Source organism: Prunus persica, chromosome G1 (assembly GCF_000346465.2).
Source record: "Prunus persica cultivar Lovell chromosome G1, Prunus_persica_NCBIv2, whole genome shotgun sequence".
NCBI classification, from domain to species: Eukaryota; Viridiplantae; Streptophyta; class Magnoliopsida; order Rosales; family Rosaceae; genus Prunus; species Prunus persica.
The window spans coordinates 13096339-13164845 of record NC_034009.1 but is presented as its reverse complement, the minus strand read 5'-3'; the positions used below and the strand labels follow the sequence as shown (position 1 = coordinate 13164845).

The window sequence follows — 68507 nt, the reverse complement described above, 5'->3', positions numbered from 1 at the left end:
TCCGTAGAGCTTCAGAAGAAGAAGATGGTTTCAAGAATGCGATAAAGATAGAATGGCTTCAGATGGCCTCTAAAGCATGAGCAATTGAATCAGTAGTTTCTGGGAGATATGATGAAGACATTGTCAATGCTTTGAACTACACAAGTCCTGCAGAAAGATATGTTAAAGAAACTGAAACAACGGCGGTTTTCTGTTCTACCGTCGTCTTTTCTCGTCGTCTATATTAAGTTACGATGGCGGTAGATTTATAATTACCGACGTAGATTATTTTGTTAAACGTCGTTAAGTGTACTACAACCGACGTGGATTTTAATTTTAAATTATAAATGGAGTTTTTTTTCCCGTATTCTTTCAGTTTTAGTTTTCAATTCCAAAGCGTGATAAATAGATTTTTCTTTCCCGAGGAAATTTAAAATGAGGGAAATTAATGTTCTAGAATTTGTAAACTAACACGACGCAATATTTGCAAATCTGTGTCATCTGTTAAGATTATGATGTGGAACAGAGTTCCATCTGGTAAGATTTCGTAACCCTTGGGATCTCAGACAAAACTGATTATGTCGGCGGTGTTCTATATAAACCGTCGTGGTTATTTCAATTCTTGTCATTAAGTAGATCTACCGACGTAGGATAAGAAAATCAAAGAAAAAAATTGTTAACAAAAATTCTTATTAAGACGACCGTTAAAATTAAAGGTACGACGTATAAAATGAATAAATACGACGATAAATTTTATTGTACGATTTAAAGATAACGTAGTAGAACTATACGAGAATGACGTCGATATATTTATATTTTCCGTCGTTGTAAATTAATTTAATACGGCGATATTTTGTATTTTAAAGCCGTGGATTTGTTTGTAATTATACGGCGTCTTATACGAAAACCTCGTCGTGTTATTTTATGAGTAAAAACGGCAGTTTTTATTGAAATCGTCGTCTTTACTTTCTACGTCGGTCGATTCATAACTTCTGCCGTTCTTTGTTGGCATTGATTTTACACTGAGGAAATCTGTTTCAAATAGACGTCGGTTGTTTAATTATGTACGTCGTTGTTTTTGAACAGCCATTTGAAACTCCATTTTTTAGTTGTCTAAGGTTGTATTACACGACGGTGTTTTTAGAACCGTCGTCTTTTTATAAACCACGACGGTTTTCACTTAGACCGTCGTTGTTTTCTGGTCGTCTTTTTCACTTTTTGTAGTAGTGACAGCGGCTGGAAGAAACTCCGATGTCACTTGGGTCAGTGGCGGATCCAGGATTGAAAGGCCAATTAGGCGGATGCACACCTAGTTAGGGAGATATAATGAGCCTCATCCTCAAATGCATTTACACATAAATAAAAGCTTAACAACAAAAATAAAAATCACAAGTAAATGTAATGCAATACAAAACATCACTAATTAAATCTAAAATTTTACTCTGCGAGACTTAAAAGTCTTAAATTCCTCATTTATTGATGTATTAGTGATACTATTAGCAAACTCTATTTCAATGTGAAAGGTCATGCAATCAACAAGAAACTCATCAACTATGTGCTTCGAATTAATTCAACAATATCAACAAACAACAAATCAAATATTGAAACATCTCAAAAAAATTCCTAAAATGAAAGCCCTAATTAATTTCAAAAAAATTACAAAATTATAATTCAATCTCTAACCAGACACTAGAATATTCAATTTTAAATTAAAACTATAATTAAAGATATATAGAGAAAATGAGAGAATTAGAAAATACTTGTTGTAGAAAGGAGAGGAGAAGATATTGCCAAGTTGCCCATTGCCCATTGCCCAGCCAAGATAACAGGAAGGTGCAACAAACAGGGGGGAAAAAAGATGTTGCTGCCGTCGGGTTGCTATAGAATAGAAGAGATAAAAGCTGAACTGATGTCTTATAGCCAAAAGAGAAGAGAGAAATGATATAGGACCACTTCCTCTCTTTTTTTGGTCAAAGGGACCACTTCCTCTTGGAAGTCGGATGGGCAACATTTGTAAATTGGGGTAGCTTTTAACTTTTTTAAATTTGGGGCTGCCCTTATAACATATGTAGGTTTTAAAAATAAAATAAAAAAACTTTGGGATGGGCGGGCATCCATTCTGCCTTGTGCACAGATTCGTCACTGGCTTGGATCTTGTTTTGTCACGAACAGTAACTTTTATTTATTTATTTATTTACGGAGAGTCATGGGGTCTCTAGAGAAGTTCTTACTAGCTCGATGTAGTTATTCTCGCCATGCTCCTTGGGGTGGGGCCTCTCACCATGGTGATTTGAGGGCTTCAGATCGATGATGAAAGGGGGAAACAGACTTCCCAAGATTTAGATTCTAGATTATCGCATTGATTATATCTCGAATCTCTCAATGAAAACACCAAATATGTTTGAGCAAAATTTTGCACGGGTAATATTCGCGAGTTGATTCCTCGATCTTCAATCTTCCTTCTATCTTTTCCTCGATCCCTACGAGAAAGATTAGAGTAAATAGACCACACTCGAGGGGTGTTGGGCAAAGGCCCTCCGATGCCTAAGTTAGTTTGATTGGATATTGATAAAGATTCGACAATAGCTAAAGTGGATGAAGTTTTCTCTCAGGGAAAGAGCAGGGTGGTCGAAGCCGTGTGGGAAAGAGGAGAGAGAGAGTGGCGGCAAGGGAGGGTTTTAAGGTTCAAAAAGAATGACCTTGAATGTTTTGTGTAGCCATGTATTTATAGTGCTCCTTGTTAGCTAGAGTTTGAAGAATAACCCTTATTTAATTAAGATTATTCTTACCCAAAAACAGAAGATTGGAATTAATCAAGAGATTCGGTGCAAATCTAATCCTTGATTTAGGGAGATATTCTCATCTTAAATCAATTATATTTTTGCTAATTAAATAAGATTTAATTAGCGTAACTAATTCACCTAAATAATTTCTTTTTTCACATGTGACCTGCTCATTGGTCACCGAAATATATGCTCCCACAACCACCACCAGACAATTGCCATGTGGTAATGCAGAACCACTGTATAAAGTAGATTGGAGGTATCTAATGATCAATTGGTGAGAAATGAAGACCATCCTACTCATCAGCCAATGAATATGTAAGACACTCCCCACAAGTCATGACAGTCTGTAGCCATTCAAGTGCGATTGCTTCATTATCTCCTATAATCTTGGAACTGCCTATTTTATGTTTTACAGTTTGTATAAACTTTCCTGTTTATATTCATGTACAAAGTCACATGTATAGCATATAAAAGAAATCCAATACAACCAGAATACTCATCATGGGGTATTCTTCTTATTCTACTTCTTATTCTTCTCTAACCTCTAGCCATTATTCTACATGGTATCAGAGCCTCACAGAGGCTAGCAATCTCTTTTTGATCTTAATGACAAACTCTTCCTCTCCTGTGAACTCTTTTTCTGACTCTCAGCCTTCTCAAATCTCTCAAAACAATTCTCAAAATACCATGACCACCACACCATCTTCTATTCCAACTTCTTTCAATATTGGTCACTTGTTTACAACACCAATGGATCAAAATAATTTTCTCTGTTGGAAATCTCAGCTTGGAGATGTACTAGTATTGCATGATCTGGAAGATGTGATTAAGACAGAAACCCATCCTCAGAAGAAACTTCCTAATGGTTCTCTCAATCTAGCCTATTCAAAAGACAAACTAGTCTTAAGCTAGATCAAGGCCACGACTTCATCTTCTATTAAGACCCTTCTGATTCCATGTTCTACAGCATATGAGGCACAGACGCTGCTTGAGAAATGACTATCACCCCTATCCAAAACTTATATTCGTACCTGCGAGATCAGATACGCACTCTAAAAAAGGATCCAGAAAAGTTAGTTGCTGAATATTTGATCCACGCCAAGTCTCTCTTTGATTCTATCACTACGGTTTGCACCTCTATTTCTGAAGGTGCACATTTTGATTATATACTCGATGGCCTAGGCCATGAATACAAAGAATTTACTACCTCCCTTCATCTTCGATCCTTTCTAACCTTTGATGAATTTTATGATTTGTTAATACAGGAAGAACAGTTGCTAAAGAGGATGTCTTTCCTCTCCTTATCACAAAGTGTAGCACTCACCGCTAATCGTAGTACCAATGATCAGGCCACTCAGAACCGGGCCCAAAGCACCAACCACCACAACCATTCTCAGAATCGGTTACAAAACTTTGGAAGAGGACAAGGCCGAGGTCACGGTTGGCATAATGGAAGAAATTCAGGTCGTTCTCCTAACTGGAATTCCAACTGCAATAATGGCGACAACTCCATTCCTGACAACGGCTGGCAGAATAGTCGTGATCATTGCCGTCCTCAATTTCTAACAGACACTAGATCATCGATGCCTTCACATGATGGACGTCAACCATTGCTTCCAACACCACCATATCAACCCTCCTTTTCAGTTTCAAGAAACCTGTCAGATGTGCAATCGGCAAGGCCACACTTCACGTGTATGTCCTGATCGTGGTAATTACGCCAACATGGCAGAGTCCAACACCACCAACATCCCTTCACCATCTGTTCCTAATAACACAAGTTGGTGTGTTGACTCCGAGGCAACCCATCATATGGTGTCCAGTCCTTCTCAACACCCCTTTGTGAAACCATATACATGTAATGACTCCATTATTCTAGGTAATGGCACTCGTCTCTCAATAATTCATATTGGTCAAAATAATACTGGTCCTTTGAAACTTATTGATGTTCTATGTGTTCCCGCTATACGAAAGAATCTATTGTCTATACACCATTTTTCTAAGGATAATAATTGCTATTTTGAGATGCATGCTAATGGTTTTCATGTAAAGGACTGTCACATCCCGGATTGGCTCCGCTGTAGCATGATATTGTTAGCTTTGGGCCCCTGCTCTCACAGTTTTGTTTCTAGGAGCTCACGAGTCTCATCCTGTGATTGCTCTAGCCCAAACTCGCTTAACTTCGGAGTTCCCATGACTCTGAAGCCAGTGAGCTCCCAAATGGCCTCGTGCTAGATGGAGGTGGGCATGTACATATAAGGCACATCACTCTCTCTCCGTTGTTTGATATGGGATATTACAATTCACCCTCTTTAAGGGTCCGACATCCTCGTCGGCACACTCGTACCACATGGCAGAGTAGCTCTAATACCATTCTGTCACATTCCAGATTAGCTCTGTCGTAGCATGATATTGTCCTCTTTGGGCCTCTACCCTCACGATTTTGTTTCTGGGAGCTCACAAGCAACTTCCCAGTGAGTCACCTATCCTAGGATTGCTCTAGCCCAAACTGGCTTAACTTCGGAGTTCTCATAACTTCGAAGCAAGTGAGCTCCCAAAAGGCATCGTGCTAGATTAAGATGGGCAGGTACATATAAGGCACATCACCCCATCTCCGTTGGTCGATGTGGGATGTTACAAGAACAATATGACAGGGAGGAAATTACTCACTGGTAGTAGCTCTGGCGACTTGTACCATATTCATGCAGATCCTACAATCTCAGGGAAGCTAGTCTTTTGTGGTGAAAGGACTACCCAAGATATTTGGCATACGAGACTTGGCCATCCATCTCATGATGTTTTTCGTATTTTACTTAATAAATTCCACTTGCGTGTTAGTAGTAAGGTTGATTCTAATAAGGCTTGTCATATTTACCCTTTGGGAAAATCATGTAAACTTCCCTTTTCAAATCAATCTTTTTATGCTCATGAACCCCTTGCAGCACTTCATCTAGATTTATGGGGACCAATCCCAGTCTCATCAAATTTTGTTTGTCGTTATTAGTTATCTATTGTTGATGAATACACTCGATTTGTGTAGTTTTATCCTTTAGCAAAGAAATCCGATGTGCTTACAACGTTTGGCTTCTTTAAAAGATTGGTGGAAAAACAACACAACCATTATATTAAATCAATACAAACTGATGGTGGTGGTGAATTCATTTAATGCTTAATTTTCTTCATGAACACGGCATCACACATCACATTTCATGCCCTCACACACCAGAGTAAAATGGAATTGTTGAGCGTAAGCATAGACACATTGTTGCTTTTTCCACTGCTGTCTTTCTTATCAGTAGGTTACCAACTGCACAACTTGGTCAAGTTTCACCCTATGAGAAGTTGTTCCGACGCTCACCTGACTACCGGTTTCTCAAGTCCTTTGGTTGTACATGTTTTCCACACTTAGTGTCATACAACAAGCATAAACTTTCCTCCAAGTCTATTAAGTGAACTTGCTCGGGTATGACAATCACTGCAAGGGGTACAAGTGCTTTGAACCAATCTCTGGGCGAGCGTATATTTCAAGCAATGTTACTTTTGATGAATCTGAGTTTCCTTACACTAATATTCTATCCTAATCCTCTAGTGATCACAGGTCAGTACCTCTTGCACCCACTGGCTGATCTACAGAGGGGAAAATCACTTTGAGAAGCTGGAAATGCCCTTCTTCTACTGCCCACCAGCAGTTCGATTATTTGCTCGAAAGAAGCTCCAGGCAGCAGCTCTTTGCGCAGGCTGCAGCGCGCAAGGCTGTTTGGGGTTTTGGTCCAAGTGAAACCAAAATAAAAAAAAATTAAACAAATAAAAAGAAATAAAAAGAAAGGTGCCAACACTACCCACACCGGCCAACTCCCCAACCACATCCCTTTTTTCTCAATCCTCTTTTGCCTTCATCATCCATTAGCTTTTCTCTTTGTGCTTTTTTCATTATCATTGACTATCTCTCACTCTCTCAAATTGGTATAAGTAAATTCTATTACATTCATTCAGCAACGGCACCCTGAAAGGATCTCTCTCCCTCTCTGTATTCTTTTATTCATTTGGTGGAAACCCATTTGTTTTAGAGGCAAAAGAAGGGTTGTGAAGTGGGCATAAGCCATGGCAGCTCTAAAACCAGAAGAGATAAGCCATCCACCAATGGACCCACCCTCCACAATTTGTTTGGAAAATTAATTTCTCTCTCAAATTTCAAAGTTATTTCTCTTTATGCTTTAATTAATTAGGATGGATTATTGGGTTTTGGTTAATTGATTGAGTTTTTGTTTTGGTTATTTTGTATTGATTTTTTTGAATTTATTTATTTGTATATATTTTTAGTTTGTAATTAATTAATAAAGATTGTTGTGGTTTGATTAAATGATTAATATTTCAATGTTGTGTTTATTTGTATATAATTAACATGGTGAATTGGTTAATGTAATTAATATAGTGTTTTTAGCCTTTTTAAATATCGTTTTAGACTTTGAAATATTGCCCCTTCTTTGAAAAATTTCTAGGTCTGCCGCTGCTTGCACCCATATTATTGGAGCCTCCTCATGTTCCTTTATCTCCAGGTCCTCCACCTACTCCACCTCCTTTTAATCTTCCTACGGACAACCAGCTCTCACCACCAGCAACACATCTTCCTCTCTCTACTCTGTCTTCATCTCATTCCGACCAACATCGTCATCAATCTGCCAGCACTTCCCCTCCTTGAATAGAAATCAAGTCATAATCTTGTCAACGGCTTTACACGTCATCCTCTCCCCCATGCCTTAACTGCAACTCTTATGGATCCTCTCTCAATTGAGCCTACAAGTTATACTCAAGCCTCTAAATTCCCTCACTGGCAGGCAGCGATGCAAAAAGAATATACGGCCCTTATAAAGAACCAAACTTGGTCCCTTGTTCCTTCTACACCAACCATAAACATCGTGTGGGTTGTAAATGGGTTTTCAAAGTAAAGCGAAAGGCCGATGGCACTATTGAAAGACACAAGGCACGCTTAGTTGCCAAGGGCTTTAATCAAATGGAGGGGCTTAACTATGATGAAACATTTAATCCTGTTGTCAAGCCAGCTACTATTCGCACTATCTTAACTATTGCTCTTTCCAGGAATTGGCCCTTGCAACAACTTGATGTTCGTAATGCCTTTTTAAATGGTATCTTAGAGGATGAGGTTTATATGAAGCAGCCCCCGAGTTTTGCTGACCCTCTTCGCTCCAAATATGTCTGCAAACTCCACAAGGCACTCTAGGGCCTAAAATAGGCCCTCGGTGCATGGTTTCATTGACTTCATTCTTTTTTAATTCATCAAGGATTCTTCCATAGTCAATCTGATGCTTCACTTTTTATTCGTCATACAACCTCTCTCATACTCTTTATGTCCTTGTGTATGTTGATGACTTAATTGTCACAGGTAGTACTCTTCCTACAGTTAACAAATTCATTGATGACTTATGTTCAACCTTTGATAGTCGCAGGCTAGGAGAGCTCAATTTTTTTCTTGGCATGGAAGTTTGTCGCACCAATGGCTGTCTATCAATCTCTCAAGCTCGTTATGCATTTGACCTCCTCACCAAATTTAATATGGCAACATGTAAACCAAGTCCCACACCACCGCTCTTCTTCGCCAGACTCTCTGTAAATGATGGTGATCCGATCTCTGACCCCACACTGTATTGAAGCATGGTTGGGGGCCTCTAGTACCTCACTTTGTCTCACCCCAATATCGCTTTTGCAATGAATCAGGTGTGCCAATTCATGCATCATCCATGTTCCACTCACCTACAGTTGTTAAAAAGGATTTATCGCTACATTAAGGGCACTCTTGAGCATGGCGTTCTTTTTCGTGCTTCTGCTGACCTCACTTTGTGAGCCTTCTTCCACTCTGATTGGGCCGGCTCCATTGATGAGCGCTGCTCTACTACAGGGGCATGTGTTTTCCTTGGTCCTAATCTTCTCACTTGGACCGCTAAGAAACAATCCACCGTATCCCGCTCAAGCTCTGAAGTCGAGCATCGCGCACTTGCTACCACTGCAGCTGAGCTTCATTGGTTTGGCTACTTGTTTCGTGAGTTGGGTATTCCTCATCGTTCCCCTGCGTGTATCTTCGTCGACAACATATCCACCCTCCACATGGCAGCGAATCCGGTCTTCCATGCTCGTACCCGACATATTGAAATCAACTATCAATTTCTTTGCCTAAAAATTTCCCAAGGTGTTCTTCAGACGCACTATGTTCCCTCTTCCTCTCAACTTGCCGATCTCTTCACCAAAAGCTTGTCTCGCGACCTCCACTTTGTTCCCTTTCACTTGAGGGGGCATGAAGAGCATCCTACCCATCAGCCAATGAATATGCAAGACACTCCCCACAAGTCACGGCAATCTGTAACCATTCAAGTGTGATTGCTTCATTATCTCAATCAATCCCTATAATCTTGGAACTGCCTATTTTATGTTTTACTGTTTGTATAATCTTTCCTGTTTATATTCATGTACAAAGTCAACTGTATAGCATATAAAAGAAATCCAATGCAACCAGAATACTCATCATGGGGTATTCTTCCTATTCTACTTCTTATTCTTTTCTAACTTCTAGCCATTATTCCACAAGAAAGGCATGTGTCCACAAATATCAAAATGGTAGAGCCCAGCCAGACTTTTAAGTGTTCTCCTGTCCTAAGAGTTAAGGAAGCTATATAGCTCCTCTGCCAGTCTCTGCGTGCTATTGCTGTATTGTTTTGCAAATCTGCATTCATCATCTCCTTCTACCTATGAGAGAAGAACTGTGCCTGTGCGATTTCAATTAGTTGTTTATTTGCATAATTGTTTTCTTTCAAGATTCCAATTTTAGTTGGTCATTTATTCAACTAAATGTTTCCTTCCCCAACATGTTTCAGGATCAAAATTATTTGGCACATTTGAATCAGGTATTAGTCTTAGTCTTAGACTTAGACTCTTAAGTTATGTGATATGTAATGCAGGATTTCTTTTCCACTAGTTTTGAGCAAAATGAGGATCCAAAGGCAACAAGAATGCCTTCTCCCTTGAAGTAACTAACCAAATTTTGTCAACATGCATTACTCCTTCGGATCCTCATTTTGCTCAAAACCAGTGGAAAAGAAATCCTGTAAGCAATGTTCAAAGAAGCAATATTTATAATGTATGTATACAATATAATAATCCAATAAACTAAAAAAGTAAAGCTGCTAGAAAAAAGAAGTAAAGACGTGTCCCTGACGGCATAAGTAGGTAGGGTGAAAAAAACAAACAGATGGCTGCTGTCTTTGACGGCATAAGCGTTAAATTGTCAGAAAAATTGATTAATTAAAAATGCGAAGACTGTTGTAAAGAAGAAACATGTGGAGCCCACATTTATGGGGCCCACAAAGAAAATTAAGCAAAGTATTTGGAGGTTTATCAGCTGCACACTCACGGATGTGTATTGTAGAATCACGGGTGCCATTTAACATGTCTATAAATAGAGAAAGAAGAAGAGAGAAAGAGATAGGAAACGGAAAGAAGAAAAGGAAAAGAGAGAAAGAGATAGGAAACGGAAAGAAGAAAAGGAAAGGAGGAAAGAGAGAGAAGAGGAAAGAAGAGGGTAAGTAAGCAGAGAGAAAATTCAGCGAGTCACACATATTGTAAACACTATTGTAGTCATATTATTATATAGTGAAAAGTTACTGTTGCTGCTCTCCGAGGACGTAGGCGTAGCCGAACCTCGTTAAATACTGTGTCTCATCTACTTTACGTGCAGCTCAAAATTCGCACATATCCCAGGTTATTTTATAACACGTTATCAGCACGATAGTCTCTCCTTTTATTTCTGAAATTTTTCCAACTCAACACTATATAATATACTATATTTATCTGCTTCTCTATTACTAACCATTAACAAAAATGGACCCTTGGTAATACTAAACATATTATCAGTGGGAGACCGTTACTAATACTAACTTTTTTTTTCTTATTCGGTGGTGGTTTTAACCCCACATTTAATTTTATTTATGGTATGGTGTAAGCTTATTACCCATACGGCAATATTTATTTAAAGGGTGGTGCGGGTTTATCGTCCACGCCTTTACTTTTATTTAAATGTATGGAGCAGAATTAGTGCACATACAAGCACATTTACTTTACCGCACATTTAAGGTATGGTGCGGGTTTATCGTCCATACCAGCAAATTCATAACACTTTACTTTTATCATCAATTAATATACCTGAATAATGAGGACCTGAAATTCCTATTAATAAATGGCTTAATATTCCAGATCTCGAGCCTAAAGTTTTGGATGGCAAATTTGGCAAAACTAGAGTTTGCTGCCTTGGACCTTTCCGGGGACAACTATTTATCATGGGTCCTGGATGCCAAAATTCATCTACGAGCCAATGGCCTCGAACAAACAATTGTAGATGAGAATGATGCTTCGCCTGAAGAGAATGCGAAGGCCATGATCTTTCTTCGCCGCCACATCCATGAAGCGCTGAAGAGCGAATATGTGGTGGTTGATGAACCGTTGGTTCTGTGGAAAGCTCTAGGTGAAAGATACGATCACCAGAAGACGGTGACTCTCCCAAGAGCTAGATACGAATGGACCCACTTGAGATTTCAAGATTTCAAGTCAGTGTCCGAGTATAACTCTGCTATGCACAGAATTACCTCATTAATGAGGCTATGTGGGGAAAATATATCTGATGAGGATATGCTCGAAAAAACTCTGAGCACTTTTCATGCTTCAAATGTCCTCCTTCAGCAGCAATACAGACATAGCGGTTTCAAGAAGTACTCGGAACTTGTATCTTGCCTCTTGTTAGCTGAGCAGAATAATGAGCTCTTATTAAAGAATCACCAATCTCGCCCAACGGGCTCAGCACCACTTCCTGAAATAAATGCTGCATCTCAGGAAGTGAATGCCACTTCATCTCGTGGCAGTATCTACAAACGTGAGCGAGGGGGCAAGCGTGGCCATTGGCAAGGAAGTAGAAAAAATCGTGGTGCTCGTTCAGAGGGTTTAGGTCCAAGGAGCGGTCCATCCACGAATAGCAAAAATGCATCCCGTAATAAGGGAAAGGCACAGATGAGCCATGTGCCTAGAAATGTTGAAAGCCCTTGTCACCGATGTGGTGCAAAGGGACATTGGGTGCGCGCATGTCGTACGCCCAGGCATTTGGCGGATCTCTATCAAGCTTCACTTAAGAACAGGAAAGTGGAGATAAATTACATTGATCATGCTCTGCCAGCCACAGATGGCTCATCAGAAATATCACGTCAGCTAAACAAGACGCATCTAGATGTTTCTGATTTTGTTACTGAAAGAGGGAATGAAGGTTATGTGTCCGAATTAGATTAAATTCCTTAATATACTATTTGTATTAGCTGAAGTGTTGTTTAAATTTCAATCCAATAAAAGTGGTAATGTTTTCTTCTTTATTAATCCAGCTTATTTTACTTATTTGGTGGCATGGATGCAAATTATGGATGCCCTCAAAACAAAGGCTATGGCAGAGATATTTGTCTCGCAGACAGCGCAACTACTCATACGATCCTTCAAGATCGGAAGTATTTCTCAAAATTAATGCTTACAAAAGCAAAGGTAACAACCATATCAGGTCCTGCAGATCTGATTGAAGGTTCACGAATAGCCCAAATTATGTTACCGAATGGAACAATACTGTCCATTCCAGATGCTTTGTATTCATCTAACTCCAGAAGGAATCTGTTGAGTTTCAAAGATATACGTTTGAATGGCTACCATGTTGAAACAAAGAAAGAGGAAAACATGGAATATCTTTGTATTACCTCCAGTGATACTCAAAAGCGTATACTGGAAAAGCTTTGTGAGCTCTCATCAGGGTTGTATTACACAACCATACGGACAATTGAGGCACATAGTGTCATGGACCAAGAGTCCACTGACTCAAATGCTTTTAAGCTTTGGCATGACAGGTTGGGTCATCCTGGATCCACCATGATGCGCAGGATCATCACCAACTCTAAAGGACATCCCTTGTTGACTAAACACATTATGTTATTAAGCGACATCTTTTGCCAAGCTTGTTCACAAGGGAAGTTGGTGATCAGACCATCACAACCAAAGGTTGATGTTGAGTCTCCATCATTTTTGCAGAGAATTCAAGGGGACATTTGTGGACCCATTCATCCCCCATGTGGACCATTTCGGTACTTTATGGTCTTGGTAGACGCATCTACCCGATGGTCACATGTTTGTCTTTTATCTACTCGGAATATGGCATTTGCTAGGCTTTTGGCTCAGATAATTAAATTACGAGCCCAATTCCCAGATTATCCCATTAAGTCAATCAGACTCGATAATGCTGGTGAATTTACATCTCAGACTTTTGATGACTACTGCATGTCACTAGGCATTAATATTGAACATCCTGTTCCCCATGTGCATACTCAAAATGGCTTGGCAGAAGCTTTAATTAAACGCCTTCAATTGATAGCACGCACTTTGCTAATGAAAACAAAGTTGCCAGTTTTTGCTTGGGGATATGCCATTTTACATGCAGCATCGCTTGTGCGATTGAGGCCCGTCACCAACAATCAATGTTCTCCAATACAACTCGTATTGGGAAATCAACCAAACATTTCACACTTAAGAATTTTTGGGTGTGCGGTATATGTGCCCATTGCACCACCGCAACGTACTAAGATGGGCCCTCAACGCAGATTGGAAATTTATGTTGGTTTTGATTCACCATCTATCATCAGATACTTGGCACCCCTGACGGGTGATATTTTTACCGCACGATTTGCGGATTGTGATTTTGATGAGACAATCTTCCCACCATTAGGGGGAGAAAAATCTGTGTCTAAAGAACAAGGCAAACTCATTCCTGAAAAACTACATGAATTATCCTGGAATGTATCCACATTGTCTCATCTCGATCCTCATACTGCTCAATGCGAAAACGAAGTGAGAAGGATCGTTCACCTCCAAAGTATTGCCAATCAGATGCCAGATGCATTTAATGATGCAGCAAAGGTGACGAAATCTCATATCCCAGCTGCAAATACACCCGCACGGATTGATGTCCATAATGGACAAAGCAATGTCCCAGCAAATGGTTCATCTGCTGCACGCCTAAAACGTGGCAGACCACTAGGCTCAAAGGATTCAATTCCTCGAAAGAGGAAGTTGATGGACAAAATGAATCCAAATGAAATAAATAGAGAGCCCACAATTCATAATTCAAATGCCCCCAAAGAGGGACAGGTACTTCTTGACAAGGAAAACGTCATTGGTGAGACAAGTGCCCCTGGAGTGGCAACCGTACCTGAAAGTCAAGAAATCTCCATAAATTATACGTCCACTGATGAATTGTGGAGTAGAAATGAGATGATCATCGATGATATATTTGCATTCTCAGTGGCTGCTGAGATCATAAAAGATGATGATATTGAGCCGTGCTCTATTAATGAATGTACACAGAGGCAAGATTGGCCCAAGTGGAAAGATGCAATCCAGGCAGAATTAAATTCTTTGGAAAAAAGGAGTGTTTTTGGACATATTAGTCCAACTCCACCCAATGTGAACCCTGTAGGTTACAAGTGGGTATTTACAAGAAAGCGCAATGAGAAAAATGAGATCTCAAGGTATAAAGCGCGACTCGTTGCGCAAGGTTTTTCACAAAGGCCTGGAATTGATTATGTGGAAACGTACTCTCCAGTAATGGACACAATTACATTCCGTTACCTAATAAGTTTGGCGGTTTCAGAAAAACTTGAAATGAGACTCATGGATGTCATTACCGCATATTTGTATGGAGAATTGGATACAGATATATACATGAAAGTTCCAGAAGGATTCAGGTTGCCTGAAGCAGCCAGAAACAAACCACGGGACATGTTCTCAGTTAAATTGAGAAAATCATTATATGGGCTAAAACAATCTGGACGAATGTGGTACAATCGTCTCAGTAAGTATTTACTGAAGGAAGGATACACAAATGATCCTATTTGCCCATGTGTGTTTATTAAGAAATCAGAGTCTGGATTTGCAATAGTGGCAGTATATGTCGACGACATGAATCTAATTGGAACTTCTGAAGAGCTTCAAAAGACTGTTGATTATCTCAAACGTGAGTTTGAGATGAAGGACCTTGGAAAGACAAAATATTATCTTGGCTTGCAGATTGAGCACAGTGCTAATGGAATTTTGGTGCATCAATCAACTTATACTGAGAAAGTATTGGAACGGTTTGGCATGGATAAAGCCCATCCACTTAGCACTCCAATGGTCGTTCGATCGCTTGACACTAAGAAAGACCCATATCGTCCAAAAGAGAATGATGAAATGGTCCTTGGTCCAGAAGTACCATATCTTAGTGCAATAGGTGCCTTATTGTACCTAGCACAATGTACCAGACCAGACATATCATTCTCAGTAAATCTGTTAGCAAGGTACAGTTCTGCTCCAACAAGGCGACACTGGACCGGCATCAAACATGTTCTACGATACCTTCGTGGGACAACAGACATGGGGTTATTCTATTCCAGTGAATCGACCAATGCCCAGAGTATTATTGGTTATGCTGATGCAGGATATCTCTCTAATCCACATCAAGGACGATCACAGACTGGGTATGTATTTACATGTGGAGGAACTGCGATCTCATGGCGCTCAACAAAACAAACATTAGTGGCCACATCTTCTAATCACTCAGAAATACTTGCCCTCCATGAAGCCAGTCGTGAATGCATTTGGTTAAGGTCGGTAATCCATCACATCCGAAGCACATGTGCCCTACCCTCAACAACAGACACTCCAACAATTCTGAATGAGGACAATGCAGCTTGTATTGCTCAGATCACAGGAGGATATATTAAGGGTGACAGGACCAAGCACATATCACCAAAATTTTTCTATACACATGAGCTCCAGAAGAGTCAAGAAATCAAAGTCAGACAAATCCGTTCAAGTGATAACCTGGCAGATCTCTTCACTAAATCATTGCCGAAATGTACATTCCAAAAGTTAGTGCATGGCATCGGATTACGACAACTCTGCAAGCAATCAAGTTGGAGCATGCAAAATCAAGGGGAGCATTCAAAAGTCCTCTAACATAGGACATATGCACGTTGTACTCTTTTTCCTTCGCTTAGGTTTTTTCCCACTGGGTTTTTCCAAGCAAGGTTTTAATGAGGCAACCAATCTAGGGACATGTGGTCTCCAAGAGGGAGTGTTGTAAAGAAGAAACATGTGGAGCCCATATTTATGGGGCCCACAAAGAAAATTAAGCAAAGTATTTGGAGGTTTATCAGCTGCACACTCACGGATGTGTATTGTAGAATCACAGGTGCCATTTAACATGTCTATAAATAGAGAAAGAAGAAGAGAGAAAGAGATAGGAAACGGAAAGAAGAAAAGGAAAAGAGAGAAAGAGATAGGAAACGGAAAGAAGAAAAGGAAAGGAGGAAAGAGAGAGAAGAGGAAAGAAGAGGGTAAGTAAGCAGAGAGAAAATTCAGTGAGTCACACATATTGTAAACACTATTGTAGTCATATTATTATATAGTGAAAAGTTACTGTTGCTGTTCTCCGAGGACGTAAGCGTAGCCGAACCTCGTTAAATACTGTGTCTCATCTACTTTACGTGCAGCTCAAAATTCGCACATATCCCAGGTTATTTTATAACAAAGACAAGTTTAAAGGAGAGTTGATGCTGACAGAGTTAAAGACTCACGGTCAGATTACTGCATTTTTAAACTAAAAAATAAATAATTCCACGTGTCGCATAACTACTAGGCGGTACACCAGGCTAGTGTACCGGGAACGCAGAAAAATTTCTCAAAAGAGGACAGAGGAAAAGATATTAGTTCATCCTTATTCCATAAGTTTTCGTAATGTTAAGAAAGGAGGAAGCAAAGAATAATAAGGTTTTTTTTTTTTTTTTTTGTCAAAAACGAATAATGTTAAGGTGGACAGTAAGCAAGGCATCCATCCAACTTCCAAGCGATGGTTAACAGAAAGACAAAGAAAAGCACCGAGACAAAAGAAAGATACGAAAGACAAGGATAGCAATAACAACAACAGAGAGAGCTACGAATAATATTGTTGCTTAGAGCTTGGAGCTTGGATCTTGGAGCTTGAAGGGAAAGTGGAAAGTACAAAGAGAGCTGGAGAGTTTTTCTTCATTTGCATTCAATTGCTTTAAGAATAATAGCTAAAGTGCGTGAGCGTTCCTAGGTTGAAATCAAAATTCCAACAAACTCTGCGTGCTATTGCTGTGTTCATCATCTCCTTCTACCTACGACAGAAACTTTGTGCCTGTGCGTCTTCATCCATCTTCAGTCCCTTCTTCTCGTTTCTTAATTAATTAACTAGCATTAATATGATCTGCTGTTTGTCTTGCGCAGGGTTACACAAGAAACTAAGATATGGCTGTAGAATCTGTGCTTACTTTTGCCACCGAGGGAATACTGACGAAGCTGACTTCCCTTGCTGCTCAAGAAATCAGTCTTGCCTGGGGATTCAAAGCTGAACTAAACAGGCTTCGCAAAACACTGTCCACCATTGAAGGTTACTTAGCCGACGTTGCCCAGGGACCACAAGGTCGGAGCAAGTCCGTAGAAGATTGGGTGACGAATCTTAAACGTCTAGCTCAAGATGCAGATGATGTCTTGGATGAATTCAACTATGAACTTCTCCGGCACAAAGTAGAAATCCGAAATCATATGAAGAAAAAGGTACTCAACTTCTTTTCACTCTCCAATCCGGTTGCATTCCGCCTTAAAATTGCACATAAAATTCAGAAGATCAATGCATCCTTGGTGAATCTCAAGAGTGAGGCTCCTATCATTGGACTAGTTTCCAAGAAAACAGATGCAGCCCCTCGAGGAATTAGAGGACGGATACAAACCGACTCACTCCCTGAAAAAGATGGAATCATTGTTGGAAGGGAGGAGGTCGTGTCAGACCTAGTCACAACTTTGACCAACTCCAACAATAATCAAGAAAATCTGTCTGTTATGGCCATTGTGGGAATGGCAGGGCTGGGAAAGACAACTTTGGCCAAGTCAGTGTACAATGATAATTCAGTAATAAAGTATTTTGAAAAAAGGATATGGGTGTGTGTATCTGATCCTTTTAACATCAATGTGATTTTGATCTGCATGTTAGAATCTCTTAACCCATCAAAAGCCACTGTAAGAGAAAATCAAGATGCACTGGTTAAATACCTTGAAGAAGAGTTGAGAGAGAAAAGATACTTGCTGGTACTTGATGATGTTTGGAATGAAGATTCGGAGAAATGGGAAAGTTTGATGACCTATTTGTCAAAGTTGAATTCTGCTCCAGGAAGCAAAATTATTGTCACTACCCGCAGCGGCATAGTTGCATCACTCACAGAAACACTTCCGCGGCCTGAATTGGAACTTCTATCAACGGATGAATGCTGGTCCATATTGAAACATGCAGCTTGCTCAGATGGTAGTTCTGATATACCTCTTGGTTTAGAGAGAATTGGACGGGAAATTGCTAAAAATTGTGAAGGTCTACCATTGATAGCAAAGGTACACATACTATATATTATACATACATATATGTGCTAAAATATGAAAAATATGAGAGAATATTTGTTTGTGGGAATTTTCTGTGTATTCTTCTCCTTGTAGGAGGTCATATTTATAATACAACAAAACCTGAATGGGCAAGTAAACAATAAATTCTTAAATCCATTTACAGTAGGAAATCAGGAATTAAAGTAAATCAATTACAATTATAATAGGAATTCTTGGTGTGTAAGGAAAGTAAGTCAATATCCACAAGTCAAAGTCAATATCCACAAGTCACGCCAACACTCCCCCTCACGTTGGTGCATAGATGTCGCCAATGCCCAACTGATCCAGTGAATTGTGGAATGCTTTATTGGAAATTGCCTTTGTCAAAATATCCGCCAATTGATCCTCGGATTTCACAAAAGGAAACTGAAACACTTTAGCCTCAAGCTTTTATTTGATGAAGTGTCGATCCACCTCAACATGTTTAGTTCGATCATGTTGAACCGGATTCAGTGCAATGGCTATAGCAGCCATGTTGTCACAAAAGAGATTCGTTGTGGATGTAGGTTTATACCCAAGTTCAGTAAGCAACTTTCTTAACCAAAGAAGTTCACAAATTCCTTTAGTCATGCCTCTGAACTCGGCTTCTACACTGGATAAAGCTACTACATTCTGTTTCTTGCTCCTCTATGTCACCAAATTACCTCCCCCGAATGTGAAGTAACCCGATGTGGATTTTCTATCTGTTACATTACCTGCCCAATCTGCATCTGAATAACCATCAATATTTAGATGACCATGCTTTGAGAATATAAGTCCTTTTCCAGGTGCAGACTTCAAATATCTAAGTATCCGAAGAACTGCATTCATGTGGTCTTCACTTGGAGAGTGTATAAATTGACTGACAACGCTCACCACATAAGTAATGTCTGGTCGAGTATGTGACAAATAGATCAATCTTCCCACTAACATTTGGTATCTTTCTTTGTTAGTTGGAACTTGATCTGGATATTCTCCAAGATGATGATTCTGAACAATAGGAGTGTCCGCAGGTTTGCAATCTAGCATTCATGTGTCTGTCAACAAGTCCAAGACATATTTCCTTTGAGAGAGAAATATGCCTTGCTGCGATCGAGCCACCTCAATTCCCAAGAAATACTTGAGTCCACCTAGATCCTTTATCTCAAACTCAGTAGCCAAATAGTCTTGTAGCTGTGATATTTCCTATTTATCATTCCCAGTATTAATCATATCATCAACATAGATTATTAATGTTGTTACCTTCCCTTTCTGATGTTTCAAGAACAGAGTATGATCTGAGTTGCACTGTTTGAAACCATTATTCTTCATTGCCATGGTGAACCGTCCAAACCATGCACGTGGTGACTTTATCAATCCATACAATGCTTTTCGTAACCTGCAAACTGTTCCAGTATGAGTAGTATTATATCCAGGAGGAATGTCCATGTACACCTCCTTCGTGAGTTTGCCATGTAGAAAAGCATTCTTTACATCAAATTAGTGTAGTGGCTAATCCAAATTAGCTGCAAGGGACAATAAGACTCTGACGGTGTTTAACTTTGCAACTGGTGCAAAAAAAATTTCATAGTCTATACCATAGGTCTGTGTGTACCCTTTTGCCACAAGTCTTACCTTGTATCGCTCGATAGATCCATCTGTATTGTGTTTTATAGTAAACATCCATCTACATCCGATAGTCTTTTTTCCTCGTGGTATAGTCTCCAATGTCCAAGTCTGATTTTTCTCAAGAGCTTTCATCTCCTCTTTTATAGCTTGGACCCACTTAGGATCTTTCAATTCTTCAGAGACCTTGGTTGGAATATGGATAGCAGACAACTGATGCACAAAAGCCTTGAGTGGTTCAGACAGCTTCACAGTGGATACATGATTTGCAATTGGATACTTGAATGTCTTGCCAATATCAGGTGAATAACGGTTTGGTGGCTTCCCACGATTTTGCCTGAAAGGTAATTGATATCCAATAGTTTTATCCTCTAAATGCACAAGTCTAGTAGGAGTATTTACCTCAAAGATATTCTCAGGAGATTGGTCTGTTGGTACTGTTGAATGAGAGGGGGGTCTTCATCTTGTTGTTCTGAGTTGTCTGTAAGAGTATGACTCGAATCAAAAACATCTTCGCAAGGGTTAGGCGATCGATCGTTGTTTGGCAGAGAGCATTCGCACATGCCAGACTCGGGATAATCGATTGTTATTGTTTCTTGGCCGAGAGCAATCTTCGTGCATAGATTAATATCCTCGTTTTCCAAGCTGCTCCAATTGAGCTCTTCACTCGATATCTTTATAAAGAGTAGAATTGGATGCTGGGTCATAGAAGAAAATATCTGATTCCAAAAAGGTGACATCCAAAGTGACATAGGTTCGCCGGGTAGGAGGGTGATAACATCGGTAGCCTTTCTAATGAGTGGCATAACCCAAAAAAACACAACGAAGCACACATGGATCCAGTTTGTTTCGTTGATTTTTGTGGAGATGAACGAAGGCCACATAGCCAAAAATACGAGGGGGCAAGCACCAAAACAGAGGGCAGAGGCCAGTGTTGCGCGAGCACTTGTAATTGAGTTTTGAAGTTCAAAACCCCAGATGGCATGCGGTTGATAAGGTGGACAGCAGTGACGACAACATTATCCCAGTGATGACGAGGAACATGGCCAAAAATGAGAAGAGCACGGGCTGTTTCAAGGAGATGACGATTCTTCTGTTCGGCAACACCATTTTGTTGTGGTGTCTGGGGGCAAGTTGTCTCATGAATAATGCCATGTGTCTGGAAGTAAGTCTGAAAATCATGATTAACAAATTCTCCACTGTTGTCAGAGAGAAGAATCTGGATTCTAGCATTGAACTGTGTTTCCATCTGTTTGTGAAATGATTGGAACAGGGAAAACACTTCATTCTTATTTTTCATCAAATAAAGCCATGTCATCCGTGTACAATCATCTATGAATGTGACAAACCAACGAATACCAGAATGAGTAGAAATAGGTGAGGGTCCCCAAACATCAGAATGAATTAAAGCAAAAGGAATAGTACTTTTATTCATACTTAAAGAATAGGATGCTCTATGACTCTTGGCTAGAATGCAAGTGTCACATTTAAAATCTGAGTCCTTAAATACAGAAAACAACTCGGGCAAAAAGTGTCTCATATAACCAAAAGATGGATGCCCCAAACGTCGGTGCCAGAGTCAAATTTGTCGGTGCTTGTCATCAGACGGATGCTTCACACTATGGGCACGTCCCATACTGAAGTCATCCACATAGTACAGCCCCCCTCTTTTAGTAACATGTCCAATGATCTCCTTGGTGAGAATATCCTGTAGTAAACAAAAATTGGGATAAATTAATGCACAACAATTTAGTTGTTCAGTTGCCTGACTCACAGACATTAATTTATTAGACAAAGATGGAACGAGTAGAGTATTAGAAAGGGACAAAAAAGGTGAAAGGGCAACAGTGCCGACCCCTGTCACAGGATAGGTAACTCCATTTGCATTGACAATACTTGTGCGGCGGGGTGTAGTGGTGTGCAAAAAATCATTCGGATCAAAAGTCATATGATCAGTGGCGCCAGAATCAATTATCTAACCAGTAGTATCTCGTAGATCAGAAGTATGAAATGCATAACCACAGTTACCTGAGACATCCAAAAGCGCGGGACTATTAGTAGGATCTACCTGCCGGAACAAGGCTAATGGGGGTTCGGTAGAGACAAGGTCATCGTCTGATTCAAGTTCGGGGTCGTCGTTTGAGTCGAGGTCGAGGTCGTCTTGGTAGGATCCTGATTTAGGATCAATTTCGAGGTCTGAGTCTGCATCTGCATTAGTTGAGCCACCTGGGCACTCAACTCGGCTATGGTTGGTTGAGAAGGAGAGGAGGAAGCAGTGGTGCTACCACCATGAGGATTAGAAGAGTCATCCTCCCCCATGGTGGCGGCTAGGGTTTAGAAACTAGAGTCAGCAATCCTAAGATCGCCGCTCTGACACCATGCTAAAATATGAAAACTATGAGAGAATATTTGTTTGTGGGAATTTTCTGTGTATTCTTCTCCTTGTAGGAGGTCATATTTATAATACAACAAAACCTGAATGGGCAAGTAAACAATAAATTCCTAAATCCATTTACAGTAGGAAATCATGAATTAAAGTAAATCAATTACAATTATAATAGGAATTCTTGATGTGTAAGGAAAGTAAGTCAATATCCGCAAGTCACGCCAACAATATATATTTTTATACAAGCATTGCTTACAACAGGCATTTTTATTTATTTATAATTTTATAGATTGTTGGATGAGTTCTTGGCATTTAGGGATCATATCATGAATGGGTTATTTTGAATTGCATTGATGAATTTTCATGTAGAAAGAAATAACAAGGTCTGAAGGAAGATAGAGAAGATTGTCGATTTTTCTTTTAGTTTCATATCATCATGCTCATTCTCCACAATCTCTTTCTTCACAATCACTTTATTAAATAGAAATTAACAAAGAGGTTCCAGAACACATTCTGAATGACTTTTCTTTAAATTGCTAATTATTTTATCTATTAATTATTTGATAGAAATTCTCTAATCCATTACCAGGTTTTAGGAGGTATTTTGCGCTCTAAAAAGACTCCTGCTGAATGGTCTGAAGTCAAAGACAGTAGAATATGGGACTTACCAAAGGCAGAAGATAGAATCATGTCAGTTTTGAAGTTGAGTTTCGATAATTTGGAATCACCAGCACTGAAGCAATGTTTTTCATATTGCTCAACGTTCATGAAAAATGCCGATATGGAAAGAGATAACTTGATTCAACTTTGGATGGCTCAAGGATTCCTCCATCCTTCTCCTGAAAAAAATAATCTAGACATGGAGGATATAGGTAATGAATATTTTGATATTCTATTCCAAAGCTCCTTATTTCAAAATGCTACAGTGGATGATGATGGCATTGTTGCTGAATGCAAGATGCACGATCTAGTGCACGATCTTGCAGAACGTGTATCCGAAACTGAAAGCATGATGCGAGACTTCCACAATGAAAGAATTCCAGAAGGAAGTAGTGGGAAATTGAGATCACTGTTTTCGAATGCTGAAGCACTACTTGGAAACATGTTGCCATGGTTTAAAGCTTTACGTGTCTTGAAATTATACGACGAAAATATTGAGGAGCTTCCAAGTTCAATCGGAAAGCTAAAACACTTGAGATATCTTGACATTTCCTTTACAGAAATCAAAAGACTTCCAAATTCTATTGGCAAGCTATATAACCTACAGACATTAAGAGCAACAAACTGCGGTCTTAAAGAATTTCCAAAAGCCGTGCAAAACTTGATCAACTTGAGATATGTTTATTGTGACGAAGGAACAAAATTTCCAGCTGGGGTATTAAGGAGATTAACTAGCCTTCGAAAATTAACTTGCTCTTTGATGGGTAGTGAAATTGAGGAGCTGGCTGCCTTGAATCAATTGAAGGGTAAATTGATTATTCGTAATTTGGAAGACGTAAGGAATGGAGATGAGGCAAGTAAAGCTAAATTAGAGGAGAAGAAAAAGGTACGCCACTTTCTATTTAAATGGACGAAAAACAGGTCAACAACCAATAATAATGAAGAGGATGTACTAGAAGGCCTCCAGCCGCATTTTGAGTTGGAAAGGCTAGCGATTCAATTTTTCATAGGTACTAAATTTCCATCATGGATGATTAAGCTTGACAATTTAAAGAAAATTAATCTTAAGGGGTGCAACCGATTTGAAGAAGTCTCAACACTCAGCCATCTGCCTCATCTTACAGGTGTTTGGATTCAAGGATGTAGTGGTCTACAATCTATTCCAGATTTAAATCTCTTCACATCCCTCCGTGAATTGAGCATTGAATCTTGTGAGAGATTAGAAAGTTTGGTGAGCAGTGGGCCCGCCAATGTTGTGGAGGTGCTGAATATAACAGGTTGTAGTGGTCTACAATCTATTCCAGATTTAAACCTCTTCACATCCGTCCATATATTCAACATTGAATCTTGTGATAGATTAGAAAGTTTGGTGAGCAGTGGACCCATCAATGTGGAGTTGCTGCATATAAAAGGTTGTAGTGGTCTACAATCTATTCCAGATTTAAACCTCTTCACATCCGTCCATATATTCAACATTGAATCTTGTGATAGATTAGAAAGTTTGGTGAGCAGTGGGCCCATCAATGTGGAGTTGCTGCATATAAAAGGTTGTAGTGGTCTACAATCTATTCCAGATTTAAACCTCTTCACATCCGTCCATATATTCAACATTGAATCTTGTGATAGATTAGAAAGTTTGGTTAGCAGTGGGCCCATCAATGTGGAGTTGCTGCATATAAAAGGTTGTAGTGGTCTACAATCTATTCCAGATTTAAACCTCTTCACATCCGTCCATATATTCAACATTGAATCTTGTGATAGATTAGAAAGTTTGGTGAGCAGTGGGCCCATCAATGTGGAGTTGCTGAATATAACAGGTTGTAATGGTCTACAATCTATTCCAGATTTAAACCTCTTCACATCCGGTATATTCAACATTAAATCTTGTGAGAGATTAGAAAATTTGGTAGTAATAGCCCACAATGGCCACAATCTCTCTTGTTGAGTTGGAAATAAGCTGCTGTATCTACCTAGTGTCACAGCTATGCAACGCCTCATCAAATTACAAGCCCTAGATATTTGGCAATGTCCCCTTCTGAAGGAAAGATGCACCAAGGATAGCGGCCCAGAATGGCCCAAGATTTCTCACATTCCACATATCGACAGTAATTTCTTCTTTCCTGAAATCAAAATTCCTTTTCATTCTTCACCGTTTGGTTTAACTAGAGTTTATTCATTCTGAAAGGAATAAGACTTGTTTATCCTTTTCCTTTTTCTTGTCAGTTTATGACTAGACAGCAGACAGATTGAGTCTATGTGTACAATGAATTCGTAATAGCTCCAACTTTCACAGTGAAGAAATGTAAGCTTTTCAAACTCCCACTCCCACTTGTCTTCTCTTTTATGGGGAAAGACTTCAAAGGAAGCCGTAAGATGTTTTTTAATTGCTGATTTTATAACGAATTGCTGATATATTAAAAATACTCTGTTAGTGGGAGAGTGAAATTACAATTCAGCTCTAGCATGATTTCTATACTATGTTTGATTAGAATTACAATTATAGGTATTTACCAAGTCTTTCTTAATGGACTGTCGAGTATCATAGGAATCAGGTGAAACAATCTTTTGTTACAATTTATAGATGATAGTTGCAAGCTTTGTACTATGATATGTTGAAAGCTGGAATTTATTTTGTATATTTTTTGCTAAGTTGTTTTGGTGTTATATTTGACCTATATGCAGAGTTAGTTTTTAGGCAAACGTTGTGAATTGATCCTGCATTGCAATGATATACTTATGATTAGTTTGTTTGGTTTGTAATAGGCTAAGACTTTCTTGGGTTTATAGAAGAACAAAATTACATTACATACAAGTGGTGCCCAAGAACGTTTTAAAAGCATAACACAACTTTAAGATTTTCATAGAAAATTTGGTTCCGTTGTGAAAGGCAAATTGATATACCTACTTACATACAGAACAGGGGAGGACAATTCAGCTCTTGCATGATGTTTATACCTGTATGTTTTATTATATATAGTTGCAAAGAAAATATAGGTGTTTATGGTGTACGTAGATAGGCAATGCTTGGTATCTGTTCGAGGTAATATGTGGTCTACGTTGAAGCAATTCTAATTTTTTCTGTCAAACGTAGCGCTTTGCTTATCTTAAGTGGTTTCAATTTCAGTACTCTGTTATACGATTTTCTGGAAATTGACCATGCTGATCCATTTTTATTTTATATACTTATCAGCAAATCGAGTGCTGTCCTTAACCACCAGTATTTGCAATGCCATTGCAGGGTCAGCTTTCCGTCTTATATATCGACACGCTAATGACATTGGTTGGTTTTGAGAACAGAAGGGGAAAGAAAGATGAACCAGAGTCCTTATTAGCAGATGATACTCCGCAATCCTCATGATTAAGCTCATTGGTCGGATCGAGGGCTGAACTTGGTGGACTTCTGTTTTGGCCTCTCCGTCAACCTCTGCCTCGTGCTGGTGGAGTTCTTTGTGAACTGTTTTTCCTATTTGATAGTTGAACATCAGGGTAGGTGGAAAATTCAAAACCCAATGCAGCGCTCTATCTGGAGAGGCAAATATTGAAGGGTGACAAGGTGAATAAGAGAAGACAAAACAGATTCTTTGGATCATCCTATATAGCTGGGTCTTTGGCAAATCTATGACTAAGAAAAGGTGTAATATTCAATAAAATGTCACGTTTAGAATGATTGCTATAGAATTCTTCTTTCATGAATGTAATGTAGCGGATATTATTTGCATCGTAACAACTTAATTGAAACAGAACAAAGAAGAAGGAAATGAAGGAATGCCCTCTCTGTTGCACCATGTAGTTGATGCAAACATGCAGGACTTTTCAGATTTTGTTCCTACATTTTTTAGCATATTCTTTGAATGCTGTGATAACCGTTGACAAATATTAACGTCTTAAGCATCAGTTTCAGTACCAATATTGTTATGACATACCCTGTTCTCTAATGTCGGCATGTGTGTATAACTTTTGTTGGTTTGGCATGTCAACCCATTTCTTGTCTGTAATTGATATAACCTTCAAGTAATTTGAAACATACTGGATTTAATGTGGGATCATGGAGATTTTCTCGATTAGTAGTGTGGGATTTAATTGAATCTTAAAAGTGTTGAACCCTTGTCATTTTTCTTGTTCGATGAGAGTATTTACCAAGAGTATTTACCAAGTCTTTCTTAATGGACTGTCGAGTACCTTCAGTTTATAGATGAAACAATCAAATTGAAACTGTCTATTGGACACCATAGAGTATTTACCAAGTCTTTCTACAGAGCACGAAGAAAACTTGGTGTCCAAGTCTTCCTTAATGGAATTGGGTAAAACAATCTTCTGTTACAATTTATAGATGATAGTTGCAAGCTTTGTACTATGATATGTTGAAAGTTGGAATTTATTTTGTATATTTTTTACTATGTTGTTTTGGTGTTATGTTTGACCTATAGGCAGAGTTGGGATTAAGGTAGAAACTCATGCCTGCATCGTGCCATACACCTTGTTTCCGTCTCAACAAATCTTGCTTTGAAACCTGTGTGGCCCGAATATAGTACTTTTCAACTGTTGGTTTATGGAATCAAGTACTTTTTGCATGAACAAATGTTATGTTTTTCTTTTCTTTTTCTAGAATTGAAAGTGGTATTTTTGTTTTTGCTTTTTGGGGTTTTGAGGAGAGCTGATAGAGTGAGAAGGGCATGGATGAGAGAGGCGAAGTTATGATTTGGATTGAATATGCCTTGGTGCAGGGAAATGTGCTAACTTCTTTTTTTATTGGCAAGGGGAAATTTACTAACTTTCAAAGGTAAATTGGAAAACATTTAAGGGGAGGAACCTACCTTTCGTCCAGGGCTGGAATCTTGCAACTCTGTTTTGCTCGGTCGAATCCCTGGTGGAAAAATCTGTTCTATCATGCATTGTGCTACAAACTGTCATGTTCCTTTCTCTTTGGATTGGAGGGTTTACTAGAGAAGTTGACGAACCTACCTTTCATGTATTGAAAAACTGTGTATTTGTGTTTGTAGTTATGGATATCTGAAGTATCTAGCTGCACATTGGAAACTGTAGAACACCTCAACAAGGAGAGACGCCCGAGTAGCCCAAGATTTCTCATATCCAAGGGTCAATTGTAAGCTTCTTTCTGGGAAAATCTGTAATTTGTTTTGCTTTTATTTTAAGGTGCAATTTTCCGTGATAAAAACGACAAGGAGTTAGTTTTTAGGCAAACATTGTCAATGGATCCTGCATTATTAGTCTGTTTGGTTTGTAATAGGCAAAGACTTTCATGGGTTTATAGAAGAACAAAATTACATTACATACAAGTGGTGCCCAAGAACATTTTAAAAGCATAATACAATTTTAAGATTTTCATGGAAATTAGGTTCAGTTGTGAAAGGTAAATTGATACCTACTTACACACAGAACAGGGGAGGACAATTCAGCTCTTGCATCATGTTTATACCTGTATGTTTTATTATATATAGTTGCAAAGCAAATATAGATGTATATGGTGTCCATAGATAGGCAATGCTTCTTGGTATCTGTTTGAGGTAATATGTGGTCGATGTGGAAGCAATTCTAATTTTTTCTGTCAAATGCCGCGCTTTGAGGTAATAAGGGTGACATTGTGATTCCTAATACTTCATTGTCTTTCTTGACAGTTTGTTCTAATTACGTTATGAATTATTTAAAATACATATGAAATAAGGTGTTTCAAGTATAGAATCGGCGAATATTTCACTTCCAATGTACCGATCCACATAATGTTTCATTTATACTCAATCTTTTATGTATGTGACTACTTGTGTGACAGTATTTGATAGTTCAAAAGTATGCAGAAACTAAAATGACCATGATGACATTTGCTCATTTGGTATACACACTTTGTTGTAGAACGCTATGGATTCAAGAATTATGACATTTGCTCATTTGCCCACTCCTCCCTGCACTGCATCCGTCCCAAAAGTAATGGAGCCTGCTCACGCCCCCCTTGCATCACGCATTTATTTCTGGCAATTAACCAAATACCCCAGCATATATAAACGCAAACAAAACCAATTCGTGTTCAGATAGTGCAGACAGGCATAGCCTAATCCTGAGAAAGTGCGACAAAGAATTAGCAAAAAACACCTTATCCCGTCTAGCAAAATATCACTACACTAGTTAACATTAAAAAGAAAATATCACTACACTAATTAACATATCTATTTAATTATCTAAAAATCTGGTTAAAAAAACAGTGTGGTGTGGACCAATTTTGAACATTCGTCAAAGATTGCAATTTGGAACATTTTCGATAACAAGTTGGAAGAAAGACTTTATGATGGTAAGAATTTTTTTTAATAAAAACGATAGTCTAAACTATAAAGGATAGAAATTTTTCACACAAACACTGCTAGGTTGGGTTGGAATTTGAGACTATTCATTTTCAAATAAGTCCATTCAACAATACTAAATGTAGCTTGTTTTCGCAACCTTGGGCAGGTGAAATTTAATGCAAACTTAGGTGTCTAACTGTTCTTTTGAACGAACCAATTGACATTTCATGAGCAATAAAGACCCATTAACTTTCTCACCTATACCGATAAAAGCCTCACTTGTCAGTCACCCCACCTTCATTTATAAACTCCATGCTGTGCCGCTCTCCCTCAAATTGCCACCTACAAACTTTAGAAAACCAACTCAAACTAATAATTTTAAGACATCCACTTCCTATTTCTCATATCTCAGGCCATGGTCTTGGGTAGCCAAGAAAACTTGGTCTATGGCATTAAGCTTTCATCAGTCGGGCCAGGCCGGATTACCGGGTCGGATGTGGTTCATGACCCGAGTGGCATGGACTTGGCTATGAAGCTCCACTACCTTAGAGGAGTGTACTTTTTTAGTAGCCAAGCAGCCCAAGGGCTAACCATAGTGCGCATGAAAGAAGCTACGTTCACTTGGCTAAATGTACACTACCGGGCATGCGGACGGTTTCGGAGATCCGAATCCGGCCGGCCCTATCTCAAGTGTAACGATTGTGGGGTGAGGTTCCTTGAAGCAAAGTGTGACAAGACGATTGAGGAATGGCTAGAGATGGACTTGTCTCACCAGAAGCTGCTTGCTTCAAACCAAGTCATTGGACCTGAACTATTCTTCTCTCCACTTGTTCTCTTCCAGGTAAAGTTTTACATACATAAAAGAACCCTAAACTTAAGTTGATAACCCAAAAAAAGAGGCAGCAATTTGTTAGAAGCTGTAAAAAAGTCTCTCCCTCTTTTATATGCTTGTTTTGATTGAAGTACATGAAATGATATGATATATAGAATTATTCCTTAGACTTTAATATCTTGCTATTTATAGCAAGCAGGATATATATGATAATATTTGAAGTACTTTAATATCTTGATAAATTAGGCTATTTATAGCAAGCAGGGTTTTATCATTGAGTTGACAACAGAATATTGAAGGTTAATTCCTTAGACTTTTTTGTTTTGGTGTATTATGCTTTCTCTGTAGGTTACTCATTTCAGATGTGGAGGCATATCATTGGGTCTTAGCTGGGCCCACGTGTTGGGAGATGCCTTTGCAGCTTCCGATTTCGTCAACGGCTTGGGGCAAATTATGTCTGCTCTTGAGCCCAATAGGCTACCAAACTATACAACATCAAACAAAAAGTTCCAGAAACTTGAAAACCCACCACCCCCACTCTCCATAAAACAGGTGAACCCAGTTGGTGACCATTGGATAACTCCCATTAACTGTAAAATGGAAACACTTTCATTCCCTATCACTGCCACCCAGCTAAACAACTTGCAATTCAAGATATTGGGTCAAAACCAAATTCATCAAATTCCAATTTTCGAACTCATTTCTGCCATAATTTGGCAATGTGTAGCCAAAGTTAGAGGGTCGGAGCCAAAATTGGTGACAATTTGCAAAAATGACCCAAAAGAGAGGGCAAGAGGGGAAGGCAGCAACAGTCAGATTATAAGCACAGTCAAGGCAGATTTCAGCATTACAGACGCGGATCCAAAAAAGTTGGCAACCTTGCTAGTCAAGCAAGCCGGGAACGAGAGATCCCAAATAGAAGAAGCTATGGAGAATGATAATGGAGTGGCTGATTTTGTTGTGTATGGAGCCAATTTGACGTTTGTGAATTGGGAAGATGCTGATTTCTATGGGTTGGAAGTGAAAGGGCATAAGCCGGTTTACGTGCTTTATAACATACAAGGTGTTGGAGATGAAGGAACTGTTTTATTGCTGCCAGGGCCTAAAGACTTTGGTGTGGGTAGAGGTGAAGGAAGAGTGGTGAATATTATTTTGCCAGAGAAAGAAGTGTTTGGGCTGAAATCTGAGTTGAGAAAGAATGATCTGTTGCTTGAGAATGAGCTTGAATGAGCGCATATGTGCGGTAATTAGAATTTGGTGTGTGTTAAGTGTGATGTGTGGACAATATTTATAGGTAGCTAGATTTCTGTGTAATTGAGAGATGATCAAAGAGTTGAGAAAATATTTATGAAAAATAACTGAGCGTTATGGCTTCTTTTTTTGTTTAGCAAGAGAATTCATTTATAGAACCAAAGACGTACAAAGAGCGGCATTCCTCGTTAAAACCTTCTTAGGACCACTTCATAGGACAAACCCCAAGGGAGGAAAGAGTATCATACATGTTAGAAAAAGTATCACACATGTCATGGACTAACAAGAGAGTCCAATTCAGGCCACTTTGGACTATTAAAATTAAAGAACAAATTAAAAATGAAAACTAACACAAAGACCTCCGACGAGAACCGCAACTAGAGACCAACACAGTAGACCTACATGAGAGCACAGCAGAAATTCCAAATAGTAAACCCACAGGAAAGAACCGCAGCACATCCCAACTATCGAAAGAAGCCTTTTATGAGCAAAATAATAGTCATTTGACACCCACACAAACTACAAGGCATACCATAGCAGAGACCAGGAAAGAACACGGAGGAGGAACACAAACAACAGTAAAAAAAAAACCCCTGAGAAGCACTCCACTTCAACTTAGAACTTAATGAAGAAAACCTTCTATGACCAAGCATAATTCTTCGGTCAACATAGAGTAAAGAAGAGCACCACATCCCAACAACTACCACCATCGTCGTTGTTGCCGCAGCTGTTGAAACAGAGACAAAACATTAGCCACCAGGTATCACAACTCTCCTGAGGAGAGACACAATCCAGCATCACTACTGTCGATGTCGCCGAGACAAAGACAACATCAGTCACCTAGAACACTGCAAAAACAACCAAACAAAACAAATAGACAAATAGACCTAGATCCAAACAGATCTAGAATATCTGAGGAGAAGAAGGGATAAGAGGAAGGGAAGATGAGAGAAAAAGAAGGGGAGATGAGGAGAGGAAGGAGGAAGATGGGCAGAGGGGAGGAGGGGCAGTGGCCACCTCCCCCCCTTAGCTTACTTGCGATTGGTTGTCGGCAAGAAAAAAAGGGACCAAGGTACAGTTAGGGTTTTTTGCCAATTGAGAAGTAATCGTGAAATTACATTTGTTTGGGTTATGGCTTCTTTGTTTCAATGAATCAACAGAGAGGATTGTGATCAATTAGAATTTAATGTTAGTGGTTGATGTTGTTGGAAGCAAACATGTTATTTTTAGAATTTAAATTTTAGCATATATATATATATATATATATATATTCACATCAACCCAGGGATTACTTCAAGACAGCCACCCGCAGGTTCACTTCAAGGCCGCCCACGACTACACACATAATAAGTAGTGATCTTCTTCAGTTCAGAGCACTTAATCATATTGATGACCTATCTACTTGTTGGGCTAGTTGCCTATGTGTGTATCTGCATATCTGACTTCAAAATTTTAATATTTTGCCATCTAACGTCGCTTATTGTCGAGCTAGATGTAAACTCCGTTGCTATTTACATTCTCAGTTTATCATATCACACTGTTCTAATATTTTGTCATTGCTAAAGGACTCGCGAGAAGTGCGCAAAAGATGACACAAGGATGAGAGTTCGTAGAATTGCACTTTTATTTTCATTATATAAGAATTTAAATGGAAGAGAGCAAATCCTCTTAATTATTTGAGTTATAAGTTTCTTCATAGTATTGCGTATTATTATTGATATGATATGCCAAATTTACTTTCTTTCTTTATTTTTTTATTTTGACTTTTTTACAGTAAAATTTTCCTGCAAAATTAAGTGCTATTGGCTGTCATGGTATAATAAATGAGGAGTCAATTTGCTGATGAATGTTTTGCACCACCGCTCATGACTTAATGAGGCCATGCATATGCATGTGATCACCGTCGATTTACGGGCTCTCCTAATTGTGGTCCAAGACAATTAGGACCACTATGAATATTTGATTTGAGTCACGATTTGGGCAATTCATGATTGAGGTCATTTCCTCTATCTTTTTAATTTTGAAGTGAATAATTGGGTAAGGTTTTTTTTTTTTTTTTTTACAATACTTTGGGCCTAATAAAAATATTTATATACTGTTTTTAAAATTTAAAAAAAAAACATAAATATATGTATATATAGGAGTTTCTACAAATTGGGGCCCTCTCAATTCGAGGTCTTAGATGACCTCCTTACCTGCTTGTATTTAGGACCTCCTCAGTGTTACAATCAATAATCCAAGATGATAGATATCTAAATTAGAAACCGTTTGGGACTACTTTTATAACAAGCATTTCTGTTCAAGTGCTTTTACTACAATAACGTAAAAAAATTTGTTAAAATGCTTCCTGTTGAAAGCACCTATGATTCTATGAACAATTTTAAATTATTCTACAAATGAAGTCAAAAAGCGTTTTTTATTATATTTTGGAAGCAAATTCAATCCACTAAACCACTTCCCGACTTCAAATAGTAAACCAAAAACGAATTAAGAAGTACGTAGAGAGAATAATTGCCACCTGGGAATCAGTGGCAGACCGATTAAGGCGCAAGGAGGTGCAACTGCACCTTCTCTCGCCGGAAAAATTATTGTTAGTACTTCAAATTAACCCTTTGCTCAACTGGAGTACAAATTACCTTATTTCCATTTTCAACATTTAAGTAAATATCTTTGTCCTTTTACTTTTATTTATTTTTATATTACTCCATTTACTTAAGTTTACAATGTAAATAAGGAAGTACCTCCGATTTGAGTTCAAATAAAAATACTAGAAAATTAAATTCCCACCAAATCAAAATATGAAAATTCGGTTTTAGTGCAAAATATGATTTATGCTAAAAATGATGGCTTATTAAGTCAATATATACTTCATAATAAAATCTCATAAAATCAAGTTTTCTTATTTGATGTGTAAGGAATAAAAGCCGCTAAAAATTATCTTGAGAAAATGATTATTCCGAAAAACCATTTTTCATTCTTAGTGAATATTGCACCTCCGCTAAAAAACTTCTGAATCCGCCAGTGCTGGGAACAGACTTTAATTTCTCCTATTTTCTGATAGGTGAGAGAGCAACTTGTGGTGGGAACCAAAGGGTCCAGATTAATCAAGGTGATAGGGATCAAGATGAAAGCAACGGCTTCCTCAATTATTTACCATTTGTATTTATTAAAATAAAATAAAATAAACACATTAATTAAGCCCTTATTTCATGTACGCAAAGGATTTTTTGTAGCCTTGTGGTTTGTCCGTTATTTGGGTAAGGCTCTGAGTTCAGCTAGTTTGCTCAACAGTTCGAGTTCCAACAGTTGCAACACCTGGTGGCCAGCGGCAAGCTCAATTCTGCGAGTGAGAATTAGTCGAGGTGCGCGCAAGCTGACCCGAACACCTCATGGTACTTACTAAAAAAAAAAGATTTTTTATGGCCCTGGCCCATGGAATTAACATTTAATGTGAAATTAATGGACTAGCATTATGGTTTTGCAAGGAAGACTCGGGAGATCCAATGCAAATGAAGGAGGCCGCATTAGCAGACTAACTTTTGGTTTTGAGGTTTTCTTTGCATGGGTTGTTTTATGAAACAAATACATGCATTTGCTTCCTAATATACTTCCTGAATACAAGCGAGTTTAAAAGAAAAAGAAATTGAGAGAGAGGAGAGCTTGGAGGAGAGAAAAATGGTGTTTATTGTCGGTGTTTGATCTGATTAGAGATGCATTAATGCATTAATCAGATCAACTAAGAGGGGGCAATTGATCTGATTCTCATTCTTTAGGGTATTTGATGAAGAATTTTATGTGAGACCCACTTATTAAACACGTCTGCTATTTTAGGTGTTTTAATCATTTCCAGTTTATTATTAATTGATTTGAGTATTTATGATATATAGATGGAGTTTCAAGTGATGATAGCTTGGTAGATGAATGTGTTATTACATGATTATGAGAGCTTCCAGTACTGAAGTTGAAGTCCCCAAGGTCATAATTCATTGTGGTTGATCATCATCAAAATTGAAATGTATAGCTAGGTGGCATATGTCTGAAAGAGACTTAATTAGCCACCTAGGAAGAGTCTTTAATTTCTCCCATATTATGATAGGTGAGAGCCCAACTTATGGTTGGATTTATAAACGCCCAAAACCAAGGTGATAGTGATCATGAAAACAACCCTGCTTTATTATTATTATTCTTTTGGAGAAATTACATAATAATATGGTAATATGGTAATATGGTCACATGGTACATCTTGTATATGTGTTATAATATGAGTGAACGACATGATTTATTTTTCTCCTTGTAGAGAATCATATCAATTATCCATTTATATTATAACATGTGTACGAAATGTATCACATAACTGTACTATCGTAATATTCTATAATCTCTTTTTTTTTTTCTTTTTTTTTAAGGAAGGCATTAGAAGATTGGAGTTACACATAAAACCCAAAATTTAAAATTAAAATAAAATATATATTTTTATTATTGATAAGTCAGTGGTGAGATGAGTAGATAACAATAACAGATAACATGGTTGGAAAATCAACTTGAAGACAAAAGACCATCTCACAATCAATATAATGAACTTGTCACTAGTCTTATCCAGTATCCACTTGTTTTTTTGAGGTGAGATTGAGAAGGCATTCCAATTTCCAACTAGGATCAAATTTGCTGGCTTTCATTTTCACTTCATTGATTGGATTTGGGGCTGGCTGTATAAGAATTCATTGCTGATCAAAAAGCCCAGCGTCTAACAATCACATACACAAACAAACAATGAAAAACCCAAACTTCAGACTTTATAGGGCCATGGGACTTTAATTCATGGACTTGCACTATGTTGGCCTTTTTTTTCTTTCTTTTTTTGTTGTTGTTATTGTCAGAATGATAATGCTACCTCATTCATCATTAATTTTGGTTATTGTGATTTTAGTTTTCTCAATTTCGTCACTGTTTTCTCAATGTTTCTCTAATTGGCTTCAAATCACAACCAAAAATTTGCTTAAACTCATGAATGTTACTCAAGGATTGTTCAAAATCATGTATATAGCCTTGAATTTGATTTTCAAACAAGAATAATCTTTGAAACTCAATTTCTCTATCAAATAAACACGAAATTTAAAATTGGAATTAGTTTTAGAAAGCTTATAAGGCGACCTTTCAATCTTCCAACATCATTTCTCTCCAAAACAAATGGATAATTTTTCCTAAATTGCAAATTTGAATTTTTCTAATTAATTACCACTATGACCAAAATTGCTTTACATAATCAAACACGGTGATCAAATTGAGACTATGAACTAATGTACCAAACCCGCAAAAATTAGATGTACCAGAGTTGTGCCCTAAAACCCATGAACTTGTGCCGATTCATATTTTGGTCATTTAATTCGAAAAATTGTTGGAATCTCTCAACTCCACTTTCGTTAGAATTGTTGGTCCTACCTTCGTAATATGTTATATTTTCCGTCAAACTATGGGCAAAATAGTCATTTTAGGAAGTTTTTACTTCTTGGGCATTTTAGGAGTAATGATCCATAACTCATGTCTGATTTACATTTTGGTTCTCCAACTCGAATATTGGCTCTACTAGTACATCACTTTCTCTTGTACCATGGGACCAACCACCACTAGCGTGGAACAAAATGATGGTCCAAATCCCTAAAGCCCCAGCCACTCCCTCCTCCTCCCCTTCTCCCTCGTTCTCAAACTTCACCCCCAAATCCCCAATTTCTTCTGAAAAACCGGCTTGGCTTGCTATAAAGAGAAGAGGGTGGCTTAGATGCACCTGAGCTTTAAGTTCACCAATAATGTCACTCGTCTTACTCTCAAGTTGCCAAGTTGAAGGTTTAATAAATAAAGTTACTCAAGTTGGCAAGTTGCCATCTTTGAAGTTAACTACATAAATATCCGGATTTTCCAATGAAAAGTAGTTGCCTACTTTCTCTCTCTGCAAGTAGAAACATTTTTCCAGCTAATGTAGCAAACACAGTCAAATTGTTCAAGAGTCAAGCAGCCTATAGTTTAATTTTTAACACAGACATTTTTATAGAAATTGTTTTATAAGTGACAGCAATATTATATCCTATTCAAACTCAAGACCAAAATCTGGAACTTTCCTTGCATCAAAACGTTAGCACAAAAACAATCTCCTGCATTTCAGAAGCAATTATTAGACAGATGTTTTATTCCAAGAACAAAAACAAAACTTTATGTACAATATATCTTGCCTATAATTATGTGTTGTCATGGACAGGGATGCAACTTTGCAAGTTTCTAATTTAACCATCCGTCTGATTAGCATATCGAAATACTTTCCTTGCTTAGCAGGGTACATATGGAAGTAACTAAACGGTAGGCTTCAGTTTCCTCTGTCAATGCCAACCGTGACTAAGAAGGTAAGGTAGAGAAGATATACTGGTGTATATATACACAAGAACATCAGAGAACCTATTTATTGTTTTTCGGATGATCCTTCCCTTTGCCGGCGCATTCGAGCTCCCCATGACATATGTTCTCTAGCATTCTTGTTCATGCTTCTTCTCTTCAACCCAGATAGCTGACTTTGCCATCGATTCTTCCAGTCGCCTTTTTCCTCCATTCCCTGAAATTGTAAATTCCAAGTTAAAATTTAATGCAAATGTCATGAATTAGAGAGTCTATATTAGGAATATCATCCAAGAAGATATAACAAAAGCAAACCAAAAGGGTTGAGAAAGGGTTGAGAACTGTACCAAAGACATAACAAAACATCCAAGAAGATACAACTATTTCTTTATTTTTAAAATTTTGAAGCACCTTCCTTCATCATGTATGTCACAAAAGCAAACCAATAATTCAGCAGAGAAAAAGTTGGAGGGAAAAAATACATTTACACAATACCAATTTCAATAAGAATAGAATAAGCCAAAGAAGGAGAATGAAAAAGAAATCATCACATACCCAAAACATACCAGTAAACACAAAGAGAGCACCGAAAGAAAAAGAAGAACAAAAATGAAAATCAACACAGAAAAAGAACTAAAATACTGAAATCCCCAATACCAAAACTCAACACCCAGATAATGAAGCCCATATCGATTCTCTAGAGAAGACAAGTAACAATTCCAATAACAAAACTGAAAACCCAGAAAAGTCCTCCGAAAATTAACACAAAAGTCATCAGAAAATCTAAATACAACCCAAAATACCTCATCATATTGGCATCTCCTTGCAGAGAAAGCAAGGTGAAGACCTCTGGCCATGTCTCGATCATACATAGCTCTCCTTCTCGAATCAGACAAGGTCTCATAAGCCTCCTGAACCCGAATAAACTTCTCCGTATTCTCCTCGACCCGGTCCGGAGGCGATACGTCCGGGTGGTACTTCCGGGCCAGCAGCTTGTACGCCTGCTTGATTTGGGTCACGGATCCGGATTCGGGTATGCCCAGAAGCTCGTAGAAAGTGAGTTCCTTGTGCTCGGCCACCATGACCCCATCGTTGATTGCGGCCTTGGCTTCGAGTCTGAGCGACCCAAATCCGCTCCGGAACGAAAAATCGGGTTTTGCGAAGAGGAAGTTGGGTTTCCGGTCGGGTATGGGTCTTCTGGTGGAGATGGCTGTGTGGGTTGTGGGGATGTAGAAGCAGGAATCGCTTCCTGAGATTGCTAATCCATAGCTTCGCATCTTTCTCTGTTTTTCACTGTTTCTGGTTTAATGGGTTTGCTTGCTCTTCTGCAAATGCTAGCTTTTTCTGTCTTTTTATCTGTCTTTGCTCTTCTGCAAATGTTCAGAAAAAATAAAAATAGTGAAAATGAAAGGGTGAAAGCATGAAGACATTTATATTTGTGGAGCTCATTGAATATTGGGGCTACAGCACAAGGTATATCATATATGTATATAGCTGCTGGCTTTTGATCCAATGGGCAGTTTGGTAGTTTTGTTCTTTGATGTGGGAGGGACAATTTGGTTTTGTAACCTACCAAAAGAAATAGAGAGAGATCAATATTTTTTACTAAAATAAGGAAGTTTCTACTAACCCTTGAGATTTATAATGGCATTCCTTTTACTTCATTCCTTACTATGTAAGTAAAATTTTTTACATTTCTACCAATAGCAATGTGACATGTGTATAAACTTTTCTTTTTGTATTTTTTATGAATTATTTTTGCATATGCGTTAAACTGTGATTCGGAAAAATGAGCAATAGTAGTATCTTTACCAAAAAAAAATCTTGCTCACTGATTTACCACTGTTTAGCAAAAATACTCTTGCACATTGGTTTATCACTTTTTATCAAAAATACTATAGCTCACTGGTTTACTACTTTTTACCCAAAATACTATTGTACACTGATTTATCACTTTTTATCAAAAATACTCTTGCTCGCTAGTTTACCACTTTTACTAAAAATACTCTTGCTCACTGATTTACCCACTTTTTACCAAAAATACTCATGCTCACTAGTTTGAGAAATTATAGAATGATATGGTAATACTATGTCAGCGTATAGTATTCCTACTCAAATACAGTCACGTGTAAATTTTATATTAAAAAATTAATTATTATTTTATAGGTGGACTTTTTACTTTATTAATTCTTAATTTTGAAATAAAATTAGGAAATTTTAGTTCCACCACCAACTTCAACCCACATACACCTTGAAATATTTTCAGACCGGGATCTAGACCCTCAAGAACGAACCCATTTTTAATTATCAAGACACTACTCCATTTCATCATCATCAATACCAGTTTAATCCTCCTCTCTCTAAATCCGCTGTCTACAATTAGTATAAGGGGTGAAGATATTGGAAGGTAGAGGGGTGGCTGTCATAGAAGGTAGTTGGGATTAGGGTTGTTGGGTTGGGAGAGAGGTGATTGTTAGGAAATTTTACTTTTTTATTTTTCTAATTTTATTTCAAAAGTGAAGAATTAAACTAAAAAATCCAGCTCTTAAAAGATAATTAATTTCTTTTCTAAAATAGACACGTGGTTGTATTTGAATGAGAGTATTATACGCTGACGTGGTATTACCGTACCATTCTATAATTTCTCCACTGATTTACCCACTTACCAAATAATAATCTTGGTTTATTTTTGCTACAAACCAAAATTTTAGCTACTTCACACACAATACATAAAAAAAGGAAAAAAAAAATGCATGTTTCTAACATTTTCAAGGTAGTTTTTTTTTTTTTTTTCAAAGTAAAATTCAATGTTTGGAGAGCTAAAGTCAACTTACCAGTCTTCAAGAGAGAGATGAGGTTGCAGTTTTGATGAGGTTAAAGAGGTTGTTAGAGAGAGTTTTTTTTATGTGGCTCACCGTTTTTTTGTTTTTTTGTTTTTTTTTATTTAGAAAAGGCGATAATATTTATTGAATATGGAAAGTAATAAGTACAAAAACCAGGTTATGTCTTCAAGGATTAGGCGAGTGTCTCTACATCAATGGGCTCAGACGTCGGGCTAACAAAATCTTGTGGTTCCTCAAACCAAGAGATGACTGTGCCAATATTCCGGCCAAAGCGTGCAAACCGATCAGCCACCATGTTTGCAGTACGACAAATATGGGTAAAAACTTCTCCAGTGATATGTGGCAACATAATCTTGGTGTCTTCCACTATAGTACAGATAAAATACCGATCTGTAGGAGTAGTCCTCAAACCAAAGACGATCTGGAGAGAATCGCTCTAAAAAAACAAAATTAGTGAAACCCCTTTCCACCACTAACAGTGCACCATCTCTGGCAACTATTGCTCAAAGTTGTGTTGCGAAATAGATGTTGTCTACATGTAATGCCCTTCCTGTAACAAAGTCACCTTCAAAGTCACGTACAACAATGCCCACTCCACCCTTGGTGCTGCCTGTTGCCCAAGAGAAACATTGATCTTTGAACACCCCGACTTCGATTTAGTCCACTTATGGGCCTCCATGAGTGTGTGAGCAGGACCACCCTGTTTGGCATGGACTCGTGCAAAGTTAGACAGTCGAACAACAGCACCATGGTTAATTTTGTCCGAGGACGGGTTCTTGTTGTTCCAAAGCTTGTCATTTCTTACCTCCCAAATTGCCCAACTAGTAGATAGAAAGAGTTCGAAGACAACATGAGGATGATTCTCCGCACATCATAAAAACCAGTCATGTACTCCTTGATCCCGAGATTACGCTCCAGAACCACCCAAAATGGAGCTAGTCCAAACACCACGAGCAAAAAGGAATTCCCGCATAATATGGATAGTAGATTCTATTTCATGTGTGCTACAAAAAAAAAACAAAACAAAACAAAAAAAAAAAGAAAAAAGCAAGAGGTCTCTAGTGCCACCCGTCGTTTTGAGAGAGTAGCTATTTTAGAATTCCAAAACTGTTAAAAAAACTATTGAAGATGTTCTGAGAGTTTCCATAATCTTATTTTCAGTCTTAATTTCTTAAATTCCAAAAGTGCTCTCATGATTAATCAATTTAGCGTATGTGGCGAAAAGTTGTCTTGAATATGATATTAAGGTCTTGATTTACAGCTTGAATCATACCAAAAACAAAAGAAAAAAGCATGAATCATGAATGTCCAGAAAAGATGGAAACAAAATTAAAGTAAATGGTGTGAGCATGAATAAAATAATATATATATGTGGAGTACATTGGTTTGGACATTATATACCAACGGAGCATCTTAATCCAAGGGTGATTTTTTGGTCAAATCTTAATCCAACGGTGATTTGGTGTTTTCATTTTGAGGATTTTGATCAAAGGACAATTTGGTACTTTTGTTTCTTGACGTGATTTTTAAAATCTACCAAAATAAGGTAAGAGGGGTTTTATTGAAGTAACTCTTTAAGTTCTTACTACGCTGCCAATAAAATTTAATTCAGTGGAAGAAAAAAAGTATTGATTTGCAAATCAACGGTTTGAAATTCGAACCTATATGGCACTTTGATAGAGAATATGTGTGAAGAAACACCCACTTCTTGTTATAATTTAGACTATCGCTTGTACTTAAAAAAAATTCCTACTAAAAATAATCATGCCTGCTTGCTGACTCACTTACCAAAAACTAAGAGAGCTTCTAGTTTCTTACTCACTTACCAAACTAAAAAAAAAATAATCACTTGCTAGCAAGAAGACAAAATCTTTACAACTTCACACACAATAACAATTTTTAAAATCTTATTTTTACTTATAAGTCTAAATACCGAAAATATCCTCATGATTATCTAATGCCCAGAGTTATTCTAGAATATGATACTGAGGGCTTTGATCGGCAGCTTATAAAGTATGTGTGATGTGGAAACTTGCTTTAGAGGATGATCATCACCCAAATGGATGTTGTCATATATTCTCTTTTGTGTCTCGTGCTTACCCATATTTGGTTTGGTTGCCTCTTCTGCCTCTAGAACGTAATAACTTGTCAACCAAAATGCATAAAATATTAATTATGGCCCTTTTATGATTAATAATAAAAGCAAAAGTGTCGGCTAATAATAAGCAGAGAGATTCAAACACAAAATTTTAAGTGCAAAAATAACTGTTTTTAACTGCTTGAACTACAAATTCTTCGAAAATAACTTTAATCGCATACATAATATATGTGATGCTTCTAGTATATTTTAAAGCAATAGTGTTGAATCCATCATTTGTTTTGCATTTACAGATCCAAGGCAATGTAGTAGAGTGAGTCATCAATGTATATGTTACGGCTCTAGTTCTAAATTGAGAATCTTTTGACATCCAAATGGACGACCACGTGCAGTAACGAAACGCATCGACATCAAGAGTCATGACACGAGTGCACGTAAGGCAGGGCACTTTAAAATGGAGATAATAGAAAAATATAGAATAAATTATGAGATATTTTGATTGTAATGTGAAAAATATTTTTAAAAAATGAAGCAAAAGGAAAAGGCAAGTCATCACACAAACCTTAATTATAGAATGTTTTTGGCCTAATTAATAAAGCTATTACTTACAAGAATAATAGATGGGAATGGAATTTTCCTTTAAAATGTGATATAATTTACCACTACATATTGCAATTTTGACAATTATTGCCCTATATAATAAATTGGATGGAATAACTTGCAAGGCATGGCTTGTGCATTAAACATGTTTTATGCAAGTAATTGTCTAAAACTACTCTCGACTGCAAAGGAAAGGGAATTAGTTCAGATTGAAGTGGACAGGCACACTATCTTATTCAATTGGCCGTAAATACTAATTTTATAATGTCGTTTTGAATTACTTTTAGTTAAATACTATCTGGATCTTTTGATTTATTCACGAAAAACAAAGATAAGAAGATAAAGCATATAATAAAATCATCAATCATCAATACTGAATCATTTTATTGATAGTTTTTACTTATAAACCTCAGACAATTTGTCAAAATACTCAATGCGTAGGTACTGCACTAGTTTGAAAATTTGAAGGACGCAAAAGTCAGCAGCAGCTTGTAATTTTAAGAACACATGCATTGATCACATACACCAATCCAGGGACTGAAAAATTGATAATGTTACTGCGAGAATTACTTATTCCATATTCTCAAGATCATTTTCTTTTCTTCCTATTTAATCAGTTTTAATGTTATTTATTATTATTCATTTTAGTTGATTACATCACTTAATTCTGTAATGTTTACAAATGAGTTATTATTTTATATTGTTGCTTTTTTGGGAATGGTGGTGGTGGTGGTGGTTGGTGGGAATGGTGGGTTATGGTAGAAAGTGGTGGAGCTGGTAGGAGAGATGAGGTTGGACATGAAATGAACATTTTACTTCTAAATTTAACAGAAAACATAACATGGAGTTAACAGTGCTAATGAAAATGAAGTTGAGGGACTACATCAATTATTTTTTCAAGTTTAAGGACTAAAATGCGACTTATGTACAAGTTCAGGCATTATTGTTAAACCTATCATTATAAGTGCATCATAGTGTGTGGATCCATCGTCACTACTTAACAACCTATTCTTTCAAAAAAAGAATGAATATGTGTACATTTTTCAAAAAATAAAAATTAGTTAGGGCCTATCCTTAAAAGTCCATTTTATTTGTTATTTATAGTCTTCATTTATTGAATGTTGAGGCTGAGCGTGCGTAAGCATCCTTTCAAGAGGTTAGGCACTCCAAATTTTTAAGAGTCAGAAAAAATATACAAGAATTTGAGAGACTTAGTTGGGAGAAAAAAATGGAATTTATATGAAAAATGAGACATAAGAAAGTATTTAAACACGGTTCATTGGAGCAGGACTTCTACTTTTTCCAACGGCAACAAAAAATCTTCGCCGTATGTGGGCTTTTCCGAGTGTTTTATTGTTAGCCAACATTTAGATCCGGCTTAACCAAAAAAAAAAATTGGGGTAATATTTATTATCTTTTTATTTATTATTTTAGAATGTCAATTTTATTTAACTGAACTAAAAATGTAGTTTTTCGTAAGTTATTACTTTATGTTTTCCTAAATCTGACCCCTTCCCCTGTTCCCGCCTACGTATATGAGATATTTTAAGAAGTGAACATCTTTCTTAGTAACGGGGTCCTGTAGAGGTACTCAAATTGGATCAGTGATCGATTTCTAGGTTTCATCTCAACGGAGCCATTTTACAAATAATCTCTCACGGATTTATTGGCGCTGCGCTTTTTTTATTACGCATCTATATCTTTTTATTCAATAATAAAAAATTATTTAACTGAATAGTTTATTATGTCGCGTACATGCTATCAAAATAAGCTTTACATTCTCTAAAAACAAAAGTCAATAAAGCAGTATAAATTCAATTACAACTGTTTTTGGCTAGATCTTAAGAATTAGTTGAACATATTTGGGAAAAGAAAATTACGAAGTGCAAATCTTAATCCAACATCTATTTACAGCTTTGGATTACCTCAAAATTTTGGAGGAAACTATTAACTTGATACAGAAGCAAGACATTTCCTGTCAAAATGTCTATTAAAAAAAGAGTGAGCATGAATATTAAAATAAATAATTTAGAATGTCATACATCACCCACGAGTGTCATGACAGCTGCTTAAATTCATATAAAAAAAATTCCTAAATAAACTAAAATATCTTGTTTAGCACCCATGTTTATCAGAGCAAATGCTATTGAAAAGGATGGTTATTAATTTTCTTTTCCTGAGCTTGAAAATGATGTTCACGGTGTGCCAAGTGAAGGATCATCCTAAATGAAACTTGTTTATGTTAAACAATTCGTGTTAACCCTTAAGTTTGTCAAAGGGCAAGGACCTTATTAGTCTGAGTTTTTCTATTTCCTGTTTATGTTAACCCTAACCTCAAGAAATTTACCAAAAAATAATTTTAAAAAATAGCTCCAAGGAAAGCCGATTCTTCCATGCCTTCATTTTATTTATTTATATTTTATTTTTGCATACCACAATAAAATTCAGAAGCTGGACCAAAAAGGCTTTTTGTATAAGTCGAATTCGGATTCCAACAGATCCAGAATCCGAATTCCAAATTACTCAAAGATTGTGTCCTTTACGATGTCTTATATAAAATATTCTCAAGAGTCGAGATTTCTTGGTTTTAAATGTTTTGGGACCTTCGGATCTCCACCAACATCAATATGATATGATTTCTGGAGTAATAATAGTACTTTGATATACCTACATTTCCTTCTCACCTTCATGGCAACCCTAATATTTAATTTGCATCAAAGATCCCAAACAAAGGCAATCAACATCTCAAATTAGCCGCTATATAACAATTTCATTAGGTTTTCAGCACATGCGTGGACAAGTGTAAATAGCTCTTCTACTATCTGATTGTATATTATTATTATTATTATTATTATTATTATTATTATTATTATTATTATTATTATTTATACAAGCAAAGCGATATTGGGAAAAAGAAAATCGAACATTGGACCTTAAGTACAAGGATAAATACTCTTAACAACTTGAGCTACAAGCCCCTTCCGTATTTTATCGTTCTTAAGCCTGAATATCTTGAGAAGAGTCTTTAAAAAAACACATGGGTTAAAAAAATTAAAGTTTGGTTGGTGCTTATAGCTCCAGTGTTAGATTGGAATGAAAAGGACTTCAACCATATCCAAGGGCATAATTCAAACCTTCCTCTTGGTTTCTTTTGTATCAAAAATTAGAAGTTGGGTTTAAAAATTGATGGGGATGTGAAGCCCAACGTGTTGGCTAAAACTTAAAAGCAAAAGACAAGGAACAGATATTTCTTAAAACCCTAGTTATTTGCTTAGTTAGTAGATACGAAGTTCACAGATATTTCTTAAAACCCTAGTTATTTGCTTAGTTAGTAGATACGAAGTTCCCCAACTTCAAGACAAGGATGCTCTCCTAGGTGATGAAACCTCAAAACATTATGGAACAAATATTTAGCTGTCCTTGGCCATGAGAAACCATATATAGATGGAGACCATTTCAAAATTGATACAGCTGAATAACATATATTTAGGAATTGCAAGTGTAATTTAGTATGTTTCAAACACTGAATTACAGCTGGTAAAATTTATGATTTGTTACTGGCAACTTGCAGTTTGACACGTGTATTTAAACTGTTTTTTTGAGTCTCTTTTTACTCACTGACTTTTGCATATATGTCCAACTATGATTTGGAGATAAGTACTACTAGTTGCTTATGAGCTTTATTATGTTTCAAACCAACGCCTCAAGGGATCGAGGCTCTGAAACTTACCAACTCTTATTTTACAAAGAATTAACATCTCAAACCTATCCCTATACATTTTCTTTTTATTTGGCGCTAAATTGTTATTATTATCTAATACGATCGGCCAATTTTCAAACAGCTCAACCAAAGGTAATCAATGAGGTTGTGTTCTCAAGCAACCTACACAAGCTTTTGTCACAAGAACCCCAAAGGAATGAATAGTTCAGACTTCCCTGCTCGCCCTTTGATTCTTATGTCCACTTATTCATGATAAACTACAGCGAGAACAGTAAAAGAAAACCTTCATAGATGGCAATGGCAACAATGTTTTATAGAGGCCAAACTACTCCTCATTTGTGTTATGATGCTAAACCCAGCATCAAGTGTGAAATGCATTTCCAGCTCAAGGCCAACCACAACTGCTCACCCCAGTACCTATTCTCTTCATTATAGCAGGCCCTCTCTTACATCAGGCGAGGGAGGTCTCTATCAATATCCATGACTGCATACCAGTGGAATTTTGTTCTTGTAGAAATCTAGAAAATTAAAAAATTAAAAAGGAAGACCAAAGGAAAAAATGCGGGGAAAATATGGGGGGAGAGAGCACAATGTATACAACTCAGATACTCGTCAAGCATAACCGATTCCAAGTTGAGACCCAAGAGGTAGCAGCGCTAACCATCCACAGCTCACCCTAAAGAAAATAAAAGAAATTGGGGGAAAGGACCAGAGAAAATAAGGGCAACCAACAAAAAAAAAAAGGGGGTTCAGACGTAACATTAGGAACCACTTATAGACAACCTATAACAACAGTTTAATATGTTTATGTTTTCTTGCTACAGCATGTCTTGATTTAGCAATTATATATGCAAAGAAAAAGGTAGTAGCCAGCCCTCCATTAACTAAGCAACTACCAAAAACAATAAGTGACAGATCAAAGAGAAAACTTCTACTGGTCAACCGAACTATCAAATGGAACAGTGGCAACATTTGCCTAATTATTTCAGCAGGAACAATCCCAATACCAATTATACAACGCTATCTAAATGTAAACAACCAGTATCAACAAATGAAACTCAACCAAGAAGACTTGTGCTTTACCTGTTAAAAATAAGCATTTTGCAAGTCACCATGAATTAAAGATTGTATAAATCAGCTGGTCTGCTCATATCCAGATATGGTGGAATTTTGATGCAATTCATCCCAGCAACATTTGATTTCACACGACCTTAGAAGTAGCTTTCCCTAACCAAGACAAGTTCTAGGGAGGAGGAAAAAGAGGAAAAGAAAAATAAAGGGGGAAAAAAGAAAGAAAGATGGAGGGGGAGTAAGACACCAATTTATAACAGCTGGGTAAGTTACTAGGTTCATAACTCCCAAAACTTTCAAGACTTGGACAGATGCTTAACAGCATAAGCTCTCCATGAAGAACTACCAATATCCATGACTGCATACCTTCATATACATCAGAGAAAATCAACCCTGCCAAACTGAACCTCAGAAAGCTCCAATCAAAATCACCATGAGTAACCTGCATGTGTTTGAGACATAACAGGCCCACCATACCATCAAACATGAATAAAATATGGACCCATGACCAACTAGATCAAAGAAACGCCAAGAACAAATACTTCAAATATTTACATAAACAGTGCCAACAGGAAAAAAAAAAAATGTTGCCACAAAATCTGTAGACATTAGACACAAGCTGACCCTGAGGAACTGATTTTTCTAACAGACCTACAGAAAAGATAAGCTTATTATAAAGACCAAATATTCATATCTTCCCAAAAAAATATGCACCAAATTAGCTAAAGCTAAATAGCATGAAAGTAGCAATATTTCTTAAAATAAATAGTTGGAGTAATTCATAATGTAATGTTAGAGGTAATGGTCCAACATACATCAATCAGTAAAAGAAGCTCACTACAAACACTGGATGGTTGAATGCAGATGATATCAGAACACTTCTTGAAATATTTAAACCATATCCAGATCAGCTCAGAGACCCACAAGGACCTGCAAAAAGATAAAAAGAAAAAAGAAAAGAGAAAAAAGAGTATACTTATGAAGTGCCACACAACAAAAGAAACACTAAGCAAATCTTCCAAGAAAAATCGTCCTTCTTATGAGAAGCAACAGATCATTCCCCAGAATGATCAAGTATCTCAGTTAGTCCCTCAAATTAGACTGAGTTTTTATCAGTTCAGCCACACTTGTCAGCATCCCTAGCAACATATGTTCTTGAACCCTTAATCAGCGCCAGTGTTTGAATTCATATTTTCACAAGTTCTCTTCTGCACTGGGGTCATCAGAAAACATGTCCGCGTTTGGTGTCAGGGAACTTCTCTTCTGAGCCTTCAGCATGATGTAATCCTTCCCAGAGCCAGTTCTGCTCACATCATCCGCATCAGCTGACTTTTCAAGAACATTTTGATTATCCAGTCCTGCAAGCCACACAAATAGATTACTCAGCTAATGCTAGTAATCAAAAGTGAAGAAACAGTATTTATCACCTTGCTAATTACCAGAGGTGCCAAGCTCTAGATTCTGGGTGATAGACACTTCCTGTTTGCTCAATTCCTCTACATTCAATGAGACTCTAGAAGTTCGTGGTGCTGGGCCTCCTTCATTGTCAAGATCTTGCACAAAACTACGTTTTTCCATACCTAGACTATCTTCAGTTTCCATATTTCCCATTGATTCCTTCGAGCCAAAGTCCTCTTGCGCTGAAATAACCACTCGACCATCAATTTTCTTCATCAAATCATTCACCACAGAACCTGGTTCCTGATTGCCATCTTCGAGATGCTTTGATTCATTATCGCCATTCTCATCCCTTCCACAATTAATTTGATGCTTGCCTTCAGAAGATTCTGACCTAGAGCGCCGCCTTCTGTGTTTTAATTCCTTTTCATCCGAACTTCTCGGGGATAACCTTCTTCCTCTGCGACGCTTAGGTTCTAGTGATGCTGACCTGGACCGTCTTCTCCTATGACCCTTTTCTTTCTCATCTCTACTTTTATATGCTCTATCATTGGAGCGATGCTTCCTCTCAGCAGACTTTGACCTTGACCGCCTTCTGTGTTTCAATTTATTGTCATCCAAGCTTCTTGGGGATGACCCATGTCGTCTGTCATGCTTACCCTCTGGAGAGATTGACCTGGACCGCCTTCTATCACGATGCTTTGATTTTTTATCTCTACCTTCACCCACATCATCCAAGTTTCTTGGGGATGACCCATGTCTTATGTCATGCTTAGCCTCTGGAGAGATTGACCTGGACAGCCTTCTATCACGATGCTTTGATTTTTTATCCCTACCTTCACCCACCTGCTTCAAGTGATGCTTCCCTTCAACAGATTTTGATCTTGAACGTCTTCTATCACGATGTTTTGTTTTTTCATCTCTCATTTCATTAGTTTTGTCATCAGGGTGATGCTTATCTTCCACAGATTTTGACCTAGACCGCCTTCTATGTTTCGTTTTATTTTCATCCAGACTTCTTGGTGATAACCGTCTTCTATGATGCTTATCATCTGTAGATACTGACCTGGATCGGCGTCTTTCTCGGTGCTTTGCTTTTTCATAGTGGGTTGAATGATGATCGTGTGATCTATCTAAATCCCGCCTTCTAGTTCTTTCACCCTCATTCTTAATGTCTCTGAAGGACCTGCGGTCATTATCATAGCTTGAATAATGGCGTGACCTCAACGGGGATCTGGACCTACGATCTCTTGGGTAGCGAGAAGGCGGAGAGTAAGAAGGAGATTTCCGCCTTCGGCGATAATTGATAGGTGATCTGGATCTGGATTTTGATTTTGATTTTGATTTTGCAAAATGCGGTGATGGAGACCTGTAAAAGGAGTAATTGATTAGCAAAAGAATACTTTGATTAAAATAAAACATAAACCCTACACACGACTGATTATGTTCATAAAGTATTAAGTTTTCAAAGAACTTATGTTCAATAAAACTTATTCAAGCAAACTGGTAATTCGCTAACACTATTTTATGTATAAAATTTGCAACATCAATCTCAAGCCTCAGATATCCAAAAGGTAGGATATTTACAAGCTTAAGAATATTTAAGCATCACATGATTCTTCATAATCTAAATACCAAAAGTCTCAGCAATATATAAAATATGCTTTGTTGGCAGTGATAAGATCCTCTCAATGTAACATACCTAGATTTCTCTGTTGTTTCCTTTTCTTCAATGTCAACTCCATCAGCTTTTAGTTTCTTACTTATTTCTGCTGCTCTAGCTGCAGCTAACTCTGTTGCTGTCTTCATGGTTGCAGCTCTGTTGGCTGCCTGTTGGGCGGTCATAGTTTGCTGCATAAGCAAAGCCTGTTGGAATTGCATTTGTTGCATGGCAACAGCTTGCTGCATCACCATGGGCAAGGATGAAGAAGCCATTGAGGAATTCATTATAGCTGGTTTCTGAGGGAGTGATTTTGCCATCTCAACATTCAAAGGACGGCCCCCAACATCCATATTATTCAATTGCAAAGCAGCACTTGCTTCCTCAGGTTTTGAGTATTCTATATATGCAAAATGCTTTGAATCAGTGATGGTACATTCAACAACTGTGCCACAAAAGCTAAAAAGTTGTTTCAGCTGTTCCACAGTGAGAAGTGGGCTAAGATTGCTAACTTGAAGAGTTTTCTTCAACACATCAGCCTTCCCAGCTTTGTCAGGTGAACCTAATTAAGAGATGGTAAGACATTATTAATAAACAAATATAAATGCATGCATATATATAGTAACTGTTTAAACGGAACAAGTTGCAAACAACAGAAAACACATTTTAAATAAGACTACGAGAAAAAACCAAAATAGATGTAAGAAACTAGTAACTTGTGAAACACATTGGATTCACTCCAAAGGCATGGAATGCCTAATTTTTCAGAAAATTAGAGAGCTATACCAGAAGAGTCTTTGTTTGACTGGGCATGTGCTTGCACCTGAGCAGCATGAGCTTGAAGAGCTTGGGCAGCAACAATTGCCTGAGCAGCAGCCATTGCAGCTGCAGAAGGTGCCATAGGCACTTGACTAACATTACTCATAGAGGTTGTTGCAGCTAACGCAGTCATTAGCAGATTGTGAGGTGGGTGGTTCAACTTACAATCAGTTTTGGCACACCGACCACTAAGGTATTCTCTACAAACTTCCCCAAGAGATGCTCCAATTCCTGGCAAAATGGCCCCCCCTGAAGCACCAGGAACAATGCCTGGAATCATTCCCAACAACCCAGGGAATGCACCTGAAACAGAAGCTGAATAATTTGGCATGTTGGGCATGGTTTGGTTTACTAGATTAGGAAATGTGGATGCCGGAGCCAATCCCAGCAGTCCGCCAGTACTAGTACCTGCACGAGGAAAACAAGTCTTTAAACTATCTGTCATAGAGATAATCAGTAACTTGTTAATAAGATGTACTGAATAGAGCTAGGAATATCCAGTCAGCAATATTTCTTGATAAGGAGTAAAATCAAGGCACTATGTTCCTTAAAACCCCTATCCCTTTTCAGTCTTTTCTACAAAAGAATCTTTCTGTTTCTTCTTATCTCTTTGTGGTTTCAAGTATTATTGCCTCAAATACTTTAGGTTTTCCCTAGAAAAGTGCACCTTAGGGGCACCTTATGAGCATAGGATTTCACATACAGACCACAAACTACATGCAGCATTCTATAACCTATGCATGCTTCACTAAACTTCCAAAAATAAGATTGGCTAGGAACACCAACTAACTCACAAACTAACAATGAACCTGCAATAAATTTATGTAATGCTGGACTAAATGCATTGACAGCAACATATAAAAGCACATCAATTTTAAGTACCTGTACCAGCACTGAAGAACACTGGGAAAGGGCTACCCATGATGGCTTTCCCATTGCAATCCACATTCACCATATAATTCCCACGTTTTGGCACCACATACGTAACTGTGTACGTCCCATCGCCCATATCCTTCACCATCCCTTCTTGCTCCGATCCCCCAACTCCTACTCCTGGAATGACCTTCACCTTAATCTGCACACCACCATGTGGAACCTTCCTCCCATCAGAGTCCTTAGTCACTACCATAAAGGAAGACGGCGCACATGCCGTGCCACCTGCAATTCCAGCTCCGGCTGCAGTGCACTTTGCCGGGTCCACTGGCCCAATCGGCTTGTTTGCCAAGTCCTCAGCTTCTTCAGATTCACTATCCGATCCAGCCACCACCTCTTTCTCTCGATTCTTATCCACATCTTTGAATGTGGCCTCAAAAGCAGCTTTTGCCGCAGCAGCTTTCTCAGCCTCACTCTTGACCCTCGCCTCCTCAGCTTGCTTCATCCATATTGGCTTGGCAAGCGCAGTGCTTCGATCAGCCATCAATACCCTACTACCCACCAATTACCAAACCTCACACAAACCCTAAAAGTTTATACCTTCGTTCAATTCAACAGAATTCAAAACCCAAATAAGATCAATCAGCCAAAATCTCCTTTCGCACTGTCTTCAAACCCTAGAATTAAACAAAAATACAACGGAAGAAGAGGCAAAACAACGATAATTCACAGCAACCACGGAAAACCTAAGCTTGTAATGTTTTGTCTGATTGCCGAGATATTAAATACTTATATAAACAGGTTGATTCTTTTTTCTTTTCAATTTTCTCAGGAATTTCTATATTGGACTTTCTCAGCAACCAAACGTCTAGAATCTCTTCAATGAAATTCAGGAATGGGCGTAGAAAGAGAGCGCACCTATTTTCTGTTACGGACGGCGTAAGATTTGGGTTCGCGATAAGGTGCGATATTTTGAACAGAAGGCGAAACAAAAAGGTCAAAACAGACAGATACGCCCTATGAATTTTTTTTTTTTTTTTTTTTTGGGGTATTAAATAACTTTGTGTTTGCATGAAATTTCAATTTGGTCATTAAAAAACAAATTTAGCAAAATTGGTCATTGTATTATCAAAAAATTGTAATTTGTTGATGTTCTTTTTTGAAGGGTCAACTTAGTTGAAGGAGTGGTGAATCTTTAGTAGGGCAAGAGGGTTATGAACCTTCGGCACGGAGGGGTCCTGCAGAAGAAGGGTTTAGAAAAGGTGAAAAGTAGTTACCATTTTTTACTTGGGCACTATTTCCTATTTATAGTGAAGTGAAAATGAAAGTTTTGCACGAAGTTTCGATGTGAGACTTTGTGCAAACTGTTGTGGAGGCAACATGTGTCCATGGAAACTAGGTTCTATAGTTGAGAGTATCGGCAGGTGGTTACTGCTTCGGAAGGAGGTCTTTCTTCGGTAGGTTAAGAAGTTGGTGATGTCACTTGTATTCTAAAGGCTTGTCCAGGTATCTTTCAGAGTGTCTCTTTCCCCTTGGCAGCCAGAGTGCCTGCTTAGGTACCAGTCGTCTAATGCCAAATGCGCTTAGTTGATTATGGTGTAAACATAATTTATAGACTTGCAGTTAGTTTCAGTTATTGTATAGTTAAATACCTTTTTCGTCACTGAATTTTACAAGAAATTTCAATTTAATTACAAAAAAAAAAATATATAGCAAAAAGCCATGCAAATGCGAAACTATATTTTGAACTCTTTTTATTTATTTTATAAAATCTATGTATTTGATTTTTATTTTATTTTTAAATGTGGGAGAATGATAATGGTTGGGATTATGATTTGAGTTTTTTGAAAGATCGATTTGCATTTTTGTGAAACTATTATTCATATATAAACATATTTTGTCATGGTATGATTCCTTTTTTTAGCCTTAATTGATGCTACACCAACCATAAATTTTTAGCAGTGTGTGAGCATAGCATTTGCATGGATTTTGGCTTTAAAAAATTTTTAGTGATCAAATTGACATTTGGTGTAAAACCCAGTGATCAAAAGGTATTTAAATAATAAAACTTAACAGCAGGTCTATAAATTATAAACTTTGGTTAATATAGTGATCAATTTGGTGACATTTTTTTTGTTCTCAGTGACCAAATTGAAATTTTATGTAAAACCCAGTGATAAAAAAGATATTTAACCCTTATTTTTTAATATAAAAAATCATATTTATTTAGTTTTGTGTTTTTACGGCAAATGATCCATTAAATGGATCGGTCTAGTCCTCAAACTTTCAATTAAATCAATGTCATTTTTAGTTTTTATCCATACATCAATTTGGGTCTTGTCATTGTATTTCATCAAAACTTTCATTAAAACTATTAAGTGATTATTATTAACATAGACAAAATAAAACTCACATCTTTTCCTCAACAATGTCATATGCTTTCTATTTACAATTTCACATTGGGGTTCCATCAACGATCTATTGTTGAGTAAAGGACGTGAACTTTATTTTGTTTCATGCGTGGACAGGTTGTACTTTGAAAAAACTTACCCCATAAAGTTGGTTACATGACTAATTTTCACTAAAGATTTTATTGGAATGTCGTGACATGAACCAAACTGATGTGTGCACCAAAATATTAAGTACCACATTGATTTTACAATTTTATAATAAAAACGTTTAACAAATTTAGAAACCATTCATGATAAGAACCCTTTAGGTTTCTTTTCAGTCAAAGTTTGTATGGATCTACTCAATTGAGATTTTAACGAGTTCCAATATGAAATCTTGTGAAGTTTATTAAATTTAATTGACTGAATTCTATACTTATTGTGAGGTTATTTTTGCTATATTCCTACCTCATTTTTAATTTCCCTCTAAACATTTTTTGGTTGTTGTAATAATTGGAACTCAAACTATTTAATACAGTCAAGTTCTCTTTTCTCCCATTTCATCCAATTTTTCATTAAAAAAATAACCCATGTTTTAATCATGAGGAAATTACATGGGCACGATTTTGTATAATAATGTAAACATAACATGAAACATTTAGGAAAAAAAACTACAAACCACATCAACCATTCCCTTTATTCCACTCATAGTCATTGTTAACCCATTTAGGGGTGCCCAATTGAACTGAACCATACCTGAAAGGTCAAAACAGCACGTTGAACTGACCTCATATGTGTGCACTTTTCGAAGACTGGCACCGAACCAACGAGCTTTTCCACTGATAATGCGGTCAATTTAGAAGTAAGAATACGAAGAAATGAAAGAGTTGAGAAAGAAAGGAGAAAATATTAACTTAAGTGATGTATACCTTCCGTTTGGTTAACCAAAGGTTTGAGAAATTATGAAATAAGGTATGGACCTACTCTTCTTACGGGGTCTAGACATAGTGGAAAAGGTTATTGACTTGCAAACTAGAGGTCTTAGGTTCGAATTCTCAATACATCATAGTTTTGTATGTGTGAAAAATTCCCCTCACTGTGAAGTTTAGACTATCCATTATACTATATATATAAAAAAAAAAAAAAAAAAGTCTAGACCTACTCTAGTCGCAAACCCAGCCACCCCAAAATTTATTGTAAAAAATTACATAGAAATGTGTAATAGAAAAGAAAGAAATTTCAAAAAGGTATTGCCAATGCATTGAACTTGGATTAGGCCTTCCACCGAAAAACATATTTTTCTTTATCTTCAACTATTTTCTCTATTATCTCTCTTTTCTTACTTTCATAACAATAACAACATCACAAGATAATGAAATAATAGCATCACAAGAAAACAATTAGGGGTGGACATTTCATCTAAAAAATCTGTGTATCTACTGTATCATACTGACGGTTTGATTTGGTTAAATAAATATTTTAGTTATTAATTTAACTGATCTAATCTGTTCCGAAAATATTGGGTAAGTGAATGGGTGGGGACATCTCTTACCGGTACCAAACCTCTCTTTAATATTAATTTCTTATTTAATTATAAAAATATGTGTCAACATGTTAATGGTTGGAAAAAAAAGGCATTGTGGGCTGCATAATACTATATCAGCCTACTAACTCTACCAAGCTAGCCCATTCTATAACTAACCATGACTGTCCTACCTAGCTAACCAAGCCCATAACTGTACGCCAAGCACATCCCCATATCAAGCCCACTAACTTCTTTCTTCTCCTTCTTCCTTTTTTTCTTCTTCCTTTATTCTTTATTTTTCTTCTTTCCTCTTCTCCCTAAACCCGAAAACTTCGATACGATTAACAGAAAAGTCCTCTACTATTTCAAATCAACTCACGCCCAGACCTAGAAACAATAACACGAGTAAATAAATAAAATAATAATATCACAAGGCCAAATATATATATATATATATAGCAGAAGGAAGACAATGATGAAACACCAATGGGTTCTCGCCACAATGATGTTGGATACTCCGATGGCACCTAAGACCGAATTCTAGTTTAGGGGTGGGCGCGGTCTAGTTTGGTCTGATTTTCACCTCAAACCAAAATCAATACTATTTAACCGGTCTGGTTCGATCCTATTTTAATGAAAAAAATTATAAAATTGACTGATTTGGTTTGAACTGATTTTGATTCGATTTCCAGTTTGGTCCTATTTTAGACCGAATTATTATTATTATTTTTACATAAATTTCAACTAAAATTTTATTTTTTAGGCTTGGAGTTGGACTTGATGGCTTAGAAGAGTATTTGAGCTTGAAGAAAGATTAGGTGGAGAAAAAATTGGGTTTGGGCTAATATTATATAAATAAATAATATATATATTTAAGCCGGTTCGGTTAAGCTAGATTTGGTTTTTTTACTACAAGAATTGAAACTGAAATTAGACCAAATTGGTCTGGTTTGTTTTTGGTCAATTCGATTTTTTTCCTTTATTTTTTTGGGCCCAATTCAGCTCGGTTTTTCAGTTTTCAAATTTGAGTGTCCACCCCTAGTTTCTTTCCTCCAATGTAAAAAAAAAAGAAAAAAAAAAAAGAGAGAGAGAGAATGGTGAACAATTCAAAATACAAAAAATACCCTTACTTAATGCAAATATTAAAAATTAAAAATATTAGTTAAATGAGAATAATATGATAAATTCACACTTTTTAATATAACAAAAAAAAAAATTTCAAATAATGGATCTTATTTTTATTAACCACAACTACTATTATCTTTTTTAATTTTAAAATAAAAAAATAAAAAAGAAAACAAAAATAACAGCACAAAGCATTTAAAGAAGAACGCGGGATGCGGGGGCATTCGTTTCGTTTCTGAGACGCCAATGTAACGGACATACAGTTCGCCTCACAATCCACCAAAGACTCCCTCTCCTCTCTCTCTCTCTCTCTCTCTCTCTCTCTCTCTCTCTCTCTCTCTCTCAACACATCCCAGAAACCCATTTACCATTTTCACCAATTCAATCACATCATCTTGTCGCATGTAAAAAATCAAAATAAAATTGACATCATAGTGGTGGTGGGTTTTTAACTCCCATTGCCTATTTTGCAGTGTGCCAAGAAAGGTATGACTTTGTATTTATCACCTTTAATATATGAATGTGTTTATATTTATGTATATGCACGTGTTTATTAATTGCGATTGTGTTTTGTGATCTGTTTTGCGTGATTCTATGGATGTAGGAAGTAATTTGGATTTGCAAATAGTATTCTTGGCCCTGCAAGCTTTGCACTTTTCTTCTTTTTCTTCATCCCTTGTGTGATCAATGGGGTTGTCGCCTGACAATTTCCATGGACTCACTCTGGCGGTTTCTTCAAGCATTTTTATTGGGGCTAGTTTTATTATGAAGAAGAAAGGTCTTATAAAAGCCGGCACTAAAGGAATCCGAGCAGGTTTGATCCCATTTCTATTTTGGGTCTTAATCGCCATATAGTTTTGAATTCCCAAATACCTTGTAAATTGGCAAATAATTTTGTGTTCATGTATTTTTATTCAATTATATTGTTATGGAGGTTTGGAACATTGGTTTCATCGATATCTTGCTAACTGTGTTTGTGGCTCTATGGCAATCAGGATCTGGAGGGTATACGTACTTGTATGAACCCTTGTGGTGGGTTGGGATGATATCAAGTAAGTTTAATCGTCTCTTCAAATGCTTTGTTAGCATGGTTGCATTCCTTTTTTCTTTTTTTTTTATCGGATTATTGTTGAATGTATTTCTAAATGCAGCCCTTCTTTTTGTCTCTCTCCGCCAATCAAATAATAAAGAAAATTATTATAAATTTCTCTTAACTACAGTTTTTTATGCTGCCTTTTTTTTTTTTTGGTTAGACAATTTTTCTTTTGCGTACAATGCCAGGCCACATCTGCCATAGCACAACCATGACAGATAGCCAAGGCATCATGACGATGGCACAGATGGCACCTGTGGTGTCTGCCATTGTCTAGCACGAATTACCATGGTTTTTTTGTTCAAGGATTATAGTGAGTGTGGAGAGAGGAAAAAAAGATTTTTTGTATGCAGAGTTATGGATCACTGGTCCGCAATGGGCAGTTGGATTACATGTGATTGTTTTCTTTTCTTAAATAGAGGGATTCGATCTTAGAAACTTCTTATATATATAGCTTTTATCTCACTTATTATCCTTATGTATGAGTTTTCATAAGCATTTTAAAATGCAACTTCAGTCTAAGAGTCATCATCCAATGTATTGTACCTGTGTATGAACTGCAAGTCTAGGGTTTTTTCTAGCATAATTACTCAAATTAGGTGCCTAGAGCTATGTTTGGAATTTCTATTTCTCTTTTGCTCTTAGTTTTGTGCTGATCTTGTTTTCTTTTGTAGTGATTGTTGGGGAGATAGCTAATTTTGCTGCTTATGCATTTGCTCCAGCAATTCTTGTAACTCCCTTGGGAGCTTTAAGTATTATTGTCAGGTATGAAACACCTTATTATTGCCCTTGTTGATTCAAGAGAAGCTTTCTTGGTATATCATTCTTGTACAGGTTCATGCATGAGCTCACATTCTCTTGCACAGTAAATGCAATGCATGTTTTTATGCAACACACGTGGGAATGTGTGTGTGTGTGTGTGTGTACATGCATGTGGTTGTGATAGCAGTTTTTGTGGTAGAGTGTTTTTATCAAGATGACATTTTTATTCAGTGCAGTGCTTGCTCATTTTGTTTTGGAGGAAAAATTGCATATCTTTGGTGTGCTTGGTTGTGCTCTTTGCGTGGTGGGTTCAATAAGTATTGTTTTGCATGCTCCACAAGAGAAACCAATACATTCTGTTAAGCAAGTGTGGCAGCATGCTACGCAGCCAGGTAGTTGCAGATTTACTGTATTCTCTTAATTCAAATTTATTTTGGAACTTAAGATTTGCTCTTGATTTGTCATTCACACTGAAACTACATGGGTTCTTTTTTCTTCTTTTTTGTGGCACGGTAATATATGTAAACTTGTTAGCATTAGATTTCTTTTGCCATGTTAGACTTTGCTTTAACATTATAGATTGATTGTCTATAAGGGGTGGTTGAGCTTCTTTATCTGCTACTCCTATATTATAGAACAGCTAGATAGGAGATGAGTGTGATCTGGCAACCCGAATGTGAAGATACCACAGAAAAGCATTTGTTTAGAAATTCTAATATTTGTGTTGTATGGAGAAATATGAAATGCTGGGAATGTTGGTGTTGCAGTAGACTCAATGAGGCATGTTGGCTTCTTTTGAAACTACGAATGTTAAAATAAAATACAATTTTTTTACTGAAATGGTGTGCATGAGGAAAAATGAGGAGCACTATAAGAGTAAGTCAAAGGACACTGCTTGAATGTAGTATGCATAGTTCCTTGGACACACTCTATGCAAACATCCTAGACATGGTTAGTACCAAGCTAATTTTTTTATTCACAGGTTTCATCATCTACACCTTTTTAGTATTGATTGTGGTTGCTGTCCTCATTTTCCGATATGTGCCACGTTATGGGCATACCCACATGGTCGTATATGTTGGAATTTGTTCACTCATGGGGTCTCTTACGGTCTGTTTCAAAATTTTGAGCTTGTTGATGTTATTACTTTAGGTTTATGTATACCTAAAGAAATTCTTCGATTATCCTTGATTCATCTGTAGGTTATGAGTGTGAAAGCAGTGGGAATCGCTCTGAAGCTGACATTTTCAGAAATGAATCAGTTTAAATACTTCGAGACTTGGGTTTTTGTATTGGTAGTGACAGTATGTTGTGTTTTCCAGCTAAACTATTTAAACAAGGTAAATACGTACTGAGCAATAATATTTATTCTGTCCTATTCTGGTAGAGAAAGCCTTTTTTATTTTTTGATCACCATTATATCCAAGGTCCATACCGATTCAGTATGTTGTGGGATATATGATATTGCTTTAATATTTAATTTCCAAATCACACCAATAGTTACAAGTACTTCATTCTAGGAAACTTTCTGCTTAGGATTTATAAGTCAGACTGGTATTTAATCCTGGAGGCAACTTGGTGCTAGATTTGAAAAAGTCTTGTAACTAATATGGAAAAGTTTATCTTACATACAAAGCTAATTAGAGCTGTTGGTTTAGTGTTTGGACATTTTGAAATTACAAAATAATCAAACTTTTGAACCTGGTCAAAATGCGGCGCTGCGAAATTGAGAACCACAGGCCAAAGCTTCAGAAGAAAATTTAGATGCTGGTTGGACTTGGAGAAAATTTTCAACTGTGGTTGACCTTTCAGAATATCTTGGTTCCGGCAGCTCTAAGAACCATTGATGGAGAAGCATATATAAAATGAAAACCTTTTCAAGTAGACTCTAAGATTTTCTGGCAAGTTGTGTAACAAAGTTATGAAACTTCATTTAGGGTGTTTACTAAGATGTGATATTTAAGGAATACTCTGATCTTTTAACCTTAATTTTCATTCAATGGATTTTGCTATAATTTTTCATTCTTATGGCAGATTGCACATAACTTAAAACTATGTTTACAGTTGTGGTTCTGAAAAACCAGTTATTTAATGTTCAATATTGTGCATGTAATTGACTCTTGATTGTCTCTCTCAATATAGTTTTTAGGCGAATGCTTAATTTATATTGTTGATGCATTTTTGCAGGCTCTTGACACCTTTAACACTGCTATTATAGCTCCAGTCTACTATGTTATGTTTACAATATTCACCATTCTTGCCAGCGTGATCTTGTTTAAGGTGATTTACTACATGTACGTTTAAATGTTTGCATGCTTTGGTTTTTTTTTTCCCAAGTACGGATGAGAATCATTTTCTATCAATGCTACATAAAGATCAGGTTTCTTTTCTTAGTGTTATGGTAAATGAATGGCTTTGCCGTGATTAACAATGCAATTTAAGGTCCAAAAATGACATCATTTAGAATGGAGTTTGTTATAAGATGACATTGGTGACCAAAACGTCTATGATCACTCCAAGGGTTTATGTGCCTTAGATGTTTGAAGTCTATTGTTTGATCAAATATAGTTACCAAAACCTTAGTCATGGCTAGTGAAAATTTCATGGTAAAACTTGATTTCATTCTTTGTGAAGAACACAAGTGCTTGCACTTCCAAATACCAATTCATCCAGCCTACTGGAACTGACAGATAACAAATACCAAAAAATAAAAGCATTAGGTTAATGGAAGTTGAAATGTTGAAATGTTGAAATTTTGGAAAAGATAATATGTAATTTGCTGTTCTCATTACTGTTTGTGCAGGCAGTTCCTTACAGTTCCATTGTGATCATTATATCTTTTGAAATATTAGTATTATTTTAGGCTTCACAAATTCGGTTTTTTTTGTTGCTGCTTTTTACTGCAGGACTGGGAGTCACAAAGTGGAGCACAGATTGTGACTGAATTGTGTGGTTTCATCACAATTCTATCTGGTACCTTCCTCCTTCACAAAACCAAGGATATGGGAAATGATGCATCTAAGGATAAGGATCCCCCTCTCGTCGAAAGTCCTAACCATGTTGATACACCCTCAAATACTGATAGCCAGAGATAGTGAAGTTTATGCAGCGGTACAGTATCGTTGTTCAGTTATTGGCACCCTCTGCAAGTGATGCTCGTTCATGCAAAGTGGAAAACTGGGGGAATAGTATTTAGCTAAAAGAAACTTCATTTTTATGAGGGCACATGAGATGGCAAAGTCTAAAGGGGAAAAGGAAGAAAAGGAGTGAAGCTGACCTCTTTAAGGCAAATATAATCAGGAATCAGGATGCAGTTTGTTATTTGTAGGGATTCCCCAATACTTGGTTTTTTTATATTTCTTTTCTTTAACAGTTTTTCTTGTATGAGAGACAACTTATTGGGGGAATCTATTATAAATTATTAATGCAGAACAGTGCTTCATACTCACCCTTCATCCAAGTTCACTAATCAAGGTAGGAAGACCCCAACTAATTTGTTGAGAGTGGAAGCCAGAGAGGCAATTAAGGAACCTTGCCTTTACGTGGAAATGATGTGGAAACTAAAAAATTACAAATCCATGCAAAGATCCAAAACAACCAAAAGCAAATAAGAAGAAAGAAGTGGTCAAGTGACCACTTACTGAAAGATAATGGGGTCAAAGTAGGAAATGGACTAGAGGGGTGTAAACCATCTTCTTTGATCAACATAACGTTCCAGAAATTGCTATGTGTTCCATCAAGTTTTGCAACCGTCGTGGTTATATGTCCTCTAGCTTATGCAAGTTGGGCACGGCAGTGAGTCTGTAAGTTTGAAGAAAGTTAGAGCATTTCCAGCAGCTAAGGCTGGACTCGGGCTGGGGAGAGGGGAGGGGGGGTTGGAGTTTGTTTGGGCCAAAAAGTGGTTTCCAGCAACAAAAGCAAGCCCAGGCAGATGGTGGGACCCAGCAGACTGGGTTGGCCTGAGGGCAAGACTGACGTCAGCCCTGCGTCTAAATTTTTTTAAATTGTCCACGTGGCGTGCGCTGGGCTCTCCAATAAGATTTTTTCCAGCAATCCAACGGTAGCCAATTTTTGTGCAATAAAAAAATAAAAAAAAAAAGGAAAAAATTATTGATTTTTTTTTCTTTCTCTATACCTTATTTCCATTTTCAAAATGTCTTTGTCTTTTTACTTTAATTTATTTTTATATTACTCAATTTACTTAAGTTTACAATGTAAATAAGGAAGTACCCCCCATTTGGATTCAAATAAAAATACTAGAAAATCAAATTCCCACCAAATCAAAATTTGAAAAATCGGTTTTAGTGCAAAATATGATTTAGGCTAAAAATGATGGCTCATTAAGTCAATATATACTTCATATCATAAAATCAAGTTTTCTTATTTGATGTGTAAGGAATAAAAGCCGCAAAAAATTATCTTGAGAAAATGATTATTCCGAAAAACCATTTTTCATACTTAGTCAATATTTCACTTCCGCTACAAAAATTCTGGGTCCGCCAGTGTCTATAAATACTAACCAATACTCTTCACTTTTAATACCAAATCCTCATACTTTTTTTTTTCTTTTTATAAATACCAACCAATACAACTAATAAAATAAAATACAACTAATAAAATAAAATCTTATCCGAAAATATTATTCGATATGAATAGTATTGACACGTAGGAACCCAAAAATCTTATTCGAAAATATTATCAAAATTAATTGTTTAAGTAAAAAAAGTTGTGAAAAAAACAAAAAAATGAATAGTATTTGCCATATCAAAGGGCAACTGCTGGAAACACACTTTGCTTGGGGGGGGCTAGGGCAGCCACTATTTACGTGAGTAGTAGCTGCTCTAGGGCTTCCCTTGCCATGGCAAAGGGCAAACTGCTGGAAATGCTCTTAAAGGACCAACTTGAGACAAAAGAAATTTAAGAACCAAATTGGAAAACGTCCAAAAGTTTGGGGTGGAAATGTGTAATTAACCATTTCTTTTATTATTAATAACAGAAAAAAAACTGAAAAAAAAAAGAAAAAAGAAAAGAAAAGAAAAGAAAAACGATTTCGGACAACAAAATCTGCTGTCCCTGTATCTACTCTGGTGGATTGCAAATAAAATTCTCAACTCCGCAGTTTGGAACTATCGGTCCTTTTAACTATCTCAAACAAAGGATACAACTACACTAACCCATCAACTTTCCCACAACTTCCCCGCATTTTCTCTGCCAATTTTCCAAGAAAATGCCCCCCAGAGATTTGCAATCTCCTTCTCAAGGTCAGTAAAGTACTCAACTTATTCTCTCCTTTGATGAACAATTCTGATGTTTCTCGATCTGGGTATGTCCAATTTTAGCTGTTAGCTATTAGCCTGTAGGATTTGGACTTCTAGGCCTTTGTTCCATGCCACACAACTTGGTCTGAAATAAGGTTGGGATTGTTTGGAGAGTAATTGGTGCTTTAGCTCAATGATGCCCTCAAGAAGAAAGAAGTGGACAGAGGCCGAGGAGAGAACTCTGATTGACAAATACCGTGAGATGGTATCTGATGGGATGCTTGCTAAGATGAAAACCAGAGAGAAAAAGTTTAAACCCATTGCTTGTTATGTGAATTCCGTGCACCATGTTCAAGACCCAATTGCCTACCGTTGGCAGTGGTCTTGGAAGGATGTTTCCACCAAGGTCCAGAACATGAGGCACCAATATCTGCTTGTCAAGCAGAAGATCAAGAAACAACAACCCGACGGTGGTGCTAGCAGTGGTGGTGGTAGTGGGGAGTGTAGTGGGGAGGAGTTTGACTGGATGGAGGGCCTTACCCATTGGTCGAATTTCTTGAGATATAAGGAGGTTTTTGGGGATGTGGGGATCGTGAATAGCAATGGTAATGAACTGATGGCATCTGTGAATGGGGATGGTGAGAATGGTGGGGTGTTTGTGGGGAGTGGAAGGGGAATGGGGCTTGTGGATTTTGGGCAAATGGGCCATTCTGATGGGGATTTTGGGGCAGGGATTGATGGGGTTGAGAATGGAGTGATGGGTTTAGGATTTGAGTATGATGGGGAGGAGGGAGAGGAGAATTTTAATGGCAATGATCGGGTTAGGGAGGATGGAGATGACAGGTTTGTGTGCGAAGAAGTGGAGCAAAATGGTCGTAGTTTAAAGAAGAAGAAGAAGAAGAGGGAGGCGTCGATGGGGTTGGGAAAGAAGGCATGGGGATATCTAGGTAACCAACTAAGCAAGTTGAAGGAAATGGAGGCTCGGTTTGAGCAACGTGAGGCAGAGAGAGAACGGGACAGACAGAGGAGTGAGAGTTTTAGAATGGAGTGTGAGCATGAACGGGAATGGAAATGGGAGGAATGGGTAAATAAAAAGGAGGAGAAAGAAAAGACAAGGGAGAAGTTGAAGAAGCAGAGGATTCTAGAATGGGAAGCATTGGAGAAGGAGAGTGAAGAGAGAGAAAGAAGAAGAAAAGAGGAAGAGTTGATTCATGAGAGGGAATGGGAGGAGAGGATGGATAGGAGGAGATCAGAATGGAAGAAGAGGATTGACGAAATGTTGGGTCACCACCGCGCAGAGATGGGCCAGATGCAGACTCGTATTCTTCATGAGCAACAAAACCTTACAAGCCAGTTATTAGGGATTGTCTCTCAGTGGACTGCTCATCCAGCTGGACTGTCTGATCATACGAGTGCTAGTAACCATTATTTATCACAAATGATGCAGAATTTGCACCATGTGAATAGTTTGGTTCATGAGGATGCTAGGGTTGAGGGAGAAAATCAAGATGATCAATTCATTGTTGATGGGTAACGTCTTTGCTTGAAGAAACTGGTCTCTACTTAGTAAGCAAGAATGTTTGCAGTGTTGGTGAGAACTGTAAAGGTTAGCAAATTGTTGAATGCATATGATGTGTACTTTGTTCAGTTAGGTATGGTTATAGACTGATCTGTCGAGCTTGAAATCAAGTCAATAAGGACTAGAGATTTCCCAATTCCAATTTTTTATGTAACTATCTTGTTTAAAATGAATAAAGTTTCTTTATCCCTCAATAATGTTTTGGCAATATGAGTGTGAGATCAGATCTTCATCGAGTGTGTATCAAAGTTTATGCATTTTGATATGGAGCTCTTTTGGCTGGCATATTTGACCTAATTCGGTGTCAATAGAAATTAGCTTTGTTCTCTATGTGATATTCATGTTTCTTCAAGTATTTGAGTCCAAAGGAATAAGTACTCCAACAGAGACTATTATACCAATGCTAACTTTAATATGGACTTTATGTAGTTGCTGCAACACAACTTGCCTTTAGTATGATTCTCTGTGTGAATTTGCTTGTGAAGGAGCATGCATGCATGTGCAGGTGTGCCTTTGCACATGTGTGAAAAGAGGAGGATTAGAATCATTATGGTTTTCAGTACGTGATACAAAAATTTACTTAATTACATACTTGCATGCTTTAAGTGTAATTATCTGTCGAGCAGATAGAATCTGTCTATGCAGTTCCATGTAAAAGAAAAATTGGATGGATTTAGTTTTTGTTGGTTTCCTGAAATTGACATAAATCTTTCATTCCTCCAAATGGGGTGGCATCCCAACTAAGCCTTTAGCCCAAAAAATGGGTTGGCTATACGACTACTTCGCTTCTCCTAGATGAATGTAACTAGTCTCTCCGAAATACGTTTTTGATAATTGTATATTTTGTTGCTACTGATATCCATGTAATTTGGTTCTATTCTTGCTCGGGGGGTGAAATTATACTTTGCAGTTAAGGTAATCAACAATAAAGCTAAGCAACTTAAAGATGAGGGAGTTCAGTCCTTTCAAGTTGTTTTCAGGAATTGTGCTTTTGGAAATCGCTCTTGTTTCTTAACAGCAGATAATCATTTGCCTGCTCTTATTACAAAATTGATTGCCTATTGACCTGGAAGTGCTGTAGTGGAATCTCAGATGCTTGTGAGATTTGATTCATGTATACTCATGCATTATGCATCTAGCTTTTATCTGCAGATCAGGTTGTGTTTACCAGGCTGTTGCTTATTTAGGGGTAGAATATTTGGGTGTGCTTTTTTCCTGGTCTGTGCTTAGCAGAGTAGGTTTTAAGAACTAACACTTTAAAGAAACCTGGACTGCTAAGAACTGACCCATATGAAGATAAAAGCAAAACTAATTACTGTTGTGGTAAATGTTACATGATTTGTTGACGTAAATTGAAATTCTACTGTGTATGTATGGTATGGGAAAAAAGTCCATATTGTTTACAGTGTGGAATATATAACTCAGTATAAATTTAGAATCAAATTTTCACTTTCAGTGGCATCAGAAATTTTGGGTCTAATGCAGAGCTTTTCTATAACTTATTTTGGCATTCTTCAACTACAATAGGCCCCCTGGCCCTCCAAATACATCCACCATCACAGTCACAGATACAAAATATATGGGGTATACGTTAGAAAAATGTTTAACAAACTTATAGAAATTATATTGTCTAAGAATGTATATAATTTTCAAGGCTTTGTAATTCAAGTGGTTAAGAGCAGTTACCCTATACTCGGGATCATGTATCCCAAACCATCCTCCTCAAAATCGAGTTGCAAAATTTTATAAATATTTATACAGTATAAAAACGTAGATAATCATGTCCTCATTAGACCCCCATTATTTCTCAATTGTATTTTTCTGATTTTCTAATGAAAAATTAGAAATGTAAGAAATAGAACCCAACAACAGTCCACAGCTAAAAGCCCGACTTTGGCAAAGCCTTTCCTCTCTCTCTCTCTCTCCTCCCCCCCCCCCCCAAAGGGTTTTTTTGTCCGTGCACTTAC

General features: G+C 37.3%; 6 protein-coding genes across 10 annotated transcripts; 4 read left to right on the top strand and 2 right to left on the bottom strand.

The window, feature by feature from the left end:
- On the top strand, positions 16857-26734 carry LOC18791152 (putative disease resistance protein RGA1). Its single transcript, XM_020562868.1, has 5 exons — positions 16857-17048; positions 17136-18290; positions 22898-25073; positions 25192-25270; positions 26207-26734. Exons 2-3 carry the CDS (start codon positions 17157-17159, stop codon positions 24911-24913), a joined length of 3150 nt encoding a protein of 1049 aa, XP_020418457.1. The 5' UTR covers positions 16857-17048; positions 17136-17156; the 3' UTR covers positions 24914-25073; positions 25192-25270; positions 26207-26734.
- LOC18789879 (protein ECERIFERUM 26-like) lies at positions 29584-31468 on the top strand. The gene is made up of 2 exons (XM_007227552.2): positions 29584-30102; positions 30442-31468. Exons 1-2 carry the CDS (start codon positions 29677-29679, stop codon positions 31321-31323), a joined length of 1308 nt encoding a protein of 435 aa, XP_007227614.1. The 5' UTR covers positions 29584-29676; the 3' UTR covers positions 31324-31468.
- Positions 37472-39193, bottom strand: LOC18792343 (chaperone protein dnaJ 20, chloroplastic). Its single transcript, XM_007223380.2, has 2 exons — positions 38529-39193; positions 37472-37942 (listed from the first exon to the last, which is right to left on the bottom strand). The coding sequence occupies exons 1-2, from the start codon at positions 39000-39002 to the stop codon at positions 37793-37795; spliced, it is 624 nt and encodes a 207-aa protein (XP_007223442.1). The 5' UTR covers positions 39003-39193; the 3' UTR covers positions 37472-37792.
- On the bottom strand, positions 47121-54102 carry LOC18789134 (splicing regulatory glutamine/lysine-rich protein 1). Of its 3 annotated transcripts, none has more exons than XM_020563152.1 (9): positions 52818-54102; positions 51903-52343; positions 51159-51678; positions 50293-50825; positions 49498-50175; positions 48874-49416; positions 48425-48500; positions 48071-48230; positions 47121-47663 (listed from the first exon to the last, which is right to left on the bottom strand). In XM_020563152.1, exons 1-6 carry the CDS (start codon positions 53350-53352, stop codon positions 49253-49255), a joined length of 2871 nt encoding a protein of 956 aa, XP_020418741.1. In that variant the 5' UTR covers positions 53353-54102; the 3' UTR covers positions 47121-47663; positions 48071-48230; positions 48425-48500; positions 48874-49252. The 3 variants fall into 3 exon arrangements, with proteins under 3 accessions (XP_020418741.1, XP_020418737.1, XP_020418734.1); XM_020563148.1 differs by having other exon boundaries at positions 47121-47505; positions 47586-47663; positions 49498-50825; positions 52818-54101; XM_020563145.1 differs by having other exon boundaries at positions 49498-50825; positions 52818-53408; positions 53727-54101.
- On the top strand, positions 57957-63151 carry LOC18788660 (probable magnesium transporter NIPA2). Of its 3 annotated transcripts, none has more exons than XM_020560615.1 (9): positions 57957-58334; positions 58453-58662; positions 58844-58900; positions 59616-59706; positions 59935-60095; positions 60686-60813; positions 60906-61043; positions 61891-61983; positions 62610-63151. In XM_020560615.1, exons 2-9 carry the CDS (start codon positions 58536-58538, stop codon positions 62796-62798), a joined length of 984 nt encoding a protein of 327 aa, XP_020416204.1. In that variant the 5' UTR covers positions 57957-58334; positions 58453-58535; the 3' UTR covers positions 62799-63151. The 3 variants fall into 3 exon arrangements, with proteins under 3 accessions (XP_020416204.1, XP_020416213.1, XP_007222648.1); XM_020560624.1 differs by having other exon boundaries at positions 61891-61997; positions 62610-62745; XM_007222586.2 differs by lacking the exon at positions 57957-58334 and having other exon boundaries at positions 58418-58662.
- On the top strand, positions 64603-66803 carry LOC18788939 (stress response protein nst1). The gene has a single exon (XM_007222088.2). It carries the CDS (start codon positions 65155-65157, stop codon positions 66493-66495), a length of 1341 nt encoding a protein of 446 aa, XP_007222150.1. The 5' UTR covers positions 64603-65154; the 3' UTR covers positions 66496-66803.

Excerpts from the sequence above, each read along its gene's own strand:
- LOC18788660 (XM_020560615.1), top strand. The coding sequence starts at position 58,536 with ATGGGGTTGTCGCCTGACAATTTCCATGGACTCACTCTGGCGGTTTCT. Across the intron at positions 60,096-60,685 it reads GCAGCATGCTACGCAGCCAG|GTTTCATCATCTACACCTTT; the intron begins GTAGTTGCAGAT and ends TTTTATTCACAG. Across the intron at positions 61,984-62,609 it reads CCAGCGTGATCTTGTTTAAG|GACTGGGAGTCACAAAGTGG; the intron begins GTGATTTACTAC and ends TTTTTACTGCAG.
- LOC18791152 (XM_020562868.1), top strand. The coding sequence starts at position 17,157 with ATGGCTGTAGAATCTGTGCTTACTTTTGCCACCGAGGGAATACTGACG. Across the intron at positions 18,291-22,897 it reads GTCTACCATTGATAGCAAAG|GTTTTAGGAGGTATTTTGCG; the intron begins GTACACATACTA and ends ATCCATTACCAG.
- LOC18792343 (XM_007223380.2), bottom strand. The coding sequence starts at position 39,002 with ATGCGAAGCTATGGATTAGCAATCTCAGGAAGCGATTCCTGCTTCTAC. Across the intron at positions 37,943-38,528 it reads GGAGATGCCAATATGATGAG|GGAATGGAGGAAAAAGGCGA; the intron begins GTATTTTGGGTT and ends TTACAATTTCAG.
- LOC18789879 (XM_007227552.2), top strand. The coding sequence starts at position 29,677 with ATGGTCTTGGGTAGCCAAGAAAACTTGGTCTATGGCATTAAGCTTTCA. Across the intron at positions 30,103-30,441 it reads CTCCACTTGTTCTCTTCCAG|GTTACTCATTTCAGATGTGG; the intron begins GTAAAGTTTTAC and ends CTTTCTCTGTAG.
- LOC18788939 (XM_007222088.2), top strand. The coding sequence starts at position 65,155 with ATGATGCCCTCAAGAAGAAAGAAGTGGACAGAGGCCGAGGAGAGAACT.
- LOC18789134 (XM_020563148.1), bottom strand. The coding sequence starts at position 53,352 with ATGGCTGATCGAAGCACTGCGCTTGCCAAGCCAATATGGATGAAGCAA. Across the intron at positions 51,679-51,902 it reads GTCAAACAAAGACTCTTCTG|GTTCACCTGACAAAGCTGGG; the intron begins GTATAGCTCTCT and ends TCTCTTAATTAG. Across the intron at positions 49,417-49,497 it reads TCTAGAGCTTGGCACCTCTG|GACTGGATAATCAAAATGTT; the intron begins GTAATTAGCAAG and ends TGTGGCTTGCAG.